Source organism: Jaculus jaculus, chromosome 2, assembly GCF_020740685.1.
Source record: "Jaculus jaculus isolate mJacJac1 chromosome 2, mJacJac1.mat.Y.cur, whole genome shotgun sequence".
Lineage (NCBI taxonomy): Eukaryota > Metazoa > Chordata > Mammalia > Rodentia > Dipodidae > Jaculus > Jaculus jaculus.
The window spans coordinates 197,036,923-197,108,564 of record NC_059103.1 but is presented as its reverse complement, the minus strand read 5'-3'; the positions used below and the strand labels follow the sequence as shown (position 1 = coordinate 197,108,564).

Below are 71,642 nucleotides of genomic sequence, written 5' to 3'. Positions count from 1 at the left end.
CCATCAGCAGATCCCGCTGCCTGGGGCGCAAGGCCCAGGAGGGCAGGGGACCGTGCCTCCTCCAAGCAGCACAAGCCATAAGAGATAAGCAGTTCACTGATAAAGCTCAGTAAACATGTACGGGCCTGCTGTTGGTCAGCAAGATGCTACAGTTTGCCATAAAGGCAGACTGAAGAGGCTTAGGGTCACTGCCTAGCAGGAAACTTGAGCAAGCACCTCTAGGCATGATGGACGGGACTCCAGCCCCACACAGCGTTCACATGGAAGACAGAGGCACTCTGAGACCAGACGTCACTAACTCCTCCAGCAAGCCCACCAAAGGCAACGGATGCCTTCCTGATACAGACGAAGGTCTCAAATCTCAGGAAGGCCTGCACTGGGATGACTCGTGGCCATGCAGAGCACAGAGTTTGATTCTGGGCCAAACATAACCCTGCTTTCTTCCCACGAACTCAGGGCCAGGACAGAGGGTGGATGCAGGCCTGGACCTTGGGAGTCAGTGTGAAAGGGGGTGAAGGAGATTGGGTAGTACCTTCCTGACAAGCCAGAGGCAAAGAGTCTGCAGAAAGCCAGGCATGCTGGGAAGTGCAGTCTTGCTGGGGGGCGGGGGAGGCAGGGAGCTGCCGTGCTGAGGGAGGCTGGCAGTCAAGGCTCTTGGCTGAGGACTTGTTCTGGAAGCAATGGAGCAAACAGACGGTGTCAACGGTGCTAGAGCACACTGGCACATCTCCGTGCCGCCTGAGGACCACTCTGGTTTGGGGGTGGGGGTAAACTCACAGGGAGCAGCAGGCCGGGTCGGGGAGGGGCTGCCCTGCCTCTGGGTGGGGGCCTTGGTGAGACTGTCCTTGGCAGAGACAGCCAGATGGAGGCAAGGGTTAGAAATGCTTGAAAGGGAATGGGAGTGAGAGCTGACTGGGAGGTGCCTGAGACGAGGAAGACTGTGAGGTTTATAATGTTGGGGGGGGGCGTGGTGGGGTCTTGGTCGGGGGAATAACACAGGGACGACTGGGGGCGCCCCAGAGAACATGGGTAACATGGAGCGCCACGACGTGCCCAGTCCTCCCTGTTGTTGTTGGCAATCCTCCCAACCCAGGCTGGCTTTTGTCCCTCTGGGTGCTGCCACTGGCACAAGCTCTGTCAGTCTTTGGAGTGTCGCAATGCCCCCGAGTGTGCCGGCACCTCCGGTCTTCCGGTGACTAGAGATCAGCAGGCAGTCACCCAAGTCTCGCCTCCCTCAACACCCCGGGGGAAGAGAGGGGTACTTGCTGATCTGAGGGGCTGGGCCTCGAATACTCACGCCTGGCCACGTGAGTCTCCCTTCAGTTCACCCTGACAAGGGCCTCAGCGAGATGTCCAGGGAGCCTTATGATGTCACCAACGCATGACACACGGGACCTACCAACGTGGCAGTACAGAATTCAACCTCCTGTGTGTGAGGAAACAGGCCAGTGCAGGGCCTTCTGGGAAGAGCAAGTGTAGACCAGGCTATAGCGTCAAACACTAAAGCAACGTCACTTTCTCCTTGAGCTCTGTCTCACGCTGTCCAGCCCCGGATGTCCTCTCACTTGCCAAGGAGTGGGGACGGTCAAAGGAGGGACAGGGACATCTGACATGAACCAGGCTCCTCTGAGCCCTACTTTTCTGGAAAGAAGGAAGAGGAAGTTTTGAGTACTGCAGAGGAAGCTGACCAGGCAAGACTTGTGCATTCTGGAGCCCCAACCCCTAATCTCAACAATTCACCCCAATCTTTTCCCAACCGAGGGGTTCAGAGGAAGGCCAGCCTCCAAAAACTCCAATCACAAGAGACCTTTGTCATTACACACTCGTTGGCGTCCGATAGTGGGAAGGGTAGTCTGGGCATTCAGGAACCCATTTGTATTAGTTATTTTTCTCATTGTTGTGACTAAATACCTGACAGGAAGACACCAAAGGCAAGAAGATTCACTTTGACTTACAGCTTGAGGGAACCCCGTCACTATGGCAGGGAAGACGTGGCAGCAGAAGTGTGACGTGGCTGGTCACATTTTGCCTGCAATTAGGAAGCAGAAAACAGACAGGAAGTAGGACCAGACAATGCGATCTTGAGAGGCATCTGTATTAACCACTTCCTCCAGTGAGTCTCCACCTCCTAAGCATTCTATAAACAGCACCACCAGCTGAGTGCCAAGGGTTCAAACATGTGAGCTTATGAGGACATATGACATTCAAACCACAAAGTTGATGCCACAAAACCCATCATCCAACAGGGAGCTCCCAAGGGTGATCATGACTAAATCACACATGGGATAGAGGTGGAGCACTGAGTAAGACCTTGGTCACAGAGTTTTCTGGGATGGAGCCCTATTTGAAGGGGTTCATGTGGAGTCTTTCCTCCAAACATCAGGTGGGAATAAATTGGGGTGCATGACATTTATGGGGATTAGGGGTTAGGGATGCAGAATGCACTGAGCATACTCTTCCTAACTCAGCTTGGATCCACTAAGCACTCAGGGCAGGAAGGGGTGGTTGATCCCACACTGCTCCAGCTCCAGGCTGTCAGTTGAACCCCTCTCTGCAGTTAGAGGTCTGAGCAGCACTTTTTAAATTTTTTTGTTTATTTTTATTTAATTATTTGAGAGCAACAGACAGAGAGAGAGAAAGAGGCAGAGAAAGAGAGAGAATGGGCATGCCAGGGCCTCCAGCCACTGCAAACAAACTCCAGGTGTGTGTGCCTCTTTGTGCATCTGGCTTATGTGGGTTCTGGGGAATCTAACCTGGGTCCTTACGCTTCACAGACAATCTCCTTAACTGCTGAGACATCTCTCTAGCCTGTACCTACTTAAAAAAAAAAAAGCACTGGGCTGGAGAGATGGCTTAGCCACTAAACGCTTGCCTGTGAAGCCTAAGGACCCTGGTTCAAGGCTCAATCCCCCAGGACCCACGTTAGCCAGATGCACAGGGGGCACACACACCTGGAGTTCATTTGCAGTGGCTGGAGGCCCTTGCATGCCCATTCCATCTTTCTCTGTTTTTCTCTCTCTCTCCAATAAATAAATAAATAAAATATTTTTAAAACACAACTTACTTAGCCTAGCATGGTGGTGCACACCTTTAATCCTAGCACTTTGGAGACAGAACTAGGAGGGTTGCCTTGAGTTCGAGGCCATCCTCAAACTACATTGTGAATTCCAGGTTAGCCTGGGCTAGAGTGAAACCTTACCTCGAAAAACTAAAAAAAAAAAATAAAAACAAAAAAGGACTAGAGAGATGACTTAGCAGTTAAGGCACTTGCCTGCAAAGCCAAAGGATCCAGGTTTGATTCCCCAGCACCCACATAAGCCAGATGCACAAGGTGGTGCATGCATCTGGAGTTTGTTTGCAGTGGCTGGAGGCCCCTGCGTACCCATCACCCCCCACCCCTCACACACACACACATGGCCCAGCACTCCCATGGAGGTCAGAGCATAACTTTGAGGTGTTTGCTTTACCTTCCTTGAGACAGGGTCTCTTGGCACTGCAAATTGCTAGACTTCAAAGGGATGTCAGACAGCTAGCCGGTGAGCTTTGGATTCTCCTGGCTCTGCTTCCCATTGTCACAGGCAAGTTAGGATCACAGGCGCACGTGCCACTTTGCATCGGGCTTTATGTGGAGGCTGGGAGATTGAACCTGATCCAGCAGGCTTTGCAAGCAAGTGTCTTTAACTACTGAGCCATCTCCCCAGCCATGGAACAGCGCATTTCTATGGTCACCACTCCATCTGCTCTGAGAACTTTCTGCTGGTCACCTCAGCCTAGGTGCTGCACCCTGAGGAGAAGAGATTTCAGCTGGCACAGCCATTGGGGCCACTCAGTGTAGAAGTGGACTGAGCAAGCACGTGTACACTTTGTGAACACTTGCTGCTTTGAGAAGAGCCTGAGATGCTGCATACACCTCCTTCCAGGCTGCCCATGATCTGCAGAACACAAGCTTTCAAAACATTCTCCCTGCCAGGCTGGCTGGCCCCATCTGCATCTTATTCCCGTGGATCCAGTGAAAACCATGGCAGAGGAGGTGGAGGGAGAGGACCAGCCAGCAGAGGAGTCCTTGCAAGGGGGAGAGGACACACAGGCAGAGGGGTTCAAAGGCTAGGTCAGCCCCTTCCCCTCATTTTCTGTGCACACATGAATGCACTGTGCTTCTTGGGCCACTCTGAATAAAAGTCATCTTCAATCTTGCCTTGTAGGATGACCAGAGACTGCTGTAAAATTTCTTGAGGTCTGGCTCATGGTGTGCCTGCATGCAATGGTTCTGTGTACAGGACCAACCTCATCCCTCCTGCCCATCCCCTTGCATCTGGACTCCGCCCTCTTGTACAGATGGGACACAGCAGATTATATAAGTATGGGATTTAATGGGCAGTAAAATAACAATTAAGCATATATATAGGCTGATGTAGCCCAATGCCACAAATCATATGCTGAGCACCTCCTCTGTGCTGCGGGCCGAGAGTGGTGGGAAGTCGCGTTCAGCATGTTCAGCACCACGGATAATCATGCCGCCCATGGCTGAGGGTCCCAGACCCCAGGAGATCACCATCCTATGTTATCTGTCTATTCTTACAGTATGTAGCTGTTTCTTGGGGCCACTCAGCAACATTTTGCCATTGACCCTGCATTATGGCATGTCTCCACTGGGCCACAAATGTCTTTCATATATGCCATAAATGTCTTTCATATAGAGGGCACATCCATGCTCATGCCTATTTCTGTCTACATGTGTGCACATTTCCAAGCTACAAATAACCATCTTTGATGTGTTCTTGTTGTGTGTATGAATATACACATATGTACATTTGTGATTCAGTATCCCCCAGAAACATAGGTGTCTTGAGTGCTGGGTTCCCCAGCTGATGGAGACTGGGGAATTAATGCTTCCTGGAGGCAGTGTATTGTTGGGGATGGGATTATGGGTATTATAGCCAGCGTCCCCTTGCCAGTGTTTGGCACACTCTCCTGCTGCCGTTGTCCTCCTTATGTTGGCCACGGGGTGATGTCCACCCTCTGCTTATGCCATCGTTTTCCCCTGACATCATGGAGCTTCCCCTTGAGCCTGTAAGCCAGAATAAACCCTTTCCTCCCACAAGCTGCTCTTAGTCGGGTGATTTCTGCCAGCAACGTGAACCTGACTGCAACAGCGTGCATGTGCATGCAAATTAGTCCTCTGTTCCTCTTCCTCACCTCCAGGTCATAGCATGCCCCTCCCGCGAACAGTTTTTGCCTGCTCCTTATCTCCTGTAACACTCGGGGTGCCAGTGTCCCCAATGTGTCACCAGAATAGAGCTTATCAGGGACTCCCTGTGGCCAAGCCTGAATGGTTGTCTGTATCCTTTCCTTACCTGTGTCCCCCACAGCTCCCAGGACGTCGCACATTCTTGGTTTTCTGTCCTCTTGCCTCACCTCTGTAGCTCTCCTGGGATGTGTCGTTGAGACAGTCTGTTAAATCCACTCAGTAGACAAGTGTTCCGGCCGGAACCTTCCCCTAAACTCCCAGATTCACACATTCAAGTGTCTAACCCAAACTACACTCAAAGGTATAAAACATGTGCGAAGTCCGTCAGGTCCTGCACCAGCCTTTTTCTTGCCCTTCCAAGCCCTTTTTCTCCCCCTTTCCCCCCATCGCAGGGAAGGATGGATCTTTTCAGTGGTTTCTTGTGTTTGGAGCCTCTGCGTTCTTGAATCCTCGCTCCCTGTCACACCAATTACATCAAATTCAGGAGAAAGGCTTTTACTTTTGCTCTCAAAACAAGGTGCCCACACCCACCTTGCCAGCTTCTCAGGCCCATCCACAGGTGCTCACCCTGGACCACTGTGCTCCCCCTTTCAAGCGTTTCTCTCTGCCCATGCTCTTCTCTTCTCACCACCCCATCTCTAGATCTTTGCTTATCTGCCTCTCTTCCTCTATGTCCCTCTCTTTCCCTCCTCTGTCTCTCCCTCACTGTCTGTATCCCTGTGTCTCGATATCTCTCCCGTGTCTCTTTATTCTCCATCTTAGTCTTCTTAGTATTTATTTTTTATTTATTTTATTTTATTTAAGAGAGAGAGAGAATGGGCACAGCAGGGCCTCCAGCTACTGCAAACAAACTCCAGGTGCATGCGCCACCATGCACATCTGGCTTATGTGAGTCCTAGGGAATTGAACCTGGGTCCTTAGGTTTTTCATGCAAGCACCATAACAGCTAAGCCATCTCTCCAGCCTTCTGTCTGAGTCTTTATCTCCCTTTGTCTCTTTTTTATCTCTCTCTCTCTCTCTCTCTCTCTCTCTCTGCCTCCTTTTCCTATCCGTGTCCCCCTCCTCTGCAACCCTCTCCCACACCCTGGCTGGTTTTGGTGAAGCACAGGCATTTGGTGACTGTCCTCTGCTAGAGCTCTGTAATGGCGCCTGGCTCCTTGACAATGTTGTTCAAGTTGCCTTAGACTGTTGGGAGAGTCCTGGGATCTCCTCACGGTCTCCCTGGGACCTGAGCTGCGTGCCCATCGATCCTTCTTGCAGTCCTGCTCTCTGACAACTGAGACAGCTCTTCCCCAGCACCCTGGCGCTCCTCGGCCTGTAGTGCTCAGGGCAAGGGCCACCTCTCCTCAAGCCTTACATGGTCACCTTGGAGAAAACACACCCTTTGCACTTGCTCCCTACATCTTCCATACTTGGCACCACTTGGCAAATTCTTAGTCGGGTGATTTCCACATGGGTGTTGTCCATATGGAACGGAGGCACCAAGGGAACAGGGGCCCCATTTTGCTCCCTGTTCTAAAACATACTCACTTCATCACACCTGTGAAGGAAGAGGAAGAGAAGGTGAGAGAGGAGTGGGAAAGAGAGTTGGCCATGGTCAGCATTCCCCTCTGACTTCTGAGCTCTAGAAATCAGGCATGTGTCCTAACTCAATCCTATGGCACATGCCACACAGTCCATGCAACATATTTCTCTCCCTGGGAAGTGCTGTTTCAAAAGTACATTAGTAGGCTGGAGAGATGGCTTAGCAGTTAAACGCTTGCCTATGAAGCCTAAGGACCCCAGTTCGAGGCTCAATTCCCCAGAACCCACGTTAGCCAGATGCACAAGGGGGCGCATGCATTTGGAGTTCATTTGCAGTGGCTAGAGGCCCTGACGTGCCCATTCTCTCCCTCTCTCTCTCTCTCTCTCTCTCTCTCTCTCTCTCTCTGCCTCTTTCTCTCTTTGTCATTCTCAAATAAATAACTAAAAAATGAACAAAAAAATTTTAAGTACATTAGTAAGGAATGAAGGAAGAAGTGACAGAGTTAACAGTTTCCCAAGATGGGGAGGGTCCTGCGTTAGGACTCTCCTGAGAGCAATCACTCTCCAGATATCTGGGGGGCATGACTCCAAGCCACGGATGGCCGAGTGTGAGCTGAATCAAGGAGCACTGCCCCTGATGATGGGGTCTGAGAGAGGAACACAGAGGAGGCCCTACCCATCAGACTTCCCCACCTCACTGGCTGGGTCCTCCACTGTGGTCTATGGAACACAAGTGACCTGCCTGAGGCCATGGGACATCTCTGCATTTGCTTTCCTGCACAGAACGCCGTGGAAGTGGAGACATCATCCACCTTGGAAATTCCCAGAACGAGCACTGTGGGATTCTTGTGACCAGTGGGTATCTCTTGTTGATGTGGAGAGATCCCATGGGGCTCCTTGTCAGAAAGCTCTAATGCAATTAGCAACTGACCAGTGACTGGGTGGGGTACCAGTTCACCAGTGTATGTGTAACATGCACACGCGGAAGCCCACGGATTCCAAGTGGCTGGAATGTAAATAATGAACCGACACATCGTAACTCAGGCCCTGAGGGCAATCAGATCTTACTGGAAAGTGTGGTTGCGTCCGAAATGGATGAATGGTGATGACAATACATAACTTCCCGCTCAGTCTTCCGGGAAGCTTGAAGCCTCCCAAAGCCCTGCCGTGGAGACACACGCACTTCGTCACCATTAATTGTGCACAGGATATTTATGAGTTCGGCAGGCTGTTAGCAACTTGGCCCTGCCGCAATTAATATTTATATTTGCAACACCCAGCACTGATAATGGACAGCTAACAGGCTTGGGTAATTGGTTCGCCACCCCCACCCGCTGGCTGTATCTTTCCTAACCAGGGGAGGCGTCTTTCCCGGGGAATCTTATAATGGGCCTTTCATGTGTTGGTGATTTTAATTACTTTTTTATTGCTATGCAAATCTCTCTTCCTTTAATCTGCCAGCTAAGAGGGGGACCACAGAACTAGCCAAAGTGGAGGCCAAGCACCGAGGATGGCCCCAAAGCTGCCCCGGTGGGGGCTGTGGGCCTGTCTGCTCGGGTGTGCCCCAAAAGGCATGTGAGGGTAAGGCATGGGCCCCTTGAGCAGTGGCCAGGGCCCAGCCATCCAGGAGGCCTGGCTTCCTGGAAGCTGGGATAAGGCAGCCAGAGCACTGCCCCTGGGGAGCCAGGCATGCTGAAGGAAGACCCACTCTGACTGATTCACTTAGTTCTCTGAGGATGGCATCCAGGAGAAGAAACTGAAGCTGTGAGTAGCAGACCAGCCAACAAGCGCAGCCAGAGTGTGGCGAGCTGGGCTGTGTGTCACGTGAGACCAGAGCCAGGAGAAAGCCACTCTGCACCCTCCTGCTGGACCCTCTGCCCATCACATGAGGACCCCAGGAGGAAGAGCTTGGTGTCTGGGTAGTCTACGAGCTTAGCATACCTGAGGAGATGGGCAGGAGAGGGAGGGAAGAACCACCCCTGTGTGCCACCCCGGCTCCTCCTCTACCGGACCCAGGCCTCCTGGATGCTGATGGACCCACAGAGTCCCCAGCATGTGGGACCTCGTCTGTGAAGCGTCCCTGGAGAGAGAGCGGTGTCCCCAGAGTGAGCTGCTTCCCTGCCCCTGCAGGGCTAGAGAGATCACAGATCACTCAGTGTTTAAAGATGTTTGCTTTCCAGGCTGCCAACCCAAAGCCAATCCTTCTCAGTGCCCATGTAAGGCTGACCCAGAGTGGTGCATGTGTCTGTGACCCCAATGCACCTATAACCCCAGAGTGCCCCCAGGCAATGGGAGGCAGAGCTAGGAGAATCAGGGGATGCCTCCGTGAAGCAAAACCAGAGAGATGCTGTGTCAGAAGAAGGTGGCCGGGCAGGAGAAACAGCTCGGGGTTCTGATCTCTACACACGCCCCGTGACAGTGCACCCACACCTTTCACACACACACACCCCCACATACACACAAATTTTAAAAAATAGGAAAAATTAAAGCACAGAGAACCCAGCCTTCCCTGAGGGTCTACCGGCAGTTAATGGCTGCTGAGAAAGGGGAAAACACTTTTATCAGGGGTCTATCCACTGGTAAATTCTCCATGCCTACCTGTAAATTATCCCTAGCATACACTCGGGTAAGGAACTCGAATTAAACTCCTAGGATCATAAAAATTAAAAAGCAGATGTGAAAACAGAAGGGAGACTATTTGAGATGAAGAAAGGAATCAGGAGTGGGAGGGGGTCCAGAGAGTCATAGGGCACGAGTAGGATCTTTTATATTCATGTATAAAAATGTCATGATGAAACCCAACATTATGTATAATTAATATATGCTAATAAAAATGTACCAGCCCATCATGGTGGTATACTACAGTAGTCTCAGCCCGGGGAGGTGAAGGCAGGAGGATCACCAGTGTGAGGCCAGCCAGGGCTGCCCAGCAAGATCCTATCTCAAAGAAAATAAAAGGAAAAGAGAGAATAGAGCAATTGTAGCAAACTTATAACTTCACAATATTATTTCATGGTAGGGCACCTGCAGAACACTTAAAATTATGACTTAGCTTACATAAAAGCAGGTGACAGAGATGGCACAGCTCACTGAGGTGACAAGATTAACTGAAGTCTAGAAATACAAGGCGCCTGGGAACCCAAGCCCAGATCCAGAGTGTTCACAGACGTGAGTGTATGCGCAGTCACACTGGTAGGATAATAGCCTATTTTAAAAGGCGCCCACTCTTGTACACACACACACACACTCACTCGCACACGCACTTTTCTCTTCCATAAATCAATTAACTCCTACAACTGGGTAAACTGTGAGGAAAAATTCAATAACTCCCCTAAATGTTCCATCCGGGCCTCTCAACGGCTCATTAGATTATACGACGTGTGGGTAATTGCCCGAGAAATGCACTCCTTCCCATCTCATTCCCTCTCCTTGGTCTTCAGCTGCCTCTGAGGCAAAGGAAAGGAGCTCACAGGGCGTGGCCACATGGATCACTCGTGGGCATGCGTGTGTGCACGCGCGTGTGTGCGCGCATGTGTGGACAAGCCTATGTGAGTGACGCCTCTTCAAATTCAGGGTCCCGCTCCTACTATGGATGGAAGGAAGCCAGAGCGTGCAAGTGCCCATGAGACGTGAAGTTTCAGTTTCCTCTCGGGCGACAAGGGGAAGGTGACATTTTCGAGGGACTCGGGCTCCTTGAGGACAGAGCAAAACCCAGGCTACTAGGTGAAGGGAAGCCCTGAGTCCTGTGGACCTGGGCAAAGGCCTGCTGAGGTTGGCTGGGACTCCACTATTGCTATCAGGGCAGGATCTGGAGGAGGACTGGGTTCCGTGATAGCACGTCCATCCTGACTAGTCGGGAAATGAAGCTGAGTGATTGGGAGGCGTGCCCGGTCAATGCCTCCCCAATTCATATCCACCCAGGACTTTACAACACAACCTTGTATAGAAGAGAGCTAATGAGGTGTCATGAATCAAAACGGGGCCACTCTGGGTTAGGATGGCACTAACCCCTTGGTTGGCGTCCTTCTAAGAAGAGGACAAGTAGGGACACAGGGGAGAAGGTCATGTGGGAACAGGACCACCAAGGGTGGCAGAGAGGGACTAGAACAGCCTCTCTCAACCCCTGTGGGAGGAGCCACCTGTTCACACTTGAGTTGTCGCCTTCTGGGCTCCAGAACCATGAGGGAATGAATTCCCACCTTCAGAGCTACCGTATGTCTCTGTGGCCTCCCCGAGGGCAATGCAAGAGGCAGGAGGGGAGGTGGGCCTGGGGTCCCTCTCCTCCATTGTGGGTGAGGGTTTCAACATCTTTGATGTGAAGGGATGGTCAGGGTCCAGAGGATCTGGTCTGACTCACAAAGCATTAGTCACCTCATGAACTATGAATGGTGGGGCCTCAGAGGGAAAATTGAGGAGGGAGGCTAGATGTTGCTCCTCGGGACAGGTAGATCTAGAGCAGGCACAAGAAGAAGGCCAGTCTAGCAGAAGCCATGGTCTTGAAGGCCTAGGGACAGAGTATGACCCAGAGGCTAGCATGAGACCCTTGGAGGAGGCCAGGGCCCTGAGGGAGGACAGAGAGGGGCTCCCCTGCATCAGGCATGGGAAAACGACTCAGCATGAGTATAGACAGCTCTAGACCAGAGAGGAAGGAGGATGTGTGAGTGGCTGAGACAGCAAAATTAAAGGATGCGTCCCCAGGAGCTAGCACCCCAGCTGATGCAGTCTGCCATCACCTAGCTACAGGCTTGGGCCCATTGCCAGGGTCTGATGAGCGACCAAGATGCTTATTGACCCAAATGAGCCTTCGTGGGTGTGATTAAAACTATTCTATTCCTGTCACCATAACCTCAGTGAGTGTGTGCAGGCTTCTGGCATCTTGCTGGTCCACTCAGGGCCAAGGAGGGGTAAGGGCTGGCATCTGTTGCAAGATACTGACAGTGTAGGCAGGGTTGGAGTCAGAGATGAATGATAGCAAAAGGTACCAGAAGCTGTGGGCGGGTGACGAAAGAAGGCTGGTCCAGCCTAAATGGCCAACGTCTGCTGAAAGGCCAGGGCAGGATGAGGCTAGTGGTCACACAGTCCTCCTCAGGCTTGTGCTAGGACAGAGGGGCCAGAGAAGGTGGTCTTCATCTTCCTGCCCAATGCTCGGGGTCCAGAATGATTCAGAGTGATCTGCCTTCCAGAAGCATCTCTCCACCAGTCTCTCTGCTGTCAGCTCGATCCCCCAGGGCCACCAGCTGGCACTGATAATTGACAGTTGTCTTCCTCAGCAGCCAGTCTCAGTCATTTCTCAGGAAGTTCCTATGTAGGCTCTTCATTATCCACCATGCCTTAAGTCCAAAACAAGCCAGCAGCAAGACCAAGAATGCCTGAGACAGCTCATGGCTCAGCTCAAGGATGAAGTTGAGGGGCACTTTGGGGGCATCTGGTCTACCCTGCTCTCCAAATAGAGCAGCTCATTTCTCCAGATGGAGGTGTTGGGGGCATCAGGGCCAGGTTCTGCCACTCTTGAGTTCTTTGGATTCCACTGAGGCCCATTTCCAACATTTAGAGGTTCACTTTCAAGACAATCATTCACTGCCCACCATCTCCCACTCTGGAGCGTTTGCTCCCCTAAACTGCATTCCCATGATCCCATTCTGGCTTTGGAAACCACATGAAGCAAGTTGGCTAGTCTTCCCCTCAGCCACTCACAAGCCCAGCACTGCTTTGGAGACATGCTTTAGAGAGGGCCACATTTGCCTTCATGGGAACCTAGCTGAGGCTAATTCTTGGCACTCATGGTGTCCGAGGTATCCTGGAAGTCATTGCAATCTCTTATTATTCTTAGTGAGACTTTGAGTCACAGCTCATGTTAGCATCAGTAATATATAATTTGACAAAATGCATTTAATGACTTCTTTCATGACATTCAACCTTGGAATAGCACATGCTACCTAAGGGCAGTTAGATTGAGGTCATGCCAAGACACACAACTAGGTCACAGGCATAGTTCTGTTTCTTCTGCAGCCCAGACTGCTCACTACATGTCTGGTCAGATCTCCCTAGGGTGACATAGGGTGCTACTCCCCCTGAGCCCTAACCAGTGACCAAGCACCTCATATTCTAGCCCCAGGCGTACTGGGAGGGACAGGGCTGGTGTCTGTGGGTATATGCTATGTCTATAGCCAAGGCTGAGAGCCTGGGCAGCAGAGAGACACACACTCAGGCTCTTGAGGCCTAACCACCCCTGACTTTGCCATTTACTTCTGGTATCCATTGTGTGAGCGTTCATAGCCCATGTTTATCCATCATGGGCTATGAGCCTGCATAGTCCTAACATTCACTCCCCTAGACTTGGAGATATGGGAGGGGTAAGAGGGCAATGACTCCCTGATCACCTTCAGGGTCACGTCTTCTTATCATCTCGTGGCACCCTTCGCATGAGGCATAAGGTGCAGCAGCCACCTCTCGGTAAGTGGGGAGCAGCAGTGGATGTGAAGGTTGAGGCCTTTTCCAGAGCGCTCATGGTAACCACTTCCTGATGCTGGAACCTCCACAGCCTGATGGTAGGCAGGCCACACCACCTTTCACCAGTCATGCCTGCCTCCTCTGAGCTGTGGTGAGGACAAGGTGCCTATGAAGCTCAATGAGGGTGCTATCACTTGCCTTTTCTTTCTGATGGAGCTGGCCCCAGGGCCCTAGGAACAGCCCAGTGTCACAACTCCAGTGTACAGAGCCCATGGGTGTGAACGTTGGGTGTGAAGCAGCTGGCGCTCTACCCCAAGCCTGGGCATGCTTTTTGTCTGGTGTCAGGATCCCTCAGAAAGCACAGGTTGGGGAGGGTCTCCATGGCTGCAGCTCTCCGCAGTGTACCTACCCACACATGGCCAAGAGTAGCCCCCTATCCACTCTGTGCCAAAGAGACAGGGGACTGTCCCGAATCCCATGAACAGTGTGCTAATGGCCTCCCGAGATGCTACGGCCCAGAGGCTGAGGTGGCCAGGGTCTGGAGTCCAGTGATTTCTTAGAAGCAAGTGCCCAGCAGTGAATTCAGTTAGGGTTAGGGAGAGACTGAAAGCATGATGGGGACACCCACAGGACCAGATTCACCCCTTTTCCATCATCACCCCCTCCCCTCTACTCCTGGTCTGTCCCCATTAATTAGTCTGGGCTTCTGCCCTGTAAGTCATCAACATGGGGGCTGTCATTGTTTGCCTGTGTCATCGTGGTGACAGGTCCTATGATACTGGCCAGGTCGTGGCAATGACTGTATCATTCCCAGCAGCCTGGAAGTGAGACCATGACAGTGGTGTCCCCTCAGTCTTAAGACTCACTCCAGGGCCATAGACAAAGAAGTAAAACCCAAGGCTGCGGCTGGGGGATCTTCCTCTAAGGATACAGCATGTGTCCACCAGGGTATGAGGTCAAAGCTTGTCAAGGAGGAAGACTGGAGATGCCATAATTGGAAACTGAGACCAATAGACCTGAGCAAGGCAGGATGTTTGTCAAAATCACTAACAGAAGTTTCCAGGCTCAGGCAGCAATCAGGTGCCTTGGCCTGGGCTCCAGATTCGGACCTGGAAGCTCCCTGGCACCCAGGAAGACAGGGGCTGCCAGCACTGGCTTTGTCATGTCTCTTACCCACTGGCTGGCAGCGGACATGGGCTGCTGAGGAAGACCTGCAACTAACATTTGTGTGGGGTGGTGACACCCAACCCAGGAGAGCTTTCTATAGTGCTGCCATCCCTTGAGATTAAGGATGCTCCCAACACGGCAGCCTCTGTGTGTGTGTTTTCTGGTACTGGAAGCCTGGCCCTCGTTCCAAGTCACTTGGTCAGGCACTGCTTAGCCAGGGACCATCCCAACAACCCCGGCTCTGCCAAAATTGTACAAAGCGGCTGACCAAGGATATGTGCCCCCATCCCACCTCACCAACCCTTCCTACAGGAAACACAAGGCACATTGGTGCTTACACTTAGCACAGTTCCCTCTATCCCCTGAGCCCTGGGTAGAGTGCCAAGCTTTCTGCTTAAGGGAATAGCCTGTGTAACCTTCCAGGCAGGCATCTTAGTGTCTGTGTATTTTATGGCAACTGATTTAAAGCAGTCTCCTAAAACAAGGACTCACAGCTCTGACAGAACCTTAAGTGCACTTCCTGATTAGGGTAAAGGAAGTGTGGAGAGATATGTCCACTGCAAAGGTATGGAGAGTCACGTCCACAGCCTGATGCTCTAATCCTGTCTCCAGTGCAGAATCAGAAGCCAGAGCTATTCCCTGGCCCCTGGAGCCAAGACATGTACTTTGACCCTAACTGAGAAAACCAGGCCAGTATCCCAGGACACCAGGGTTCAAAGAAGCCATGACTCAGGAAGGTGGGTGGCCCTGGCCCTGGTGGCCACACCAATAGCCAATGGTTGGAGCAAGCAATGTCAAAGACATGCTATGTTTTCTCAGAGGCCTCAGAACCTCCCCAGCCTAAAGACTTGCCAGGCCTCCCCCTTCTAGAACATTCTATGAGCTTCCCAGTGCCATTCTAGGGAAGCCTGCCCTGGCTGAATTTGTGAGCCAGTCTGTCCCCCTAAGGTCACTGGCCAGCAGAGAACAGGGCCCACCAACTCTTCTGCTCCTCCTCCACTCCTCAGCCATGTGCTGACCCGTCATGCTGGACATGATCCCCTTGGTAAGGCATCACTGAGATCAAGGTCCAGCCAGGATCGGCTGACATCCTATCAGCTCAGGAGCTTCTCACAGATACTGGCCAATGTCAACATCTGAGCTATCTCCTCTCACAGACACACACCCCGTTCTGTCTCCTGGTCTCCCTGTCTTCATCCTTCTGTGTCAAGCTCATCACCCCCATGCTCATGCATTTGTATTTGAGCCTGCTCATTACCCCTTGCCCACTCCATCTTTAGCCCTCAGAGCCGAAGTGCTCACCCCAGGCCCAGGCTGAGGACAGCCTCAGACTGGAGGCCAGCTCACCTCTACACTCTCAGCTTTCCATCCTTCTCCCGAAGGCTTGAAGTCTTGGGAAGCTCAGCCAGAAACAACTGTGCCCATGTCTCCCCTGCTTCCTTCCCTACCAGGACTGGAGAGGAAGCTAGCAGCTCACGATGCGCCTGTGCAGGATGCAGCGGTGGAGCCCTTTCTGGGCTGCCCCTGCTCCTGCCCAGGAGCCCTCCCCCTGTGAGGCCCAGCTCACTCTTGGGAAGCCAAATATGAGTTTTGGCTGGCCTTGATGAGGCAGCATTCAAAAGCCCAGGCTGCTGTGTGTGAAGTCTCCTCCCGGCTCCTCCTTTGTGATTTTTGAGCTAAAAATAAAGTCCCCTGGGGACCTGGTCGCTGCCATTGTGGCCGCTATTGAAACGTGATGAGCGCCTGATCAAAATTATTATGCATTGTTGACAAGGGAGGCGACCAAGCACTTATCTCCCAGCGACTTTTAAATCTCGCCTCCTCCTTTTGTGCCAGGGCAAAGCAATAATTTAGATAATTGGACTGCGAAATGAGTTGGAGGCGAGCCGCTGTGGCTTTGGGCCTTTGGTGATGCTTCTTTGTAAGAATAGAATGAGAAGAAAGCTTCACTCACACAAAGACATGGGCAGGGTGAGTCTAGTCAATGGGAGGCTGTCCCGTTCCCAGGTCCCTGCCTGCTGGACGGGCCGCTATTGTTTCCAGGTGCTGAAGAGCGGTCTGCCTGTGTGGCTTCAGGCGTGGCTGGTCTCCTTTCTGTCACAGGGCAGTGGTGGACGCCACTGACACTTCCTGTTGTGGGTGGAGGAAGGTGGGCTTCTGGGAGGATAGGGTCCCTGAGGGCTGGCCTTCCGCCGGCTCTGCTGATGCTGGGATAGGTCCTCCTTCTTTCCTTCAGTGTTCTCTCCTCCTTTAGAGGACACTGGCCCTGTCCGTACCCCATCACCATGTCTGTCCCAGAAGGTCCCCGCATCCTCCTAGCCTCTCAGCTGCCCTCCCACATAGACCCCCACCAACACTCTTTTTTTTTTTTTTCTCTACTCAAGTGGTCTGGGTGATCTTTGTAAAACATGAGCAAATCAAAGTGACCCTGACCCCTGGTCCTCCAGGGTCCATCCATGGCCCACAAATGTATATCCAGGTTCACACCAAGATTCCACACTGCCCACTTGACCACCTCCAACTTCCTCAGCCACTTCCTCCTGCCCCTTAGCCCTTACCTATAAGAACAAAGGATTTCTGTCCTGTCGTAGCCTCTCTGGCTGATGTCCCCATAGCCTAAGTTTACCAGATGAATTATAGGATGCCCACTTAAAATTGAGTTTCCCATAAGCAAAAAATTAAGTTTAAACATAACTATAGCGCAAACAGGGACATTTTACAACCTCACAAAGACTTCAGACTTGTTACGAATGGCTCTCATTTCAGTGTTTCTATGTCCCATGGCTCCATCACAACTCACTGTCTGCTCTCCTGAAGCAGTTCCGTTTGGGCTTCTGATGCCTCCTAGAGCAAAGCAGGTCCATGATTGAACCCCTGGCCCTCCCAACCCTTCCTGGAACCCTGCTCAGGCATGCAGCCATACCCAAAGGCCCTGATACCTCCACAGAGCCCAGGAGTCTGTGTCCAGGAAGGATGCTCAAGTCATGTCACGTTTCAAGTTTCTCAACAAGCCTCAGATGGAGCAGCTTGATGAGGGGGCAACAGAGGCCTTAAAGGGGTCTAGCTGAGTGTTGTCCTGCTCTGCTGTCCTATCAACTGTCCACACTCAGTGCTCCCCTCTTAGGAAGTGGTTCACTCCTAGGCTCAAGCCAGAAGCATACACCTGGGAGAGACCTGGAGTAGACATATGGAATTCATGTCACTTCCCTCTCTTCACCTGAGATATCACCACTTCCTGCCTCTTTGCACCTCGGGCATCCTACTTCCTGCCTCTCTCCACCTGAAAGTTTCTTGCTCTTACTTGCCCCATGGGTTTTGCTCCCTCCTGACTGCAGCTTGTCACTGGCTTTTAAGTAAACACACATGTGCACATGTGCTTGTCTGTGGGGAGGGCTCCAGTCTTGGGAGAGCACCTTCCTACCCATCTCATCTCCTCTGTATCCTTGAGCCATGTTTGGCACTTATTACTGTGGTTCTTTAGAGAGGTGAGTGTGAACACAGACCACCAGCTGTGGTTCTTTAGAGAGGTGAGTGTGAACACAGACCACCAGCTGTGGTTCTTTAGAGAGGTGAGTGTGAACACAGACCACCAGCTGTGGTTCTTTAGAGAGATGAGTGTGAACACAGACTGCCAGCTGTGGTTCTTTTTTTTTTTTTAAATATTTTTTGTTCATTATTTATTTATTTATTTGAGAGTGACAGACAGAGAGAAAGACAGATAGAGGGAGAGAGAGAGAATGGGCGCGCCAGGGCTTCCAGCCTCTGCAAACGAACTCCAGACGCGTGCACCCCCTTGTGCATCTGGCTAACGTGGGACCTGGGGAACCAAGCCTCGAACCGGGATCCTTAGGCTTCACAGGCAAGCACTTAACCGCTAAGCCATCTCTCCAGCCCCCAGCTGTGGTTCTTTAGAGGGGTGAGTGTGAACACAGACCGCCAGCGGTGGTTCTTTAGAGGGGTGAGTGTGAACACAGACTGCCAGTGGTGGTTCTTTAGAGGGGTGAGTGTGAACACAGACCACCAGCTGTAGATCTTTGCAGGGGTGAGTATGAACACAGACCACCAGTTGTGGTTCTTTAGAGGGGTGAATGTGAACACAGCCAGCTGTGGTTCTTTAGAGAGGTGAATTTGAGCACAGACTGCCATTTGGCTTCTCTCTGTCAGGAGTGCCCAAGCCACAAGCCATGCTGGGCCACAACCAGGGCACCTCTCTTAAGGCCAGGGGGCCTGGACCTGGGGAAGCTCAGATCTGAAGCTCTCCTGAGTCAAGAGTCAGAAGTCTGGGTCTCTTCTGTCCCTCCCTGGGCTTCAGTGTCACCAGCTCTAAACAGGAATTGATAATCTAAAAGGACCATTGCAAATTCCTCTGATGCTGTCACATCCCCAGCCTTCTGGACAAAGGCTGAGGAGTGAAGGATTTATTCTCGGGCTTTTAATATTTTTAATGGGCTCCATTGTGTGAGCAGCTTTAGGTTCATTCACAGAAAAATGAAGCAGGAAGTGAGAGCACTCCCTGCCACACACACAGCCATTATCACATGCTCCTCTTGAGGTGTGCTTTCAGAACCCACCCAGACAGTCCATTGCACCCCAGAGTCCACAGCTTATACCAGGGTTCACTCTTGGCACTGTGGGTTCTGTTGATTTGAACAAAAGTGGGATTATCTTGATGCCCACACCAAACAGTCTCTGATCTATCCCAGTTCTTCCTCCCTGTCACCACCGCCACCACCGCCACCACCCTGTGTCTTCACTGAGTCTCTTATCTGCCTTCTCCATTCTCCACAAGACCAAGCACTTAGAATCCTACAGTCTGTAGCCCTTCAGCCTGGCCCTTGCTTAGCACTGTGCACTCGAATCAGCCTGTTCCTTTGCCATCAGTTTCCTGGGCTGTGTGGGGGCCGGGGAAGCCCACAGCACCTACCTCTGACCACCAGGCCTCTGCCAGTGGGCTGGACTTACAATCTGCCTCCCTCAGGGCTCACTCTGGAGGGATCTTAGCCTGGATGCCATCTTCTTCACAGGCATCTATGGTCTGTCACCTGTAGGAAAAAAGATTGGCACAAGTCCCTGGGTAGGCTGCAGGGGTGTCCCATGAGAAGACCACCAGGTCTGAGTCCAAGCCCCTTTAACAAGCAGGTCAGGGCTACCACACTGGCCAGGCTACCATTTTCTTTTTTTTTTTTTTAATGTTTGTTTATTTATTTATTTGAGAGCGACAGACACAGAGAGAAAGACAGATAGAGGGAGAGAGAGAGAATGGGCGCGCCAGGGCTTCCAGCCTCTGCAAACGAACTCCAGACGTGTGCGCCCCCTTGTGCATCTGGCTAACGTGGGACCTGGGGAACCGAGCCTCGAACCGGGGTCCTTAGGCTTCACAGTTAAGCGCTTAACCGCTAAGCCATCTCTCCAGCCCCAGGCTACCATTTTCTGCCATACCCCACACCCTAACTCCTCCGAGCCAATATATGGCCCACATCAGGCCTGCCTCAGTTTCCCACCAGCCCCTTGCATACTTCCCTTTCATCTTCTCCACCAAATTAGGAAAGTCTTACAAGGAATGTATAACTAGCAGAAAATATGAAAACAAGAAGCTGGAAGGTCAAGTCACCTCCCCGAGATCCCACAATGCCAAGTGACAGGGCTGAGGTGAAGACTTGAGGACCTTGACTGCCAGCTACCCAACAACTGCTGTCAGTTTACACCTCCAATGTGGCCCTGGGCACCAGCTGAGCATTTGAAACCAGCTGCCTTGATTGTACCTTATAGACCACCATAACATAGCGGGCACAAGATTCAAATTAGTTGATTCATAAAAACATCTGGCACAGAACAAGCATCAATGACCCGATCTATGCATCATCTACCCACCAACACTCAGCCATCTGCCAGCCATCCACCGTCAGTCTGCTGATCCCTCACCCACCATCCATCCATGCGTCCTTCCTTTGCCATCTGCCTATCCTCCATCTATGCACCCATCCATCTACCCATCTCTCCATCTATCTACCCATCTCTCCATCTATCTACCCATCCTCCATCTATCTACCCATCTCTCCATCCATCTACCCATCTCTCCATCTATCTACCCATCTCTCCATCTATCTACCCATCCTCCATCTATCCCCTTCCAACCATGCACTCATCCACCTAGCCAGCCGCTCACCATTAATCTGTCCATCCACCATCCATCTGCCTCTCCTCTATCCCACCATCCAATTCATGCATCCTCCCTTCACCATCTGTCCTCCTCCTATACACCCGTGTAGGCACTATATGTACAATATGTGTGTGTGTGTGTATATATATATATAAAATCTCCATGCATCCATCCACCCTATTATACCCATCATCCATCATACACTCATACACTCACTCTCTCATCTAGCCAACCACCCAGCCTCCATCAGTTCATTCTCCATCCACCCATCTACCCTGTGCCCATTAGCCATATGCCTGTCTAGCCATGCACCCCTCTCTCTGCCCACCTAACCATCCATCCACCATTTATCTATCAACCCACCTCCTATCCATTCATCTTTCCATGTCCATCCAGACATGTACACATACATCTGTCTTCCATATGTCCATCCTTCTTCTCTTCCTCGGCCCCTTTATCAGTGCTCATGTACTGTGGCAAACTTTGTGGCAAACCCGGGTTTAGAAACCAAGTCATCTGGCTCCATCCCCAGGCACTACTAGAGCCCCGGGCTAAAGCACAGGCAGCATTGACACAATGGCTCAAGGGAGAGGTTGGTGGACCTTAGTGCTTACCACTGAATCTTGGTCCCTTCCCCTTCTGAAGAGGGGCCCTGCCCTTCGGGCCTCTCATTGGCCAGCAATGGTGTGATGGCTTATACTAACTGTCCACTTGATTGGACTCAGAACCACCAGTGAACTGACTAGATTAGGCTAGCCTTTGGCATGATGCCCTTGAGAGATCATCTTGATTAGATGGACTAGGGTGGGAAAGTCCACCTTAACTGCGGGTGGCCCTGGTTTATGGGGTGGGGGGCTGACTGCATAACCAGGAGTGGGCCGGATGAGCGTCAGCCTTCATCACTCTCTGCTGCATCTCGGAGGTGGGGCGAATGTGACCAGGTGCCTCAAGTTCCTGCCACCACGCCTTGCCCACCAGGATGGACTGTCACCTGGAGCTGTGAACTGAAGTTAACCTTTCCTCTCCTCTTAGTTGAGTTTTGTCAGACCCTTTGTCCCAGCAACATGACTGTGACTGGTACAATGGCCACCATGTGCTGTGCAGAGTCCATCACCGATAGAGTGGAACATTCAGCTGCAGGCACAGGACACTGTCCCCTCCGCCTGAGCTGGAGCAAGCAGGATGTGTGAAGTATAGTCATCCACAGTCCCTGAGGGCTGTGGTGAGCAAAGGGCCCTGTTGACCGCCAAGGGCGTGGAACAGTCTTCGGTGGCTTTCAGCCATGGAGACATGGCTTGCTGTCACAGGGCCCAGCTCAGCCTGCTGTGAAGATCAGGCTGGCCAAGCCTCCCAGAAGTGTGTTTGAACTTCCTCACCTCTGAGGTGAGCTCACAATTTGGTGAGCTAATGCAGCTTAAGATTGTCTAGGATCCAGATGTGGTCAGTCTGACTCCCTCTGGAGTCTTAAGACAGGCTCTGACCCAGGCCTCTCCCAGATTCCGGTGCTATTGACATTGCCTTGGAACTCCTGGATTTGTGACCACATTACTTCAATTTCTGTTGCTGTGGCTTTTCACGTGGCTTTCTGTTTGCATGTACGTCCTTTCTTTGTAAGAGCTACAGACATTGGAGTTGGGACCTGCCAAAACCCCAGTATGATCATAGCTTAACTCATCCTATTTGCAAAGACTCTCCAAACAAGACTATGCTTTGAGGGTCTAGATGGTCATGAGCTTTGGGGTTACTCAACCCAGTCACCCTGTCTGGCCTCAGCTTGGGCCTGTGAATATTCAAGAAAACTCACTCCTGGTAGGCATGAGCTGGCTGAGGACACAAGGAGGAAAAATTTCACAGCAGTGGCACGTAGAAGACCAGGGAAAATTCAGTCTGATGGCAGAGACACCCTCAGATGCTCTCCTATGGGACAGAGAGTGTGTGAGGACAGAACAAGCCTTGGGGTCCCAGGATCCATGTGGGTGCCCACATCTCTGTCACCCAAGCTCCCTGGGGGTACTGCTGGACCCCATCACCCAGCTCACACACAGTGCCTGATGTCTCACCATCCTCTGTTCACAGAGACCATCTGTGAGAGAGAACGGGCCAGGTCGGTGTGGCAGCTGCCCAGCTGGCAAGGCTGAGGATATGCTTGGCAATGCTGGCCCAGGCCCTTGGCTTCTGAGCGCTTGGTGACTCTCCACAGCACCCACTGGGCCCATCCATCATGCCAGACTCTTCTGGGCACAGATCAGCCTGCACAGCAGCAAGTCACACAAAACTTCCTCCTGCTCCCAACCTGACTCTGATAGCAGCTTCCACTCATAGAGGGCTCGGAGGGATCTGGCTCTGGAATCCTCTCCGAGTGCACTTCCTGCCTGGCCTCCCTGAGTTTTGTGTGACCTCCTTGTCCTCCGAGAGGGAGCCCTGTCCCTCCTGCTCAACACGGTGCAGCTCCAGGGCCCACAGTGAAAGGCAGATATTGACAAGCTGGGGGTTGAGAAGACTTGACGAGGCTGGAGTCCATGCCATACCCCTGTCAGGTAAGGACAAGGGGAAGCCGCCTTAGCTGTTGGGCCTGGGGAGAGGGAGGAAGGCAGGACTAAGACCGCTCTGATCCGTGAACCACTGATCACATGCGCGTGTGTCTGAGCGATGGAGGCGCCACGCTGGCCTAGCTTTGCGATGGGACACACCTTGCTGACATAGCATGGTGTCACTGAAGAAAGCCATGCAGATGTGAGTGCACAGCATTCCACATGGGTGGAAAAAGGCCCAAATAGGATGACAGGTGGGTGTACTGCCCACTGGGGACACAGGCTGGAAGGGCTGTGTGACCTCCCCAGCAGGCAAGCAGTCTTGAGAAACCTGGATTCGGCGCATGCCTGCTGCACCTCAGCCTCGCCTGGCACTCAGCCTCAGGACTTCCTTAGGAGCTTCGCAAGGGTGAGTGAGTTCTCAAATGGGAGCAAAGATGACCCCTGGGCAGTCACTCAGGCAATGACAAAGGGGTCCTGGCTCTTGGGTCTTCTGAGACCTTCTGCGGCAATGCTCCTGTCCTTACCCCTCTCCCTGTGGCTCCTGAGGACAGGAAGAGTGTGGCTGATGTGGTCTTTGGAGGCCTTCTTCTCCCTCCACAAAGACCCTCAGGCCATGTCACAGGACATCCTCGTAGTGGCCCTTGGAAACTGGGAGTTGTGTGGCGCTCTCCTGTAGAGATGCTCTGAGCAGAAGGAGGCTTCTTGACCTTCATGTCAGATCGCACATAGTCCCTAAAAGAGTCCCAAGGAGGCCAGAAGCAGGAGTGGCAGAGCCCAATCAGGGCTTCAGTGCCAACCTTGGCCCTAGGGCAGTGGCTGTGTGAGCCAAGCAAGCAAATTAACCTCTCTGAGCTCATTTCCAAAGCTGCAAATTGGGGATAATAGCAGGAGCTCATCCCAGAATGAGGATTACATGAGATAATTCATTTGGCCGAGGGCCGGGCTCAGCAGTGGAAACCATCATTACACTGAAGATGCATGGAAGACTGGCCTCCTGCACCGAACCTGCCATGGCTCCCCAGTGCCACAGCACCCTTCCAAGTCCCTCAACCTAGAATTCACATCTTCTGGGAGGGGCCTGTCTGTCTGTCGCACATCCTCACCGCAGCCCGAAGCCCCCTAAGACCTGCCCACGCGTGCTTGCCACGTCCCTATGTCCACTCGGCGGGCACTCAGGCTTCTCTCCTGGGGTCATCTCTTGAAAAACTCCACACACTTGAACTCTCACCAAAGTGGACTGCCCCCAAGGCATCTGCTGATCAGTGTACATCCTGCGCTTGCGCATAATTTCCAAGAAGAACCCAGGGAGACCCACACTCCCTGCCACATGGCCATGACACCTGGAGGTACAGTCATTCTTTGTCAGGAATATCAGGAGACAGAAAATATCAGGAGAGAGGAATGGACTGGGAGAGAGAAGAATGCTGTATCTGCAGAAGCTGCCATCCTGCAGGGCCAGGAAGGCCGAGGAAGGAGTTCATAGCAAAGCCACCACAGTCTCTTTAAGCAACAGACATGGAGGAACAGGTGCCCTAACTCTCTGGAGAACGCTAGGCCCTGGCCATGACATTGGGAGGCAGCCTGGGTGTTCGGATGTCTGTTTCCAGTCCCTGCCGCTGTGTGCTGGGATCACCACCCAGGGAGACCCGGATGCTGCCTGCCGGTGGTTTGCTGCGGGCACGGAAGCAGGCTGCTGTTCTCGCTCAGGCGGCACTGCCTCGCTGGTGCTCAGGCCCAGCCTCAGGCACCGACCCAGGCAGCTGGAAGGTGCAGAGTTCTATTCCCAGCCTGAGGGCATCCGCACACAGAGAGCAGGACCGGCAGCCCCAGGCACATGCCTTGTGCAAGGAACTCCAGAGGTGGGGACGAGGGACACCCTGAGGGCACATTTGGCACTAGTGAGCAAGCAGAAAATCTGCCACCCTCGTGCTTCCAGGTGGTAAACTGAGGACTGCATAGCCCACGGGGCTCTCTGGTCGAGTATCAGGGGCCAGTCTGCTGGGACAGGCTTCCCAGACCACAAGATGATTCTAGCTCTATCACCTCATGATGCAGGCTGACGTTCAGTTCGCCCTCCGCTCCTGGTGGTTGGTTCCCTTGCAGCGGGGCAGGTGAGGGGCATCAGTTCTTTGGACCCATTTTAGAGCCACCCAAGAGTAACACTGCGACAGTCTTCCCAAGGTTTCTGCCCAGAGAAAATCAAGGAACTGCTCTGGTGGTGGGGGTGGGATACAATAGAGGGGTTGGGACACTGGCAAGTTTTCCTCAGGACCTGACCACTTTCTGGGCTTGGTAGCCCAGGCTCTCTCCCTTTCGACCCTTCTGTGCATTAGGAAAGGCTGCAGCCTCCCTTTGTAAGCTCATCTCTCCCAGCCCTTTCTAGGCAGGGTCGCTTCCAACCCATACGTAAGAAACAAAGTGGGTCAAGACCTTGGGGAGTAGTTGAGGGCACTGTGGCTAGGGAGGGGTCTAGGGACACCCTGTGGCTGCTCAGCAGAAGCTGGGCTAGGTGACATCTGTGATGGTTTATAGTGATCAACTAGACAGGACCTAGACTCACCTGTGAGGGGTTGTGTGGATTAGGTTAACTGAGGCGGGAAGCCCACCTTAACTGTGGGCAACATCATTGCATGGGCTGGGGTCCTGGGCCACACACAAAGGAGACAACTGGCTGAGCAGCAGCATTTACCACTCTCTGGACTGAGTGTGAGCAGCCGTCTTCAGCTCCTTCTGCCATGAATTTCCCACCATGATGGATTGTGACCTGGAATAAATCCTTCCTCTCATAAACTGATTTTTGTCAGGTGCTTTGTCCCAGCAACAAGAAGGTAACCAAGACAATATCAGACAGTGCTTCTTCCTCATTGGTCCTCGAGTTCTTAGATTGCTCCAAGAGCTCCAGAGAGCAAATTGCCCCGAGAAGGACCTCTAAGGCAGTACTATATGACGCTGGAACAAAGTATTCTGGCCTGACCCTCAATTTCAGGAGCTTTCCAGTCACTGTGTGAGCTTCTGCCCTTAGGCCCTTAGCCAACCAGTCTGTCTCCCTCTTCTCTACTCCTCTTCCACTGGACAGCATCCTTGCTGGGGTCTGGGCTAATGGAAATAAGACATTTTGAGAGAGATCCTCTAATGAAGATATGGCCTGTGATTCTACCCAAGGTCCAGCAGAGGTATCAAGCCTGACCACTGTTGTGTCATCCCAGGTATCTCCAAAGTCATGGGATCTCCACTGCAACTTAGCTATGAAAATAGCTTCAGTGGCCTCTCGGGTCTCCTTGCAGGGACTTCAACTCTACTACATGTTGCCTGGCCTCAGTAGCTCTCTGGAACTATGGTGAAAGATTCTACAGCTCCCTCAATCTGGTATCTTTCATGCCTTAAACTCTGGTACCATGTGAATACTGCCAAGTTCTGTTGACAGCTTAGGATGGAGCCTAGCCCCCTTGGACCACAGGTATGCCAGTCTCTCTGCCTTCCAGGCTATCTCTGAGAAACCATCCTCAAAAGCACTTGTTTCTAAGCAGAGGCTATGGTCTTTTGATTGTATGGCCCCAAAGACTCAGGCATTTGGGGCGGGGGTTGAGGTAGGGTCTCACTCTAGTCCAGGCTGACCTGGAATTCACTATGGAGTCTCAGGGTGGCCTCTAACTCACAGCGATCCTTCTACCTCTGCCTCCTGAGGGCTGGGATTAAAGGCATGCACCACCACACCTGGCTTAGGAATTTTTTAATAAAGTTCCTGTTTGAGCCCCTGGTAGGCATATCCTTGCTGCAGGGGGTGTGTCACTGGGGGTGGATCCTGGAGCCCACCATAATGTATGTTTGGTGTGGATCTTCAGTCTAGCCCTAAGGTGTGTGGAGAGGAGTGGGAGCTGTGGAGGTTTTGTGGCTCTGGCTTTTGTCGCCCCTCTCCCTAAATCTATGAAAGTGAGATGGCTTCTTCTGACACTGATGGTATTCCCCTGGACTTTGTAGGCCTATAGTAAACCCCTTCTTCCTAGTGGCTGTTTCTGGTTGGTTGTTTATCACAGTAACATGAAACTGACCACAAGAAAGGCCCTTTGGTAAGATTCTCCTCAGTTCAGGTTCTGTCCTTTCAAATGAATATACATTTTCTCAAGACAGAGCCTTCAGAGAGTAGGTTTTGCCCTCAAGGCACCTTTCCTGTTGTCCAGCATAGAACAAGAGTTTCCCCCCTATTGTCTTTGGATAGTATGTGAGATTTATTAGTGAACATGATCGGTAGGGTATTCAGCAGTGTAAGTCCTCACAAGCTCAAAGCCCATCACTTGTCCAGGGGACGATAAGGGAGAATATATTTGACTCCCCAGCTATGGAGCATGTGTCATTTCTCAACTACCATGTCTTCAAATTTATCTGCACTGAACGTGGTGAAGCCCCACTTCTTAGAGATGTGGGTCTTCTGAAGGCCATGAAATGAACTTGCTATTTATTTTGAAGCTTGATATGGATGGATTTGATGATTTGGCCAATATGAACCCTGGCCACTGTGCACTGGGGCTTCCCAAAGGTACCCCCACATGCCTATCTGAAGCCCAGATTGGGGATACCATAGATTACAAACATGGATACCTGCTGAGTGTCGTGGTGCACATCTTTAATCCCAGCACTTGGGAGGCAGATCCACTTAGGAGGATCGCCATGAGTTCAAGCCCACCCTGAGACTACATAGTGAATTCCAAGTTAGCCTGGGCTAGAGCAAGACCCTACCTCAAAAACACAAAAGAAAGAAAGAAGGAAGGAAGGAAAGAAATAAAGAAAGCCACCAAAAAGCTGTGTTCAAGGTCCCTTAGGACATCCTGTACAAATAACAGGACACTATACTACCAAAGAGGCTGCTTTTGCAGCCATTGTACACAAAACCCTCATGAGGGGAGGAAACTGGTTGTCTTAATTGGTTTCATAGAGGTTTCTCTTTAATGTCACTAATCTCATTAAAGGTTAAAGCTGCTTTGGGACCTGTCATGTGTGTAACTTTAAATTCACTCACTATACTTTTCTTTCTCCTACTGCACAATTTTTATGTCTCTCTGATTCACTTTTTGCCCTCTCACTCTAGTCCTGGGCAAGAGCAGTGACAATAAACATGATGCAGCCAAATGTTATCCTATCAATTATCCTGTCTTGAGATTTCCTACCACAAAGCAGTCAATTACTTTTGAATCCAGCCTCATTGGAGTTCTCAAGACATGGCCAGAATGCAGACAGATTCTTTGCTGGAACTTAGTAGGAATGGTCTCTAGCCTGGTATCCAATAGAGTCCTTATTCCTCTCTGAAACCTCATAATCCGGGCCTCTACTCTCCATGTTTTTCTTGGCATTCTGGTCTCCTAAGCTCTTCCACATTCCTTCTGCAAACTAGTTCCCAGCTTAAGAGAAGCAAATTTTATTTCAACTTATAGTCAGAAAGAATACATCTTGGTGGAGAAGGCAAGAAGCAACTGGTCACACACAATTCAGTCAGGAAGTAGAAGTAATGTATGTTCACACTCAGTTTGCTCTCTCTCCTCTTTATCCAATGCAGAGCCAGCCCATGGAATGGTGTAGCCCACACTTAGCATGACTCCTGCCACATCAGGTACTCTAGTCTAGAAATGCTCTCACAGACATGCCTAGAGATTTCTCTTTGATTTGATCCTAGATCTTGTCAAGTACACAATCAGTATTAACCACCACACACATTCACCAAGAGGTAAGTGGTCTCCTGATACAGCTTAGTAAATGCCTATTTGTCTTACATGGAGGTAACAGGAAGTCTGCCTTCAGATTCCCCACCGACCATGCAGCACAGGCTCTCATGGAGTCACACAGTTCATCAGATAAGAACACTGGACACTGCTGCTGGAAGCAGACGAATCATTTGTTCATCCATGTGCTCATCCAGTCACTACAACCTTGCCGTCTACCACGTGGATGCAAGAGATAGGCTGTGAGTGAACATAAATAGGTCACCCTCACAGAGTGCCAGGGCAGGAAGTGGAAGGCAGTGGGGCCACCGCCCTTGTTGCCAGTGATCCCATGACTGGCCACTTGTTAGCCCCAAGGAAACCCTTATACACCTGTCCAAGAGGTAAGGGCAGGAATGGCCACTGTGTCACATTCACCTGGCAACAAAGATCAGGACCCAAGCCAGTGGCCCTATAAGGCTGGCTCTGGCTGCTGTGGCCTGATCATTCTGAGGTGTGTCCAGCAGTAGGTTCCCCTGGTGGGAAGCAAGCTCCCTGGCATGACATGTGGCTTGGAGATGAGCCACTGACAATCTAACATGCATAAAGATTCCAAGAAGGTGAGACCCCAATTGGACACAGGCACCCCGTATACAGAAGAGATGGTGTGGCACATGTGTTGACGATGCTCCAAGGTCACAGGTCATGTAGGTGACACAGCCAACTGCAGGGGTCCCTGGGCCTCTGATGTCTCTCCCCTGTCCTTTCCTCCATGCCTAACCCCTGATATCTGGCAGCAGCCTGTCCGGGGCCTCGGGATCATGGCTCCAAGGGGAGAAGGTCCATGTGCGTAGGCAGGGAGGTGGTGTTGAGTGAACACCGTGCGGAGCTGAGCATTACATACCTGTGGTAGTAGAAGCCAACTGTGGATGCCCACTGTGGTCCACTGTGCCATGCTTGGTGCACACCCTCAGGTTCCACTGCCATCTTTCTCACAGCAAGAGGTGCTCTCCCTATGCACACACCCCAGTGCCTCTGCTGGCTATCACACTTAGGTTGCAGTCCTTACCAGAGCTGAAAGGGACTGAAGATCACGCCTCCTTCTCTCAGCAGCTCTTGGCTACCTCGTGAATGAAAGTCCATCAATGCACAGCCAGGGCCTATGATGGAACAACCCGGGACAAGCTCCCTACTGCCCCAAAGATGTCAGTAGGCTGGTCTAGTGTCCATGATGATATGCCCCTGGTGTCTGTAAGCTGGTGGCTGGTGGCATCCTAGAACCTCATTGCTCTCTCCCCTTCAGGCTCCTGCCTTCTCAGCCTCAGTCCTGGGGAAGCTTCCTAGTCTAGCCCAGTCACGGGAGCTCTCGTCTGGGGTCTGCTCCAGGGAGCCCAGCTTAGGGCACTGCAGTCTGTGTGCAGCACTTTACTGGCTCTGGGTGGTAAATGTGTGCACATACCTAGTGGAATTTCTACAGCAAGGAAAGAAAAGGAAAAGTAATTATTTTTCGTACTTTGTTTGAGGACCTCATCAGTTATCCTGGGCATCAGCATTTCACCTTCCTGGCATTGTGCTGGGGAGTCACCGGCACTGTAGGACAGGGTGGGCAAGAGGAGCACCAGTTGGGCAGATGGGACCTGGCAGATGGTTGAGGATGGGAATTGGTCCCAGTCTCCCTCCTCCACTTCAGTGTACAGGGTAGAAAAGTGGCAGACAGGTTCTTCCCTGCCGGACACTCTCAGATGCATTTTCTGCCCGTGTTCATGTATTTGTTAACTGACACTTTTCCCAAATTATCCACTAGCGATGAGAAGATGTCCTTGCGGGCCAGCGCCGTGGTCTGATGTGGGCGTGCACTTCCCAGCATCTACATCGGAAACCCCAGTGACGGTGTGCATCACTTACTTTCTCGTTGCTGGGACAAAATGCCCATGCTGAGGACACGGGGGAGGGTCACAGTTCCAGAGAGGTTTCATAATGGTGGGGAAAGTGCAGAGGAGCAGGGAGCTGGGCACCAGCAGGGGCAGACACACACAGAGCACCAGGAAGGGCTGGGCTACAAGTGTCAAGGCGGCCCCCGCACCGCCCCCTCGGGAGGTCCCAGTGCACAGCCTTCTCTAACACAGCCTCCAGTGCAGGTCACAGAGCCAAACCCAGGAGTCTAGAGGAGGCATTTTACATTCAAACCACCACATGGAGTCAAGTGTCAGGAGACAGGATCTTTGGTGATGAGACCATGAGGGATGGGACCTTTGTGATGGGATAAGAGTGCTTATTTAGGTCCCAGACACCTCTTCCTCTCCTGCCCTCCACCAGGTGAGTACAAAATAAAGAAGGCAACATCTCAACCCGGGAAGCATCTCTCACCAGACACCACATCTGAGGCCCAGACCAGGCTGTCAGGCTGCAGCAGGATGAGCAGCCAGCTTCCGTTGTTCATAAGCTGCCTGTGTAATGTTCTACAGAAAGGACTCAGACACTTGGCAGCAACTGGACATGGGGTCTGCCTCCCAGCTAACTGTCCACTTGGGTAGACAGACAGAATGCACAACAATGCAGCAGCTGCTATGCCCAGGGACACCAAGACTCAGCCTCTTAAACAGTGTGAGCAAATATGGCTGCAATGACGTGGTTACCAAGCCAAGGGCCACAGAATGTTCATGCCAGGATGTGGCTTCCATGGGGTGGGACAGGGACCCTGGCTGTGACGGGTCCAGGGCTCAGCCTGAAGCCTTAACCAGAGCCCAACATAAGACCAGGCAGAAGGCTCGACCTTCAGCTGCAGCCAATTCCAGGTCTGCTGGTAAGACCCAGGCTCAGTCTGCAGTGGGTCACAGTTCACTATGACCAGGGTCCAGAGCTATGAGTGACTAGGCTCAGGGCTCAATACATGACCAGGATCAGGACACAGTGGATCCAGAGCCAAGACTCACTGTTTAAGTAGGGTTGGGGCAGCAGGAGGGTGGGCGGCTCTCAGCCTGTCAGGGGGATTCTGGCATCAGAGCCCAGCACGGAGCAAGGGCAGAGGTCAGCGTGCTTGGAGCCAGGGCTACGCCTGCTCCTCTGCACCGTCCACTTGCCTCCCCCACTCTGCCTCACCCCAGGGCAGCCCTCACATTCCCCTGCAGGTGCGCCGGGGGCCTGGCCTGGGCACTTTGTCCTACAGCAATCCCCTTTGGCTGTGGTCCTAATTGTGTTTAAAATCCTCGTCCTGGCTGAGGGATCTCATCAGGGAACTGTGCTTAGAGCCAAGAAACTGAGAGAAAATGAGGGCTGGTGGCCGGACAATTCCAGTAAGCCAATCAGGGCATCCCGTACCCAGATTTGCATAAATATCTAAGCCGATTAGAGGCGCATTCCAGCAAGGCGAGCCACCAGGTACAGCCAGCAGAGCGGCTGCCTCCCAACCAGAATTAATTGCTCCCATCCCAGCTGGTGCCAGAGCCCAGATCATTCTCTCTCCCCTCGTGGGCAAGGCTCAGCCTCATTGGAGACCCAAACTACAACTTGCAAGGACCCTCATAGACCCACAGTCAACGCCAGCCTGAGTCCTATCTTATGTCAGCTCTACTTCCTTCTGCCCACCCCAGGGCCCGCCCTGCAGAGGCCCTCCTTATCTAGCCTCACTCCTGCCATGATGGCCTCATGGTGACCACAGCACAAGCCACTGCACCCTGCCCCATGGGCCTGACAGTCTCTCTCCACTCCAAGGCCGAGAGCCACTGCCTGTAGAGCTGAGGTCAAGCAGGTGCCAGTCTCCCCAGGTCCCTGCATTCCTCAGAGGACTCCCATGGCCTGAGATGCCTCTTCACCCCCCAGCCCCCACTGGATGGGACACCGAGGCTGGCAGGAGGACAGCTGCTCCAGGGTTGGTCAAGGGTGAGTGCCATAACTGGCTACACAGCCACTCCTGCTTCCTCTGGAGACATGACTTCGCGCACCTTCCCAGCAACAAGCGCCCCAGTTCCCTCTGCACTCTCCCTGCAGGGGTGCTTCACAGCCTCCCCAATAAGCTCCAGTTCTGTCTTTCACATACCCAACACCTGTTCCTGCTCTGGGGTTTGGGGTGGACACAGTCAGGAGCAGGTTTAGACAGAAGTTGAGGTGCATTACCCCGTGTCATTGCCCCATGGCTGATCCTGAAAGAAAGGCGGATGCCAGCACCCCCGTCTGCCCTGCTCTGCACCATCCCTTTCTGCTTTGCCACCCAGTGAAGGGCTGTCTCTTTGGACCATCCCGGGGGCGGCACAGCATCAATACACAGGCCAGGGACGACAGCCTGGGTCCTTATGACCTGATGGATTCTGTGACGCTGTCCAAGCCAGTCCCTCCCTCACTGAGGAAGATCGGCTTAAGGGACTTCCCAGCTTCTCCCCAGCCACAGCACTGAACTGTGGGAGGAGTCTGGGAGCTTTGAATAAGCAAAGGGAGGGGCCCATGTCCACACGGGCCGCTCCAGGTTCCGCTGACAACACCGGAGCTGTATGCTCTCGGCACGAAGTGAAAGCCTGCCGGGCTTTGCAGCTTTGATGATGGAGGCCTGGAGCAGCAGTCTGGCCTCTCAGTGCCTGTTTGCTCATCTGTAAGAAGGACAGGGGTTGTGGGGCTCCCAGAGCACTTCCAGCCTCTCAAAAGCTGGGTGACTCACTGGGGTGAGGCTGTGCCTATGCTAGTCAACTATTTGTATGTCAGGCAGGAAAGGGATTGGCTCGGGATTCAAGGACTAGTGTCCATGAAGCCCTCAGGGGAGGAGAATTGCCCCCATAGGATCTGAGCGCAGCTAGGCTCCACATGACTTTCCAGAAACCAAGGGGTGGGAGGGCTGGCACAGGGGTGAAGGGGGTCAGGGGGTCTCTGCTGCCAAAGACCACTTGGACGATTCAGGCACTCCAGCACCTCCTCACACATCCAGCGTCCCCGCATTCAAGGCTCTTCAGAAAGCCCCCATCTCTATCCCTTCTCCACCCCCCACATGCATTCTTCAGAATCCCAGCCTCTGATCTCCAGCAACTCCCCCCATATACACACCACCTGCTGCCTCTGTGGCAGCCACAGAGCCCAACCCCCACAGCCACATATGTCCCCACGTAAACAAGGACAGACAGGACCTCACGGTAGAGCTGTCCCAGCTGCTATGAGCCAGGGACACTATCTTGCCAGCCTCCTGGGAGGTAGTTAACACTCTACCAGCTGCCTCCCTCTTTGAAATGGGAATTTAGGGGTTCTTTGCCAAGATGCCAGTGCATTGACAAATGTAGGGTACCCCAGATTCTTGTCTTATGAATTTAAAGAATTAAAATCCACAGACCAGAAGGTAAGGTTTAGAGAGACTTTACTAGATTAAGAGAGGAAAATGCAGAGAGCTCCTGCCAGGTGGCTGGAAGGAGGGGTACGGAGCCCATGTGGGAACAGGGTCCTTCCCCATATCTCAGCCCAGCAAGTGACGAGGTGAGGGGCACTTACCACAGCAGACACTGGAAGTTCAGGAGAGGTGAAAAGCCCAAAGGAGGCTTGCCCACCTGGTAAGCATCTATTTATAATTTTATTGTGTGGGCTTTACCTGAGATTCAGGTGAGTCTGAGAGACAGCTGACTGGTGGCCTCAGGGGCTGGCTCAGGAAGAGGCCAGCCAGGACGCCAAGTTTAGAGCTGAACTTAAGCAGCCACAGTTCCAAGATCAGATTTAAACTTTAATTTTAAGGCTGGAGAGATTGCTTAGTGGTTAAGGTGCTTGCCTATAAAACCTAAGGACCCGTGTTTGACTCTCCAGGTCCCACCTAAGCCAGATGCACAAGGTGATGCAAGTGCACAAGGTTGCAAATGCACAGAAAGCAGCACATGCATCTAGAGTTTGGTTAATGTGGCTGGAGGACCTGGTGAGCCACTTCTCTCTCATAAAAAGAAGGCCAGTCTGTTGGGCTTGCCTCAAAAATAAGTAAATAAGCAAACAAACCTTAATTTTAGGAAAGGGGAACACCTTCCCAGAGAGGGACTCAAGTTGTTTATAGAAAAACAGATCTATGGAACTTCTTTAGACAAGAGAGCAGAAGCAGCTCCTCCTCTGACTCTAGCAGAGACTGCAAGGACAGGCCCGAGGACGTTTTTACTTTTGGGAGCCAGGCACCCTAAGCTGCCTCAATGTCACTGGAGGGCTTTGGCACTGAGCTTGTATCTGTCTGACGAGACATACGTGGTCAGTGGTCGAGGCGCCCAGCACAAGCCCAGCTCTGCCAGCTCTCCGGGTGGCCAGCAGCTGCCGCTCACTGCGCTGGGTGTGTGCTTGCTTGCCAGCTGGCAGCCCACGTCTAGGGCCTCCTCTGGAGCTCACACATGTCCTGATGCTCGGCCCCAACATGCCTGGGGATGTACTCCCCTCCACACACCCCCCCCACAGGCTCTGAATCTGGCCTGTGGAGTCTCTTCCTCTGTAGGAGGGGGGCAGCCAGCCCTGGGGTCAGCTTGGCCTCTAGCATGAAGGGCTCAGTGAGGTAGGTTCTGTGAAAGAAAGAGAGTCCTATTCAGAGGGTCTCCTTGGGGCTGAGAGGTACCCCAGGATGTGGGCTCAGACAGAGAAGGAATCTGACAGTGCACAAAGATGTCACTAGATGAAGATTAATAGTTGGCGCCCAGCATGGACAAGTGTCCCGTGTCTGCCTCTGTTGCTGATGGTGTTGGAAGTGGTGTTCCCCAGTCTCTCCCCACTCTGACACCCATGCTTGTAGGCACCATGTCACCAGAAATACTCAGGAGCCCCAACCCCCCAGAGACCATAGTGGCACCCTCCAGAGCCCTGGCTTGTTGCCCTAGACTTCTCCATGGTCATGTTGAGACCCACCCACCCTAAGTCCTGCCTGCCTTGCCATGGTCCAGTGTTAGTTGCCACCTGCCATACTGAACCCACTCAGACCTCTCCTCTCCCACATCCTTCCCGCCACTGTTGGGGTTCTAGAGGTGGGGATTTTCCTGGAGGCTCTGACTCCATCCTCCTAAGTAGGGAACAATGCTCAGGCTGGTTCTAGGCCATTACACCTACTGGCCCACGCACACCACACACACATGCTCACACACACACAAGTGGAAGTTCCTTCCCCAAGGAAGCTCTCCCATGGCCTTGCTACCTCAGGCTCTGGAGCCAGGTACCAGGAAAGGGAATAGTTCTAGAAACATACCCTCCTCTCTGAGAAGTCACTTGGCTGCCTTAACATAGCACCACAGATGAGCTGCTTAAATAGTGTACATTTCTTTGTCCTGGTCCTTGAAATCTGAAAGGACTGTAGTCCAGTCACTCCTGGATCTGGAGGAAGAGCCCCCCTCTTGTATCCTCATTGAGCCTCAGTCATTCCTCCTGCTGAATGGTGGGCAGGAGTGCTGCAAGCATCTTCTCAAAGGATAATCTCCAGTCTGGAGAGATGACTCAGTGACTAAGGTGCTTGCCTGCAAAGCCTAACAACTTGAGTTCAACTCCCCAGTACCCACATAAAGTGACGCATGCATCTGGAGTTCATTTTCAGTGGCTAGAGAACCTGGCATGCACCCCACACTGTCTCTCTCTCTAAAATAAATAAATAAAATATTTTAAAAATAAAATAGAAGCCTGGTATGGTGGCAAACCCCTTTAATCCCAGCACTCAGGAGGCAGAGGTAGGAGGATCACCATGAGTTCAAGACCATTCTGAGAATACATAGTAGAATCCAGGTCAACCTGAGCTAAAGTGAGACCCTACCTTGAAAGACCAATAAAATAGGGATATTCTTGTATGAGATGAGGGTCCCACCCAAGGACCTCATTTCACCTGCTTACCTCCTTAGAGGCCCTAGATCTCCAAATGCAGCCACCTTGGGACTTCATCATTTCAACTCAGGGAGTCACAAACATTCAGTGCATAAGCTCCAGTCTTGTCTATGTAATGACTTAGCAATCTGTGGCCAGAAAGCTGAGGCAGCCTGACTGAGGTTGCAGATGAGCCTGGGCCTCAGCCCTGACACCTGGGCAAACCTGGTCTCACAGCACTTCTGCTAGAGCCAGCCTGGCAAGGCGATTACCTCACAGCCTGAGGGTGGTGACATTAATGGCGTTATCCACTGCTTCTGGAGTATGGAGTTGCATACAGGACCCAGAGTGTTCCTGATGCACAGGGAGACAATGAAAGGGGAGGGCTGTTGGGTTGCTCCAAGCCCATACATCTAGCTTGACACCCCAAATACTGAGTATGCATTGTGGGCTAACTGGTTCCTCCTCTGCACTGGGCTCGACTCTCACCATGACCCCATAGGCTACAGCAACTCAGTCCCTGGGAAGACAAGTACCAGGGCCACCTGAAAGGGCTGGGTCCCAACCGATTCCAACCTTCCTGGTCACATGTGCCCTCCTCTGGCTCTCCATGTACCCTTCCTGCCCAGTGGGCTCAGCTACAGTCCAGAATCACTGAGAGACTCGGGACACACGGCAGCCCGGGGTGTGGCTCAGAGGCCCCTCTTGCCTGGTTACCTATAAGCTCCCAGCAGTAGAGGTCCTATAGGGACTGGTCCAGGCAGAAACCCTTGCTGTAAGATCATGTTACTAGGGGCAGTACTTCTTCTCTTCCTGTCTCTGTCTGGGTCTTAGCCTGTCCTCGACCATCTGAAACCTGCTGGCCTTTCGGGCATGGCCCCCCAGCAAGTAGTCAGGTGGAACTTGGTACTTGGCACCTGTGCAGTAGCCTCCCTCCCAACTCAGTCCTGGCTCAGGGCACTCATTCTCTTCCCTCCCCTTAAGCCTCCCGAGCCTGTTAAACCACTGCCACTGAAATGGGAGCTGGGGTGTGGCTTTGATGAGTGAGCAGTGGCCATCCTGGTTCAGGGATAGGCTGGGGCATTGCACCTGGCTTTCTCAGAAGCAGCTAGGGGCTGTGTCAGAGGCCATGTTCTGCTGGTAGAGTGATCTGTGATGAACCCCCCACCCCAGCTTGTGAGAACATGTCAGGCATATGATTTCAGCAGAGCAGAGAGTCCTCACCTGGTGGCCAGGCCCCCTCTCAGGAGCAGTTCACAAGCATGCTGCCACAGACCCCTTGCCCCCAGGGGGCGGGGAGTCCTGACCCAGCCTGGACCTCAATTAAGCAAAAGGAAAAGTTGAGGTTGGCAGCTGCCACTGTGACCTGAGCTGGCACTCTGCTGGCAGGACACGACTAAAGCAAGCATCCATCAGCTGTCCCCCATGGAGGGCTGCCATGCCCAGGGCCTCATAGATGGCTTCCAGCATGGACGTGACTGTGCCATTCAAAGTGCCACCATGTTGCAAGCCCTCATGGGTGTCTGTGCACATGTGAGTGAACAAGCATGTCATCGTGCAAATGTTTATGGGTGCACGCCTCTGTGCATGTTTGCCTGTGTGTTCTTGCTTGCACAAATGTGCTTGTGTGTGCCTATGGGTACACACCTCCGTGTATGCCCATGTGGTTACTGTGTGCAGCACGGACGAGGCTCTTTCACAATGGCCTGCAATCAATCTCTCTGTTCTTTGAAACCTGGCTCCTGCTGCTGCCTCCCTCCAGACAGTCCTTGATGCCACACCCAGTGTCCCTTCTGTTTCAGCTTCCTTCTGAGCACGCGCAGAGCACGGGTGGGTCCCTCGACTTGTTCATTGGCCCCTTCACTCAGCAGGGCCACCTCCTCCATATATGGCCACCTGTGGTCCAGGACACCTCAGCTTGAGACACTTGCCTTCTCCCGGTTACCCATTTCCAGGGCTGGAAACAGCTGAGCGCTTCCTGCCTGAGCTGGTGCACTAATGCTACACCACCCTCCATGCCTACGCCAACCATGCACTAATGCTACACCACCACTTGCAGTATCAGCCCCAACCCCAGGCCTGGCCCACCAGGACAGGTCTGGTTTTGAGCTCTGAGCTCCAATCAAATATGTACATGGGCCCTTGGACCCCTCTGAGCCCACCCCAGCTCTGCCACATGGGTCAGCATAACTGTTCACATCCAGACACACCTCGTTCACAGCCTGCCCACAGTACGATCCTGGACCCCTGGGAGAGCTACGATCAGCTGGGATGTGGACAAGGGGGCAGAGGAGACAGAACCCTCACTATGGAGACATGGCTGTCCCTCCGTGCTGCGGGAGGTGTGGCTGAGAGGGGCCCTGCAAAGCCACGGGGCAAATGCAACACACAGCCCCAGAGCAGGAGGGTTCACCAGGTAGACCAGTTGGAGGCTAGATGGAGCCAAGGTCAAGCCGGCACCCAGGTCAGGAGCAGCAGCAAAGGCTCTCTCCCCGCTGACAGCACTCATGCTGCCAGTGCACGTGAGTCCCCTGGCAGTGCCCAAGCAGACAGCCCTCAGGAGCCTCTGGTGGGTCTGTGTGCCCAGGACACAGGAACTTGCATTAGAGCCGCACAGAGAAGAGACTTCCTGGAAACTGATTCTTTTTAAGAAGGAAATCGGAGCCATGGCACGAGGGTGTGAGAGATACAGCGCCTCCAAAGGCCCAAGTGAGGAAAAAGCCCACCAGGCAGGAGCGGGACCAGTATGGGGCATGGAATGGAAACATGGCAGATACCAGAAGTAGTTGGGTGGGGGGCTGCAGGCCCCTGGGTGCTGGGCAGGTGCTCTAGGACCTCTATATCATGAAAGGGTGTGCCAGCAGATATACAGAACCATCCAGAAGACAGGGAGTAAATAATACATAGCCCTTCTGACATCCTGTCCTCCCTCGAATCATCTCTCACCTTTGTTTCTTCAAGGCAGACACCAGCCTCCTGCTGCCCAGAGCTGTCTGCCCCCAGCTGTGCTGAGGTGTGTGTTCCCCTGAGATCACTGTGCCTCAGCTCCTCCCCTCTTTCATGAGGATCAGCCTCTAATATCAACCTAGCCTTCAATCGGGGCAAGATGTTGATGAGACTGAAGATGGAAGCACTCCATACCACCCCACATGCCAGTCCTAATGCTGCCAGGCTGTGTCCCATCTGGGCCCAGCCGAGGTCCTGGCCTATCCTTCAGACCCTCTACCAGGCCTGCCTCTCTGCAGCCCAGCCGAGTGGTGGCCAGGGTTCACATACCCGGTGCAGGAGGCCGACATTCACAGTGCTTGGTCCACACACCCTCCAGTGCAGTAAACTGAGTCTGTAGCCTCCCACACAGACAGGCTAATGCTCCTGAAACAGAGACAGCGAAAGATCAGCAGCTCTCACTCCCCGTTTCCAGGAGTACCATCCGCTGCCACCCCCACACCCAGGAGTGGCAGTAGGTCCCAGCTGCCAAGTCACCGTCCTCCAGATCCCAGTCACCACGAGGAAATGAGGAACAATGCTCTAGAAAGGCCAGCCTACATGTGGCTGCTGGTGGCTGTCAGAAGCCTGGGGCTTGACATGACAATTACTCCCCTGTGCTCCATCTCAAGAAGGCACAGGGCCATGGCCCGGCCTGGGGGCAGAGCTTGAGCTGACAAGAGTGACAGGAGTGAGGCCCCTGGCTGCGCTGCTACCTGCTCGAGGTGCCACACAACAAGAGCGAGGCCAAAGTCCTTGGCCACCCCCATCAGCCTCTCAGAAGCTATGCCAACTGCTCCAGACCAGCCGTCTGTTTCAGGTAGGCACCGTCTGCTTCTGGCTGCAGGGAGTGGGGTATACCTGAAGTGTGGCTGAGCCCCCTCGAAGACTCCAAGTCTGGCACAATGAGGTACTGGAGCCTGGGTACAGAGGCTTGGCCATGTGACGCAGGAGCCATGAGCTGTGAGCACTTCCTGGTGATGGGAAGGGACAACCCCTCAGACAGCTCACCCCAAACGTCTCCGGGTTAAGCCAGGTGGGGTGGCACACGCCTTTAATGCCAGCACTTGGGAGGCAGAGATAGGAGGATTGTTGTGAGTTTGAGGCCAGCCTTGAACACAGAGTGAGTTCCAGGTCAGCCTGATATAGATTGAGACCCCATCTCAAAAAAAGTCTCCAGTTTGCAGCTGAGGAAAGATGGTGGGTAGCTTGCCCCCTCTTAATCAGTCATCTTGGGCCCCAGGGCTGGTTGTCAAGCCTAGAATACAGTTCCCTGTCAACTAAGGGACTGATGGACCATGGGCCCCCAAGAGGCCAGCAGGTCGTAAGCCACACAGGTGAGGGCAGCAGGCACCCACAGAATCCTTTCAGTGGCTCCTTTGCTCCCCACACTTCCACTCCAGTGCCCTCAAGACTGTTAACAAACTTGCCACCAGCTATCACCTGCTCCTCATTAGGCTGCACCTTGGTCACTGTGAAACCACGTTGCATGTTGTCTGTCTGTCTGCTGAGACTCAAGGCCCTGAGGCTCATCTGCTGGAGAACACAGTAGAAACTCAGTTCATGTTTGTTGAGTGAGTGTCCAGGCTTAGACCCAGGAAGCAGTATGGAAGGTGGGCCTCTTGCTAGAACGGGCCATGAAGGACACTCACTACTAACCCAGCTCAAAGCCAGAGGCGAAGCCTCCCATTTCCCACAGTGATGGGCCAGGGTCCAGGGGCAGAACACATGGAAAGAAGCTTTTCTCCTTCGAGGGGCAGGCAAAGCCCCTGAGACCAAGTTCATCTCCCTTTCTCCACCCTCAGCACTGTGCCTAGGCCAGGAACCTCCACACCCTGCCCTCTGGGCCTGGGATCTCTGTCTATCCTCACTGGGTGATGCAGGCCAGGCACATACCTTCATAGAGAAGCAGGGCAGGGGCCGCAGGCGGAGCTACGGACAGGTTTGTGTCTGCTCAGCAAGTCCCCCATCTAGCCAAGGGCGGGAGTCCAGCTGCCAACACAACCAGATGTGGCCAGAGCAGCCAGGTGGGCAGCATGGATTTCACCCATAGAGGTGGCCTTCCCATGGCCAGAGTGCCTGGCAAAGGCAGCAGCGCCTCCAGCTGCCCAGTGGCTCCTCTGCACCCTGTGGCTTAGCGCCCTCACCTTTGGTGGAGTTCCAGCCTTAGCGTCGAGGATTGGCCAGGCACCATGTGGGAAGCTCCAAGATGGTTTTCTGCTGCCCAGCATGGAAGACAAATATTCCTGATCCTTCTGGAGAATTTGCAGATGGGTGAAGGATGGCTGTGGTAGTTTAAGTAGATGGTCCCCAATATATTCAGGATGTTATTAAAGTTTGTCCTTTAGATCTGCAACCACCTGGCTAGAGGAGGGGTCACTGTGGGCAGATCCTAGGGTCCGCCTTAAGTTATATTTGGGGGCAGATCTGGAATTCCAGTCTAAAGATATGCAGAGCGCCTAAGTTCTGCATGAGGCTCCTAAGTGTGCCTACTTATAGTGGTAGTATAGATTCTGGCTTTTGGTTTGCGCTTTTCTCTCTGCTTGTGTGAAAGCGGGCCAGCTTCATCTGCCATTCTGCAACTTCCCCTCTATCTTCAATAAATCCTTTCCTCCACAGCTGTGCCTGGATGGGAGGCTCATCTCAGTGACATGAGGCTGTCTTCCTCAGTGGGACTCTGAGAAATAAGACGCAATGACGAGGCAGGACAGGTCCACAAGGTAGAACTAGGCGACCCTGGGGGACAGGACTTGCATCCCACTGAGAAATGCCACACCAGAGGCAGACAGACAGAAGAGGAAGCTGAAGGTGAGCGTGAGCTGATGGACGGAAGTTGAGCTGTGGGGTCTCAGGCAGCCCTGAAAACAGTAGGGCAGGGTCTGCAGAACATGGCCGTGGGTGCTTGGTACCCACCCCGTCACCTGAGAGCCAGGGGAGCTGCTATACAGCGGCCAGGTCCAAGTCCAGCCTGATGGTCTGAGAATGTTGTCCCATTTTGCCAGTGCCTACCAACCATACGTATCCCAACGCCCCCTCATCCATGCACAGAGCTGGTTGACGGCCAAAGGCTAGTTTATAAAGAGGTCTTGGCTTATGTGAGTGCTGGCTGGGGCCTCACAGTCCCAGTGACAAGCATGCAGTGTCCCCTTTCCATGAGAAAGAGGCCACTGTCAGAAACCCAGGCCACTACCAACCTGGTCAACTTTGGTGGCCCCTGGCATTGATTGCAGCCTCTCTTTCCTCACATGCACCCACAAAGCAGCTGGGAGCCAGCCCAAGACCCACATCAGAGTCCACACAGGGAGCCTCAGGCCTCAGGCACTCTCTGGACAAACTTGATCAATTCAGTGTGTTCAAAAGACCACTGCTGGCTCATCTCAAGCTGCAGTCCTGGGTGGTCTCAGCCCTGCCTCGGGGCCACTGATCTCAGGCTCTGGTCTCCTCTCCCTCCCAACTCCACATCCCTCCAGAAGCCTTACTGGTTCAATCCTAAGACAGAAAGTCTGATCTCAGCTATTGTGCGTGGTGGTTGTACAATGAACAGAGTAGAAACGTCTCTGATATACTGCCTATGTTTCCTATGGGTCAATACCCAGAAGTGGGACTGCCCACCAAGTGTCCATCAGCAGATGAATGGATAAAGAAAATGTGGTGTGTATACACAATGGAATGCTGTTCAGCCATTAAAAAAATAAAATCCTGTCATTTGGGAGGACATTATATTAAGTGATGAAATAAGCTGGACACGGAAAGACACGCCCTGAGTGACCCTACACATAGGTGGGTGCTAAACATGTTAATATCACAGACGTCGAAGCAGAATAGCACTGGCCAGAGGTTGATGGCACTGGGCAAGGAGAACCAGGAGCCAGTCAGAGGTTCGGCAGGCAGAAAGGAGCACAGGGCTCTATGGAGGGGGAGGGCCACGGTTAGCAGTAACGCCCATTTCAAAATAGCTGGTAGAGAAGATGTGACGTCTCACCACAAAGAAATGACACATGTCCAGGGTGACGGATGTGCTAACTACCTTGCTGTGATCCTTGTGCTCATCAAACATCACATCGCGTCTCTTACACTGGTAAAATTAGGGTGTGTTAATTAACAATTAAACAGAGCCTGCAAGGAAGGAGACACCAGGCACTGGGGCGCTTCTAACCATTCTCCTGTCTCACTTGGATCCTCACAGGTGTCACCTGCCCTGGCCTGAATGCCACACTCACAGCCAGCCAGAGGGACTGCTGATCATGCCAAAGCCCCCTAACCCGGGCTCACCCTCCTGCCCCAGCCATGCAGTTCTGGGCAGGACACGGGCGGCTCTCCCAGGCATCAGCAGCAGATCTTGCTGGAATGCAAGCCCAGAGGATGTGGGGCTGGAAGCCTGGGGTGACTTTCCCAAAACTGCAGTAAGCAGGTCTCCTCACAGCCTCACAGGCTGCTGAGCTGAGAGACAGCAGCAAGGGCAGGGCAGGGTCTAGGCAAGCGGGACTTGCGAGTGTTAGAACCAAGTCCCTGAGGGTCCCCAGCTGAACTAGGCTGTGGGCGCAGGCTCTCCAGAGAGGGAGTCTCAGGCTAGAGACTACACAGGCAGTGTTGGGGATGTCAGAGGGCAAGCAGCAGCAAGACCTCATCAGCTGTCTCAGTTGATTTCTGCCTCATGATGAGACACCAGGAAGCCCGTGTGAGAGAGACCAAGCCCAGAGGATGATATTCTAACCTATCTCCTGTGGGATGGAGCCTTTGGGCGACACTAGTGCTCCGGCCCAGGAGGAAATTGCAAGCAGAGTGCAGGTCTTGGGCCTGGGTACCTGGACATAGGCCAGGTGAGAACCAAAGCCACGCTCTGGCTGGCCCAGTCAGCTGCAGGGCTGTCCACACCCGCAGGCATCTGCGTTCTCCGCCTAAGAGACCACAGGCACCTGCTGTGGGAACCAGTTCAGCAGGGCATGCAGTGGCCTTTGTGTTCCAGGCGCCCACAGTGCCATCGTGGTGGGCTCTCTCCTCTCTGCAGTGGCCCAGAGTGGGAGAGGAGCAGACATCAGTGACACGTCCCTGCCAGACACAGGAAGCAAGCTCAGTGAAGAACGTAATCGTGGTGAGCAACAGGTCTGTGAAAGATCAAGGTTTGTCCCTCCTGCTGGATTCCCAAATGGTACACGCGTGACCTGCCCTTGGGATCAGGGCAAAGCTACAAAGCAATACTATGGGGCTTTAGTGGAGAAGTCAAGGACCAGGCAAGGGATGGGGCCTTGGACATGCAATCTGAGCAGTTCTAGCATTATCAGCCCTGTTTCAGATCAGACTATCAACGAATACTCTTATCTCCTTCCTATGGTTGCATATACACATATCTGAAACACACACACACACCACCACCACCACCACCACCATAGAAGAATCTAGATGGCATGAAGAGTTTAGTGGCATGGACACTGTCTGCCCACTCTTGAGCACCCCAATCCTCTCCATCCTGTCTCCTCTCTGCACCGTCCTCTGAGCCACACTAAGGCCCCAGTTCAGTTGAAGTGATAACAGTGAGCTCCTCACCCCGGGGTTGGCCACAGGTAGGGTAGGTATCTGAGATTTTTGTGGAGGACAGGAAGCCTCCCCAGGAACGAGGGAGGCTGGGCCAGTAGAAGATGAGGGATAGGAATGATTTCCTCACTCGCAGTAACTAAAAATTGGCAGAATACATAAGACAGTGGTTTTGAACCTTTAGACATCAAGGCCGCAGAGAGCAATGACCCTGGGACGTGGAAAACGAGCGAGGCCCTGAAGTTGTCCCCTTTGCTGCTCTGATGCAGTTTTCAGGCTGTGATGGGAGGCCTATCAAAACTCTGCATTGAAGACATGGATCTGGGAGACCACAGGAGGTGGAAAGGGTTATTCACAGCTGGCGCTCCACACAGGAGGCAGCTGCAGAACTCTAAGGCTCGCAGACAGCGTCGTGAGATTCCGATAGAGCACTGAACTCTAAAGAAGGTACCCACAGCCAGGACACCTGAGCATCATCTTGGGGCACAGTACCCAGAGTGTACCTGGGCCAGGACCAGCGCTGTCCCCCCAGTCTGCCCGGCCAACCTGCTTCCACATGGTGATAGAGGATCTGTGGGGAGTGCAGAAAAGTCCTTGAACCCTAAACCCTGGGTTTGTGTTTGTATTAAACCGAATAACTGGGCAAACCAAACTGAGAGAGATAATGGTTTCATTATTATATTTAGTTAGGAAAGTATAAAACCAAGGGAAGAAAAAAATGGCATACCCACATGGTCTGAGAGCCCATTTAGTGGGCCTGGAAGAAATATGAAAAGAGATTTACAGAGAAGAGGAAAGTACAGAGATCCTGCCCTGAGGAGGGCAGGTGGGGGTAGCGAGGGGTCAGGGGATTCTCCCCTCCACTTGACCCAGCTTGGCCAAGAGCAGGGAGACTCACCTTGGTAAGCGTATTTATAATGCTATGGCAGTGGGCTCACCTTCCGGCTCAGGTGAGCCAGAGAGACAGCTGATCGTTCTGGGCTAGCGGCCATCTTGGGAAGAAGCCAGCTGTGACACCACTGTGACGCCAAGTTCGGAGGCTGAACTTGACCAACCGCAATATCAACACGAAATTAAAATTTTAGGAAAGGGTTCCTCCCTCTCAGGAGGGGCTCAGGTTGTTTGTGGAAAAACATATCTAGGGAACTCCTTTAAGCAAGAGACAAGGAGAAGCCAGACTCCTCTCTGACCTCTAGCAAAACAAAAACTATAAGGGCAAGCCCAAGGATTTCCATGCTTTTTACTTTCAGGGGCCCAGTCACCCTAAACTACCTAATAAAGCCATCCGGCTCCCTCCCAAGGGCACAATCCAAGACCTGGTCTTGCATGGTCACCCTAAACTGAACGCTGGTCTGATCGCCCTCTGAAATCTTAAAAGCAAGGCCTAGAGCATTAAGTCTTTCCCAAAACAAAGCACAAGAAGATTTACCGGGCTTCAAAAGTGTCACCACCCGGCAAGAGAAAAGTCATCGTACCTGGAATCCAATGGAAACTTACTAGGCACAAAAAGAACATGGTCCACGAGGGGGGGACAGACACAGACTTGGAACTGACGGGGGCGAAACTCACGACAAGGACTTAACACTGCATTCTGTATGACCAAGAAGTTACAGGAAGACATCTAAACACTCCAAAAAGGAACATGAAAAAGAAAGGAAGGAGAAGAAAAAGAAGACCAAGATCAACTGGAGCTGAAAGACAATAGTGTCTCAGGTGAAAGTTAATGCAGGATGGGAGCAATGATAGATTAGGAATCAAAGGCAGTGATCATAAGGACATGGCAATTAGCACTATGCAACACGGGATGCAGAGAGAAAATAGTTTAATTTTAAAACTCAGCACAGCAGCGGCCTGGAAGATGACTCAGAGGGAAAGAACACTTGCGGCGAAAACCTGAGGACCTGGGTCCAATCCATCTCACCACGTAAAAGCCAGGCATGGCTGTGTGTGTTTGGAACCTCGAGAAGAAGTGGGTGGAGACAGGATGATCACTGGGGCTCCCTGCTCAGCCAGTCTAAGTGAAACCAGCGAGACTGCCTCAGGGAGGTAAAGGAGAGCGACAGAGAAGGATACTCAAATGCCATCCTCTGGCCTCCACGCGTGGACACGCCCTTCTGCAGCATACCATGAACACACACACAAACAGACGCCCAGCCTGCTGGAAGAAGGCAGCGGTGACAGGCCACGTGAGCCATGAAGAGCATCAAAAAAGGTGCTGGTTCAGCCGGGCGTGGTGGCGCACGCCTTTAATCCCAGCACTCAGGAGGCAGAGGTAGGAGGATTGCCGCGAGTTTGAGGTCATCTGAAACTACATAATGAATTCCAGGTCAGCTTGAGCTAGTGTGAGACCCTACCTCGAAAATAAAACCAAAAATTAAAATGGTGCTGGTTGGCCTCCCACCACTCACCAAGTACCAAGATACTGACCTTATACCGAGATCGCAGCTGGCTCCCAGTTCAAGAGGTCACATTCGACTAACCCTGTGGCTTTGGACCTGGCGCAGCCCATCCTGGCATGCAGCATGTAGTAGTGCAAAATGCTGCTTCAGCTCGTGGCTGGCAATGACAGAAAATAGAGCCCAGTGTCCCAAAATTCTCTTCAATGCTCTGCCCCAGTGACCTGAAGAGACCCTACTTCTCCTCCTCCTTCTGTGGCTGCCGTGTGTACGTGTGTGTGTGCAGATGCACACGCTCTGTGCACACACATGTGGAGGCCAGAGGAGAATGCTGGGTACCCTCCTCTATCACTCATCTGTGTATTTCCTGAACACCAAGAGTCTCTCCCTTACCCAGAGCTGCATGCTCTGCTCCTCACTCTCCCTCCCCTCCCTCTGCCGCACAGGAGTCTGGGTACATGACCCATGCCCAACTTTTCTTTCATTGTTTAATTGTATCTTACTTAAGTTGCCCCAACCAATTATAATATATTTTAAAATATCTGAATTGGATAGACACTTATTTACCAAATAAATAACCATGATTAAAAGATTGCCATGTATACATGGTAAGTTATGCACCATGGTTAATTCGCTTTCGTAAGCAGCACCTATCTTTCATTAAAATGATAAAATGCCCACCTGTTTTCCATGGACATTGGGAGTCAAGCTCTAATGCATAGGCAGCAAGCACTCTCATCTGCCGGGTCATCTTCCCAGCCCAGTCTCACTTACTAAAGGCTCCTCCACCACCTTTAATGAGTGGTGTCAGCTGTGCACCAAACCTTTACCACATGGGCCTTGGGGAACGTTCAAAAGCCAAATAAGCAAATGCAGCAGAGCCTGTGGCGCAGCCATGGGTGTTGAGAGAGGACTTGGCCTGAGGCCAGCACCTGGCATCAGTGTACAGCCACTGCTTAGTAGGCAAGTGTAAGGTCAGCCAGTGATAGGGTGAGACTCGTCCGTCTCCACAGCCATTGTGACATGATGCCACAGGCCAGGCAGCTAAAATCATCATCGTCATCATAAAAATGCTGTGTCTTGGCAATGGAGGCTGATGTCTGAGGTGAAGGTGGCTTCTCTGGTGGCCTTTGTCATGGGCCTGTGGGCCCAACCTTTGTCCTCCCATGGCCGCCCTTCTGGGTCTGTGTCTATCTCTGGCCTGTTTTCCATTCTGAAGCCACCCCAATGATCTCACTTTAAGTCAGCCACAGCTTTAAAGACCCTGTCTCCAAATGCTGGCATGCTCTCAGAGGACCAGCTGGGGCACATTTCAGAGGCGATCAAAACCCAAGGGAAGTTATAGCTGGAGCAGCAGCCACACGTGGAAGATGCCGAGACCTGGAGCTGGTCACAGGGAAGGATGGAGGCCTTGGTGGTCTCAAGGGTCCTCCCCTGAATCTGGAGAAGATAGCTGAGCTGCCCCTGGCCCTTTGGTCCTGTTTCCCTGCCACAAAGAGAGCCACTGGTATAGGTACGCAGGGTAAGCAAGTGGACAGATGGGGCTGAGAGCCCTCTGGGCTGTCCGTGGGGGGCAGGGAGGAGGGTCCTGGTGGCACAGCCCGCTGCAGTCCGCTCTGCTTTGACGAAGGTCATCAATGTTTACTGGCTCTTTGGCTCGCCAGAGCTATTCCTTTGTGAGCAGACCCGGTATTAAATGCCACTTGGGGTTTATTTACTCAGCACTGACAACCAGGAAATCAATGTTGCAACTGAACTTCTGGCAGCGTCTTTTATTAATGCTTTGAATGTCTGACTTTAACCACCGGGGACTTGCCATGGGGGGCACGCTGTGTCTGCCCTTGAGCACGCGCGCTTGTGCGAGCATTGGCCCTGTGCGGCTCCTCAAAGGCACACTGCCCGGGTGCCTATGGGAGCTGCTGTGTTCACAGGGTGTGCACGTGTGCCTGTGCGCATGCACAGGTGTACAGTGTGTGTGAGCACACTCACTTGTTAGATGGGAACATATGTGTGCTTGGGTGGGTGTTCATGTGGTGCACAGTGCACAGATATGTGTGTGTGTGCGTGTGTTCGTGGCGCATATGTGTTATGCATGCTGCATGCACTCAATGTGAAGGCCGACTCACCTCTATAAACTCTGCCTTAGTCTGGGAAGAGAGAAAGAGGGAGATTTGAATCACTTAATCCCGAGTGTGACCCTCATTTTGGTAGGGAATGAACACAGCAAGAGTCCTTAAAAATCCATCAGGCCCCATTCCCAGGCCTGTGGATTTGAAACAAGCTCATGAGCGTCCTACAGCTCAGCTCCATTTCTCAGCCTGACTTCCCTGCCCGGGCTTCCTCCGGAGCATGTTTACCAGCGAGGCTTTGAAGAAAGACAGGCCCCGGCAGCTGCGGCCTCGCTGTCTCCTGCTGGGCAGCCCTAAGCAGTAGGCTAGGCTGCACTGGCCAGAGGCTTGTCCAGGATGAGACAGGTGCCCTCAGACCCACCCGTGGGCAGGTGACCATGGCTAACAAACCCAGAAGACAGTGGTCCATCCACAGTGCCCAATGACTGCATCTAGCCAGTCCAGCCTGACTCTCGTGGACCACATTGAGGTCAAGTTCCTCTGCATGAGTTTCCCGGAGGAGTCGGCATGTGGTCAGCACCCGCCCATGGCTTTGACACATGGAGTGCTTGCTGTCACGCAGGTCAGCGCTGCTCAGCCCCAGGCCCTGATTCTGTGGGTGAAGCTCATCCTCCCCTCCAGCCATTATGACCTCACTTCACCCCAGCTGCGCCCCAGTCACTCACCTTCAGTCATTCACCAAAGGCTTTACTGTGTGACTTTGAGGGACACTTCTCTGCCCAAGCCGTCTTCCAAGCATGGCACCCACACTGCAGGTTGACCATGTGGCCCCCAGGTAGGGACTCTGAGCAGGTGAGAGCAGTAGCCCCTCCTTGGAACCCAACAAACGGGACTTACTTGTTTTTTATTTATTTATTATTCATTTGCAAGGAGAGAGAGAAAGAGAGTGTATGGGCCCACCAAGACCTATTGCCACTGTAAACAATGCACGCACAACTTTGTGCATTTGGCTTTACATGGATACAGGGGAATCAAACCCAGATCATCAGACTTCGCAAGCAAGTGCCTTTAACCACCATCCCAAATCTCTAACCCCTACTTGTTTTTTCTTAAATCAGCATGTCTTCTGCAGTGGCAACAGTTGCAGAGCAAGACCAATCAGATGTAACAAAACACCTCTGCTCCTTTGGGTGATGAGGCCATCCCCCGGGCAGTGCTCAGTGCTACTTGGTCACATATGACACTTTCAGCCACTGTTCCTGGACTGTGCAGTGTCTCTGGGGGAGCAGCTGGGTCTCCTTGTGTTCTTATTTTCACACAGCTCCCCGAGTCCTATGAGTGAGCACTGGAAGCCAGGTTCTGTGGGAGTTGCCCCTGAGCCCCGCGGCCACCTCTGTCCTTGGAAGCCTTGGTCAAGAGCTGACCAGATGAGCCTCGTTCATTCTCTGAAGTTGACTGGGCCTGACGTCCAGTCCAAACTTGTGCGACACAGTTTCCAAGCCTAAAGCCAGACTTCTCAGTGGGCCGTCCTCCCTAAGTGACAATGGAGGCCAACTGCTTGTGATCAGCATGTCACCAGCATGCTGAGGCCATTCTGACACCACAGATAGCAACTTGTTACAGCACCCCTCAGCCTTCTGCAGGCCATGAAGCTGTTTCAATGACCCCAGACCCAGGATTCCCCCCACCCCAAAACACGCATGGTTCTCTCCTATCTTTGGCCACCAAGCATGGTGTCCCCACCAGGAATAGGTCTGATCACAAGGGTCAAGACTGCTCATCACTAAACTCCAAGGTGAGTCAGACCCCTTCAGGGAGGAGTCAGGTGAACTTCCAACAGACAAGCCCCCTTCCGCCTGCAGTGACTGGATGCATACCACTCTGAGCGCTCTGACCTCCCGCATGTGGCCCTGGACTGGGATCACAGACTTGATCCAGCCAGGAAACTTCCCTTAGGCTTGACAAGGACACTCAGACAGGACATTCTGGGGGCAGAGGCTGCTGTATTCATTACTGTTCTTGTTGCTGTAACAAAATGCCTGACAAAAGCCTCTTAAGGCAGGAAGGCCTGAGTCGTGGTGGAGGAGAGAGTCCCGCATGGCTGCCTACTCACATCTTCACCTGCAGTCAGGGAGTGGGGGGAGGGGCGGGGGGCTCAGCTCATTTCTTCCTTTGAGTTCAGCTTGGCACCTCAGCCTATGGAACAGTATGCCCACTTGTAGGGTGGGTCTTCCATGCCGATTACCCTAGTCGAGAAACTCCCCCATAGACACTCACAGAGGTTTGTGTCCGTGGCACTTCTCAATCCTGTCAAGTTGACAATCAAGACAAGCCATCAGAAGCCATAACAGTGATGACCTGGTGCCTCCCCGCCGGATGCTCCCAGTGACGGACTCAGGCCTGGATTCTCCCAGCTGACAAGGACACAAAGGCGGGACATCAGCTGAAGACACACAGGCAGATGTCGTCCAGGGACCGAGCCTCAGGGACAATGCATCGGAAGCGTCTTCAACAGAGAACCCGACTCGGTTCCATCCAGACACACAGCAGGCTCCCGGCCCCGGGGCAGGAGGAGAGTGAGAGGAAGGTGACTCAGAGGCCACCTCTGGGTGTGAGGATTTTGGCTATACTGTCCCCACACGACCTGTCCTGAGGGCGGGTCAGGGTGCTCAGCTGTCACCTGTGAGCAGGGGAGGAGGAGGAGCGCTGTGGAGAAAACTGGAGGTGGGTTTTGCTAAACTACACTCGGAGGGTATGGCCAAGGACAGGCGGGCTTGTCTGGAGGGGGTGCACCCACGTGGGTCAGGGACGGTCCTCAGCTGAATTGAAGCATGGCCCCAGGGCTCTTCCTGTGTTCAGGGAGAAGAACACTCACTTTGCTTTCGCCGAATGTAGCTGAAATGCAACATTTCAAACAACAGTAGCTGAACGCGTTGGTTCCCATGGCTTTGCCACTGGCAGACAGCACAGATTTCTCAAAATACCATAAAATAGGGTGAGGCTACCTCGAGCTAGGTCAGTGCTGGTAAAGACAGCTCATGCTGCTACAACAGAGATTTGATTTCTAGATGTTTTTTGCAGGCGGGTGTGTAGTAGGTATGCTTATAAGTATGCATGTTTGTATGTGCACAGGTGAGGTATGTGCCTTCCTGTGGAGGCCGAAAGTTGACATCAGCATCCTCCATCACTTCCCCACTTTGTTTTATGAGACAGGGTCTCTCACTGGGCCCAGAACTCAACCATTTGGTTAGACAAGCTAGCCCAGAAGCCCTGAAAATGCTGCTGTCCCCGCCCACCACCCACCCAGGCCACTGGGCACTGGGACTCCAGGCTGCGGCTGTTCCTTCTTGATGCTGGGACAGAACAGCCAACCAGAAGCAGCTTTAGGAGGAAAGGGGCTGATTTCTGCTTCCAGTCTTGAGGGGACGTTTCATGGTCATGGGGAAAGCATAGCAAAGAGACAACCGAGTGTCACATCTTGTCTCATAAGCCAGGAAGAAGCAGCAAGAGTCAGTTAGCTATGAACACCCAGGGCACTAGATTAATCAACGTGAGGTTCACCTGCTCCACCAAGGCTCCACTTCCCAAAGGCCCCCAGACTTTTCCCAAATTGCCACTAGCTGGGGACCAAGTATTCAAAAACCCATGAGAGACTGGGAAGATGGCTTAGGGGTTAAGGCACTTAACTGTGAAGCCTAAGGACCCATGTTCAACTCTCCAGATCCCACATAAACCAGATGCACAAAGGTGAGGCAAGCTCAAGCTCACACATGCCCACTAGGTGATGCAAGCGTCTGGCGTTGGACTGTAGTGGCTGAGGCCCTAAAGCACCCATTCTCTCTTGTCTATCTTCCTCTTTCTCTCTCAAATAAATAATAAAAAAATATTTTTAAAACAACTACTAAAGATCCTATAGTGGGAAGCAACCCAGAGGCTTCAGAGAAAGTCAAATGTGAAGGCAACAGGCCTTAAAGAAAGAGGGATCTGCAAGCAAAGGAATCCCCTGAGGCCCCCAACCGACCACACACAGACAATGCGGCTAGACATCAGAATGGGTTGACGAGACTTTCATAGGGGTGTGACGATACTTGTGTGTTCATCAGACTTTCCATTGCTGTAACAATCACCTGAGGAAACCAAAAGGACACATTTTTCTTGGCTTACAGCTTCTGAGGTTTCTGCTGTTTGAGGTTGCAGTGAGGAAAACATCTGGCAGAAGGACATGGTGGAGCATAGCCTCTCTCCTTACTGTAGCCAGGAACCAGGGAAGATAGCCAAGAAGGGACTAAGGACAAGGCACATCTTTCCAGTGACACACTTCCTAACCAGGCCCTACTTCCAAAAGTTGCCCTACCTCCCCAAAATGCTACCAAATTATTGTTGCACTGATGGGTTGGTCCACCGTTGAGCAGAGCTCTCAGGATCCAGCCACTTCCCAAAGCCCTGGCCTTGGAACACCGCTGCATTGGGAAACCAGATTTCAGTACTCAGGCCTTTGGGGGATGTTTCAAATCCGACCTTATCAGACTGTGAAGGAAACAGACATAAAATAAGGACATAAATTCATTCAAATGATCCTCAGGATGAGAAGTAAACTTCGTGATAGGATGGCAAGCAGAGGACAGAATGCAGAAGCTGCCCGGTGGTCTAGAGACAGGGCCCCATGGGCAGATCACAGAGGCAGGGCACTTCAAGGGAGTCAAGAGATGCTGCAGCCAGGAGTGGGGAGAGGCTTGTGGCTCTAAGACAGAGACCAGAGGCCAGGGATCACATATGACACACAGAGACAGCCCTCCCCCAAGTCTGAAGAAGACCAATGACCTCATATTGGGAACACTGGAAAATGCAGAGAAGGTGCTAAGAAATCTTTCCTGGATGGTATCCAGAGAAGTTTAAGAAAAACTGAAGACCAAGATATTTCCTCAGAGTGGAGCAGGAGGCAAAATCCAGAGAAGAAGAGCAGTGAGACACCAGGATCCCAACAACAGCATGGTGTACAGACCGTCAAAGAAAAAGCTTTGAATGTGTGGAAAGGCGACACTGAGGTGAGGGTCACGTAAGGGGAAGCAGAGAAATGCAGGGACCTTGGAGGAGTAGGTCTTAAGATGATCGTGATGGGCTAGGAAGATAGCTCAGAAGCAAAGTACTTGTTTGCAAAGCCTGATGGCCAGGTGAAATTTTCCAGGATCCACATAAAGCCAGATGCACCAAGTGGCGCACGCACTGCAGTAGCAAGAGGCCCTGGCATGCGTGAGCACGTTCCCTCCTCCCCACTTGGCAAATAAACAAATAAATAGAATTTTAAACTATCAAAGGACAAAGCTTATGTTGTCACCAGGGCACAGGACTGACTGATGGTACATATTGCACTGTGAGTGTGCCACTCTATGCAGGGCCCATCCTGGAGCCAGCACAACACAGTCCTGGGACATGCCTGGTGTCTACCCTGAACTTGGAAGTGGTGATCTGGCCCCATAGGTAGGACAATCCTGGTGGCCCCAAAGCTCTTGTCAGAAGCCCCTAATTTCCATCCCTGGCCCTTTTCAAGGCCAAGGAGCTCCTTGTTGAGGGCAAGCATGTCCCCAGCTCACACCCTGCTGTCCTGCACCCTATGATTTGGCATCACCCACTTAGCCACTCTGGTCCTTGTTCCCTGCCATAAGATACTAGTGGGTTCTACAGGATGGCGGGAGCCTTCAATGGCTGGTCACGAAAACCCTTGGGGAGACTGAGGGGAACAACTTGGACTATTCTTTGCAGGGGATCAGCTGAGGAGACAGGTACCCTCTCCTCTCTCCTGACCCGAGTGGTTTTGGCAGCCACAACCCTCCAAGCCTCCAGACAAGTCTCAGACTGTCTTCACACACCTGAGTCAACGGGAGGTGCAGACAGCCAGGTCAGTCACTTGCACCGGTCACACCATGGATGGCAAGGATGGCACAGTGACTGTGGGTGTGGGGAGGACCAAGGGCAGGAGCAGGCTCAGTGTGGGGACTGTGTGACTCAGTGATTCCCAAGGTCCTACTGAACCTCTTATCCAGAACCCTGCATCTTTCTGCACACCCCAAGCAGTCAGCCTGGGCTGAGTGCCTGCAAGTCCAAATGTCAGCCGTGTGAGCCCCACACCCTGGCCCCCTCTCCCTCTCAGCTCTGCCCACTCTGCTGCCAACCTGAATGTGTCCACCTGAGCCATGGACTCCTGGGAGCAGCATGTGCCTTCCATTCTGCTCCTCTCAACCCAATCCACAGAGACACATCTTGGACAGGAAGTGCGGGATGGAGACTGTAGAGAAACTGCAAGGAGAAGGATGAAACTCGGTGTTCTCAGTAGCCACCAAGGCCTGCACACTCCATGTCGATCTTGAGCCTGTCACATGAGGACTTATGAGAACTCTGACCCAAGGCAACCCTGACTCATGACTTCTTGCTGCCGCCCAACCCCATGCTGGGTAGCATGAGGGTGTGGGTCAACTCATGAGCACCGGAGGTGGAGGGGCTCGAGGACCCCATCTCCAAGCATCAAGGGATCTAAGACAGTGAAGAAAGCCATGCACAGCATGGACGCCAATGGGAGCCCAGAGCTGACAGGGAGGGGGCTGTCCAGAAGGGATCAGGAAGACTGAGGGAAGGCCACCGGCAAGATCACTAGGTAAGAGGTGGCCTGACAAACAAGGAAGCTTCCCAAGTCTGAGGACTCTGTGGATGATGGGCTAGCCACAGCTAATCAGGGCCCTGAACATCACAGAAGCAACTTAGGTCCGTGGAGAACCAGGCGGCATCTCAGACCCAGGCTCATCACTGGACACAGAACAACCCCTGAATGAAGTCAAAAAGGACGTGGGGGAGACTCGCCTGACCCCGCACAGTCGAGGGCTTCCTGGACAGCAAGGGTGGGAGCACACAGCCACCGACTGACGGCAGGAAATTGCATTTCTGCATGTCAAGGAGGGTGCCCAAAAAGGACACCACAGAGACAGGCCACGTCTGTAGCAGCCTCCAAACGAGCTGTTTATGGCACAAAGAGCTCAAAGTGATAAGATGCTTCTGAGCCACGTGCTGGAAAACGAGCAGACACACAAAAGACCCTCCACAAGGCAGAGGGCTCAAGCACCAAGCAAACCCTTGGAGATCAACCGGCGTTCCTCCCAGAAAGGAAGGAAACTCAGAACCTCAAAGGCACCGAGCTACCTGGCCTGCAGGCTGTGCTCACGTTAATTATTCTGCACCACCCTGAGTATTTGCCAAATACAGGGGCCCTGATGGTTCAAGCCAGACACCCCCGTCAGACAGGACCCAGGAATCCACCCCAGCCTGCACTGTAAGATGCTGCTTGGAAATGCCCACACAGCTTTTGGGCAGACACATCCATTGAGGATTCACAGCAGCATACCCAGGGACAGCCTCCACCCCAAGTGATGTAAACATGCACATGCTGCTGTCCAGGGTCCACTCAGGCCACCGTAGGCTCCCAGCATGGTTGCAAGCTGATGTGAGCAGCCTTGTTAGCTTCAGCCATCTGCCTCCTCAGCACTGGTGTGTAGGCTTCCAATGAGGAAGAGATCAGAGGTGTGCAAGACCCTGGAAGGAAGTGGGAGCCATCAAGTCACGGAGCTGCTTCCCAAGCCAGCCCTGCCACCTATCCAGGCACCCACTTGCCTAGCTGTCACGTGAGATCGCTGGAGCCACCCCACCTATCACCAGCCTCCAGCAGAACCCAGCGTGGGCTTGGTCAGGGCTGCTCTGCCTTGACCGTGAGCCTGACTGGCTCTGTGTCCTCAAGCTGGCCCTCTGTGCCCTCGAGTCTGCCTAGCTTCCACACTCACCGCTCTGGGGTCCCTTGATGTCTGGGAACTTAATTTCAATTCAAACAAACTCCAACACCATTTCCTCCTTACCCACTTCCCCCTTAGTTTAGGCAGAGGCCTAGGACGCTTCCCATGCTGGCCTGTGTCACATGGTCAAGGAGAGTTGGAACCTGACAAGGAAGACGCAACAGCTTGGTCCCTGAGCACCAACAGAGCGCCCGTCACCTGGAGACGCATACCAAGATGGGCCTTGCCTTTGCCTCATTTTATACTTGGGGAAACTGAGTCTCAGGAAATCAGACAGGGTGCCTAGTTCCCACAGACAGTGAGCCAGCTGAGGCCATAGGCTCCCAGAAGTCCCCATCTGTGCACAGAGCTCTGAGGCCCCTCAGTACTGGCCTGCGCTCCTTCGTCCTGGTCCCTGGCTTTCATTGAGGGCTGGGAAGACCTGGGCTCTTTCCTCAGCAGGAACCCAGGCAGCCCTAGACCAACCCAATTTCCACAAAGATTAGGAATATCTTTCTCCCATATCCAAAGCTGGCTCCCAGGAAAGGGCTCTGATTGGTTCTGGCAGGAGTATTTGCCACTCTAGGACCCAAGTGTGTCCCTGAGGTTATACCGGGCCTGTAACAATCCAGCTCTTGGCATGTGCCCCTTCCAGGAAGAGAGGTGACCCGTGAGCAGAGGAAGGCAGCAGGCGAAGGGCCTCGGACTTTGGGGCCACAGTCTCCATGTCGGGGTACATCCAAGCTTCCAGATGGGTGGCGGCTTAGAGGGCTCATGCGAGGGGAAGGGTGGGTTTGGGACAGAAGCATCATTTAGGGCGAGGGCTGCAAAAATGGTGAGTACACTTGTAGCTAGACAGCACCGAGATGTGATCGAAGCCTGAGTATCCTCTTCCCTCTGAGAACCTGTCCTTCAATTAACATCACATGGCTCCAGCCCAGCCCTTCCAAAGCCCCCTGAGGCACTGGTCACGGAGCCTGACGTGCTTGAATGGGGCCCTTGCCATACCAAGGTCCTCTTGATCACTGAACTGCCATAGGCAGTGGATGGCTTGATGAGTGGTGATGCTCGCTGGGTCCTGTGGCGGGAGAGTGGGGACTGGAGACAAAGCAATGCCGTTAAGGGACTGCAGGGAAAGCTGCCCAGAGCTCCTGTTAATCTGGCGGCCCTCGGCTGAGAGGTGGCATGTCAAACACTTCCAGTCACTTTGCCAAGCAAATGAAATGTCCTTTCATGTCTCGTGAGACAAGATTTCTCTTTCAGAGATCCAGCCAGGCTGGGGTAAAGCCAGAGGACTCTTCTTAACCCCCAGGCTCTCAGGCTCAGGGTCCACAGGGAAGGAGCTTCCCTAAGCCCAGGATGAAGGATGAAAGGAGCTTCCCACAGACTTTATTTCCTGCCCAGCGTGCTTCATTCTTCCTCTTACCTCCCAATGTGCCCAAGGAGGTTACCAAGCAGGACTTCTCCATCTTCAGAGACCAGTCTCTGAACAGGAGCCAGATCCCCACGTGGACGGATCATGCCTGCCCAGAAAAAGTAGGTAGATACCAGATACTGTCTCTCCAAGTTCCATCCCAAATCTGGGCCCTGCAGGAAGGCTCGAGGTAGCCAGAGGCCAAGGCTTCAGGTTGTTCTGGGTACCCTATGGGCTCTGCTTGGCCTTCAGGTCCTTACCTGTGGGCTCAGCAGGGGCCAGAAAGGGTGCTCTAGGCTCTGACACTGAACTCAATGTAGGCATGACTTTGATGCCAGAAACTAGGTACTGAGGCTGGTGGATGATTGAGACCTTTCTAGAAAACAGGAAGCATTCAGAGGGAAGCAGTCAGGCTGGAGAGATGGCTGGGCAGTTAAGGCGCTTGCCTGTGAAGACCAATGACTCATGTTTGACTCTCCAGACCCCACATAAGGCAGACACACAAAGGTGAGGCAAGCACAAGGTCAAACATGACCACTAGGTGGTGCAAGTGTCTGGAGTTTGTTTTCAGTGGCTGAGACCCTGGCGTATCAATTCTCTCTCTATCTCTCTCTCTAAAATTAAAAAAAAAATGAAATTTGAAAAAAGAGAGAAGCATTCATTCTCTATAAATGCTGGAGAGAGCTGCCATTCTGAGGCACTGGTATCAAGCTGTTCTTGGGTCCAACACCTGCCTTTCCACCATTCCAGGATCCCAGGAGATGCCTTTTATTTGACTAATGACCCTACCCTTGGCTCCAGATCTGGGTAAAGGCCAACTGAGGGGCTCCAGCCAGGCCAGTGTTCAAGGGCAGAGATCCTGCTCCACCTCCATGTTTTTGACAAAAACACTGAACCCCTTTCCCAAATGGTTATACCCTTTTCCCACCCCACCAGGACCATGTGAGGAGTTGCTGTCTGGAATCTCCAGTAGTTGGCGCTGTGACTGTCTTCATTTTATCCAGTCTGACAGGTGGAGCGTGGCATCACATTGAGCTGTAAGTGCTTTTCCATAATGGTTAGTTGTGTCGAACACCTTTTTACGTGTGTTTGCCATCTGTAGCTCTCACTCCATGAAGTCCCGCACACGGCCTGTGGACTGCGTATTCACTGTCGTTCAGGGAGGGGGTGCAGCTCCTCCTGTTTGCCAGACAATGAGGTTGCTAACACCTGCTCCTGCCAAGACCCCATCCTCTTAGTGAGATCCTTCATACAGCAGGGTCTGAAATTCAGATGAAGTGTAATTCATGAAGATTTTCTCCTTACACGTTGTTTTCAAAGCCAAGTTCAGGAAGTTTTGTCTAATCTACATTTGAAGAGTTTGCTTTATTGTGCAATTTTCTGTTTTACATTTAAGTCCATGCTTCAGTTTGACCCCCTTTTTGTTCAGAGTGTGGTGCTTCTGCTGAGGTTCACAGCTTTGTGCATGGATGCCCACTGGCTCTGGCATCATTTGTAGATCTCATGCCTTTGCCAAAATGAATTGGGCGCGTTTTTCCAAGTCTGTGTCTGAGTTCTCCATTCTGTTCCACTGATCCACATATCTGTTCAGTCTCCTCCACAATCCCAGCTATTCTGGGATACGATAGATATTAAAATAGCAGATTCTGGGCTGGAGAGATGGCTCAGTGGTTAAGGCACTTGCCTGCAAAAACCTAATGACCTGGGTTCAATTCTCCAGTCCCCATGTAAAGCCAGATGTACAAAGTAGCGCATTCATTTTCAGGGCTAGAGGCCTGAACCTGGGTCCTTAGGCTTCACAGGCAAGCGCTTAACCGCTAAGCCATCTCTCCAGCCCAAGAATGAGTTTTAAAGGAGAAGCTTTTAAGGAGAAAACCAATGTAAAGGAAAAGCTTTTATTACATTTATTGAGAAGCAAAAAGGAAGTGGAAGTAAAACCTTTCTGAACAGAGAGGTCTGCCTGGGGCTTATAGGCTTTCTGGCTAGAGAAATAAGTTGATCTTTGCAACTGGAATGACATGGGGGGGAGTAGAATTGTGGCCCAATCATTGATCCCCAACAAGGTGTCAATGTGTCTCTGTACCAATCAGAGAACTGGGCAGTGGGTGGGCTGGGGGAGGGCTGGGCACACGCTTCCAAGCTTTTTAAGAGAGAGCAGAACAGAATCAAGGATTAAAAACAAGGTGGGGGGCTGGAGAGATGGCTTAGCGGTTAAGCGCTTGCCTGTGAAGCCTAAGGACCCCGGTTCTAGGCTCGGTTCCCCAGGTCCCACGTTAGCCAGATGCACAAGGGGGCGCACGCGTCTGGAGTTCGTTGGCAGAGGCTGGAAGCCCTGGCGCGCCCATTCTCTCTCTCTCCCTCTATCTGTCTTTCTCTCTGTGTCTGTCACTCTCAAATAAATAAATAAAAAATGAAATAAAAAATAAAAAAAAAAAACAAGGTGGGGCAGCGAACATCAAAACCCCCCTGAGGAGGGCCCCCGGTTTAACCAGAGCAGGGATGAAGGGATAAGAGTATAAACCTGTTATATATAAGATAAATAAAATTAAAAGTAAAAAAAAAAAGTAACTAAAATAGTAAGGTGGGGAAGCGTCATCGACAGCCGGAGGCTACTGAGATCCACGTCATTGTTTGAGTCCTGCCTTGCCTCAGCCTGGTCAGCCTGGCTAGATCACACCCAGCTGCAAACCCTCTTCCTCCCCTTTGCAATGTTTTTGACTTTACCATCTTAACTCTATCGTTCACTTTAACCATTGCAATCTGAAGACAAAGACAAGACAAAGCCGCTCATCTTCAAGGTCCTTCAAGTACTCAAGTAGCCCCTAACAAATATTTTCCACTACTTTCTATCACTTTGTCTCTCCATTTCCATAGATTACCCGCTGTTTCTTTCACCACTGTAAGTGGTTTTGTACTTTATTTTTTTCCCCAAGTTTTTTTTTTATTTCTGAATGATATAAAATAATAAACTTTTAAAAACCCCAAACTAAACACCAACGGCTCCACAAGGCTTTTATACTTTTAATTTTGTTTTTATTTGACAGAGAGACAGAAAGAAACAGAGAGGAAAAGAAAGAGATAGAGAGAGAGAGAGATGTATCGGGTCCTTCAGATGCTGCAAATCAACTCCAGAAGCATCGCCACCTTGTGTATCTGGTTTACGTGGGTCCTGGGGAATTGAACCTGGGTCCTTTGGCTTTGCAGGCAAGGGCCTTAACCTCTAAGCAATCCCTCCAGCCCTGGGTTCATACTTTAAATTTAAGTGTCCATATGTTCATGGCTAGAAGATAGATATACTTGGTTTTTATTTTGTTTGTTTTGTTTTTCAAAAGTAAGGTAGGATCTCGCTCTAGCCCAGGCTGACCTGTAGTTTACAATGTGGTATCAGGGTAGCCTTGAACTCACAGCAATCCTCCTACCTCTGCTTTGTGAGTGCTGAGATTAAAGGCGTGCATCACCATGCCTGGCTCATACTTGCTTTTTATTTGATATTTATTCCTGATCCTTTCTAAATCACTCATTCTGTGAATCTTTGTATGGTGAAGTTAAGATTTTTCACTTAGACAATTATATCATCTGTAAATCTAGTCAGTCTTATTTCTTCCTTTTTAATCTGTAGTTCCTTTTCTCACCTTATTGCACTGGCTATAATTTTTAACACTATGTTAAATAAGAGGTATTTTTATGAATAGACATTCTTACTTTGTTCATAGAATGAAGGAGAAAGTATTTTATTTTTACAATTAACAGTTGTAATAAGGTTAGCTACAGATTTTTCTCAAGTTGATAAAGTTCTCCTCTCTCCCTACTTTTCTAAGAATTTTTTTTATCATGAATGAGTATTGAACTTTGTCAAATGATTTTCTGCATGTGTTGATGTGATCTCCCTAACATGCTAATACATAGGAGTATATTGCTGTGTTTTAACATGTTAAATCATCCTTACATCCCTCCATTAAAACTTGGGTCATGGTTTACAGTTCTTTTTATATGTTGCTGAATTCTGTTTGATTATATTCTGTTAAGAAATTTCACGTCTCTATTCCTGATGAATATTGGTCTGTACTTCTTTTCTTCTTTTGTATTTTATTTGTGATTTTGTTAATAGCTACATAAAATGAACTAGCAAGTATCCCTCCTGTGCTGTTTTCTGTAAGAGACTATGTAGTATTGGAATTAATCCCACTTGAAACATTGGGTAAGACCCCTTCGAAGCCATCCGGGGCTGCAGATTTCTTTGGAGGGAGTTTTAAAATTATGAATTCAATTTCCTTAATAGTCGTGGGGGCTATCTAGCTATCCGTTTCATACAGGGTGGGTTGTGGCAGCTTGTGTTTTTCAAGGAGTTGCTCTGTTTCTTCTGGCTTTCAGGTGCACGTGTGCGAACGGGTTTCAGTATCTTGCATTGCCTTTGTGATGTCGGTGGGCCCTGGCGCATCCTGTTTCATTTCGGACTGTGGCCACCTGTGTCTTCTCGCTCCTTCGCCCTTCCTTTAGAGTGGTGTCAATGTCATTGATCGCGCCAAAGAACACGCTCTCCCCCTGCTCTTCTGCTCCAATTTCTTCGATTTGGACCCTCCATCATCTTCCTCCTGCTCGCTTTGAGTCTCTCAGCTGCGCTATAGTGTTTCAGGTTGTGGTTCTGTGCATATTTTCATTCAGTTCCCATTTTCTTTTCTTTTTAAATTTGCCCTTAGATGTCCTCTTTGACCAAATACCAAAGAGTGCACTTCAGTTTTCCCAGAGTTTGGAGACATCCCTGTTCTCTTCCTGTTGGTGAGTTCCAGTTGGAGCCCATTATAGGGAAATGGTATATTCCGTGTCATTTCGATTCTTTTTAAATTGTTGGGATTTTTCCGGGCGTGGTGGTGCACACCTTTAATCCCAGCACTCACGAGGCAGAGGTAGGAGGATCGCTGTGAGTTTGAGGCCAACCTGAGACTACATAGTGAATTGCAGGTCAGCCTGGGCTACAGTGAGACCCTACCTCAAAAAAAAAAATGAACAAAATATTCTTGAGATTTGCTATATGGATGGGGAAATGGTCTATCTAAACGTATGCCTGTAGCACTTGGAGAGATGGTGCCTTCCACGGCTGTCTGGTGGTCTGTAGGCAAGGTTGGGTTGGTTCCAACTTGTTGACAGTGCTGCTGGGCTCTGCGATCTTTTTACTAAAAAAAAAAAAATTATTTGTGAGGAGAGAGAGAGAGAGAAAGGACCCTCCAGGGTCTCTTGCTGCTGCAAATGACCTCCAGATGCATGTGTCACTGTGTATCTGGCCTTTGGTATTGGGAAAATGAACCCTGGGCCAGCAGGCTTTGTCACTAAGTACCACTGAGCTATCTCCCCACTCCCCCCCACACACTGCTTTTTTAATGTTTATTTATTCATTTCTTTATTTTCAAGCACAGAGACAGAGAGAATGGGCACTCCGGGGACTTTTAGCTGCTTTAAATGAGCTCTAGATGCATGCACCACTTTGTGCATTTGGGGAATCAAACCAGGCTTTTGTAGCAAGCACCTTAACCAGCAAAGCTGTGCTCTGACTGGTTTTCCACCCGTTGCTCCACCAAGTGCTGAGAGAAGGACGCTGAGCACGTCGCTTGCACTGGCGGAGTGGCTACATCGTTCTTCAGGCTTCACCCCACGCCTCGTGCAGCGCACTTTGGCAGCCAGATGCTAAGGCGCTGCTACACCTTCATGGCAGCTGGCTCCTTCACCACACTGCCTCTTGGTCTCTTTGTCCTCGCCAAGCCTCTATGAAGTCCACCTTATTTCTAGACATACTGCTCATCAGCTTTCCTTTGATCCATTTTGGATGACATGTCATTTACATCTTTTTTTTTTTCAATATATAGAATGCGGGGTGTGTGTGTGTGTAGTGAGTTTCACATGTTACTGATGGAATGGGAAGAGAACTCCAGCATGTCAATGGATTTCCTGTCACCACTCACTTCCCATGAAACCTCCTCACGTATCACCTCAGTAGAAAGAGGAATGAACGTCTCATTATTTCCTTGTTGGGTGGAAGTCCTCTGACCATTGGACAGGTGACTCCTTGTCCCCACTCAGCTATTGTGCCTTCACCCATTGTGAGTACCAAAGGCTTGTCACCGAAAGCCCAGGAACTCCCCCCCACAGCCTGATGATGCTAAGAGCTGGCCACACAGCCTGTCAAAGCAGGCCACGCAGACTGGGGGTGTGGAAGCAGGCCATGTGCACTGGCGGAGCTGAGGCCGGCTATGGTTGCCTTGGGATTTGGCTGGGGCAGGTCTTCTCTCTCCTAGAAGCTGTTGCAGTCCGGTTCGCACTGCTGGTAGAAATCACCCAACCAAGAGCAGCTTCTGGGAAAAAGAGATTTATTTTGGCTTACAGGCTCAGGGGGAAGCTCCACGATGGCAGGGGAAAACGATGGCATGAGCAGAAGGCGGACATCACCCCCTGGCCAACATAAGATGGACCACAGCAACAGGAGGGTGTGCCAAACACTGGCATGGGGAAACTGGCTATAAAGCCCTTAAGCCTGCCCCCAACAATACACTCCCTCCAGGAGGTACTAATTCCCAAATATCCATCAGCTGGGGAGCTTGCATTCAGAACACCTAAGTTTATGGGGGACACCTGAATCAAACTACCACAGAAGCTGTCTTTCCAGCAAGGATGTTTTTTCCTGATCATCTGGCTGAACACAGCAGTTTTGTTGCACTTGGTCTGTCTGTCCTCATTTATGGCTACACACTTCCATAACTGGGACAAGCAAGGCCAAAGGAACCCAAGAAACTCTGACTTCATGACCTTCCTCAGGTCCCATTGTCTCTGCCACACTGCCTTCTTCCCTCCGCTCCTCAGACCTTCCCTCAGTTTTTTCTGTCCTGGTCATGGTTTGTACTTCATGGGAGACATGGGAGGGTATGCCTACATCATCTTCCTGAAGCCGGATTAATCTCTTTTGTGGCCTACAGAATATAGCACGGGGGATGCTGTCACCCATGTCTCACCGTGTCAGATGAGACCAAGACATCACAGCATGAGGGGTGAAGTCACTCAAGTCACATCATGTGGATGAGACCCCCACCTTGATGGTGGCCCACTCTCCTGGCTGCATGGAATGTGTGAGTGGCCATGTGGACCCTGTAAGCTCAGCAGAGGACCAGCCTCTCAGTCACAGGCTTCTGCAGTGGGCGAGTGATAGTTTCCTCTAAAATCCATCATGAAGTGCTAGTTCCTAGGTGATGATGGGGGGGAAAAGGGGTAGTTAGGACTCAGTAAGGCCAGAGGATCCATGTGTGAATCCAAAGATTCCGGGACATGGGTGGTGACAATGTGGACACAACAGTGTGTGCTTGATGCCACTAAGTTGTGAACTTCAAATGGTTGGGGCTATACTGTGCTTTGCATGGGAAATATCCCCATAGGCTCCTGTGTTTGAACACTTGGCCCCTAGTTGATGATGGTATTTTGAGAAGTTGCAGAATCCTTAGGAGGTGGAACTTAGCTGAAGAAATGGGTCAGTGGGGGGCAGATGCTGGCATTGTGGTTATATTCTCGTTGCTGGGACAAAGCACCTGAATAAAGCAGCTGGTAGAAAGGAAGGTTTTATTTTGGCCTGAGCAATGGCTGGACACCAAAGTCTGCCACAGCAAATGGAGAACAGCAGTGTGAGAGTGAACTGAACCCTGGCAAGGGAAAGCTGGCTGTAACACCTCTAAGCCCACCCCAGGGACACACCTCCTGCAGCAAGGCTCCACCTCTCAAACTACTACCAGTTGAGGACCATGCATTCAAAACACAAGAGTTTATGGGGGGCATCTGATTAAAATTACAAAACTTGGGATATATAGCACCTGACTCTATTTCCTATCCTGCGTCAGCTTCCTTCTCTGCTGAGATGTGAGCAAGCAGCTATCGTAAGCTTACACTGTCACAGAGCCACAACCACAATGCCTGCCCCCCATGACAGGCTGTATTCGCCCAACCATAAGCCAAACTCCTCGATCATTTAATTTGCTCCTTGGAAGAGATTTGACCATAGCAACAAAATTAGTAATTAATGCAAGTGGTAAATGTTATGTCTGTTTTACCACAATAAAAGTTTTTTTTCTAAGTTATGATGAAACAAAAAGTAAATGATGAAAAAAGGGGAACATTAAGATATACATTATATACATTGTGCTCACTGATTGGACACATAAAACTGATCTGGAAAGTAATCCTTCAGGTTAGGTGGGTGGGACAGAGGTGCTCTGCACATGATACTTATGCCAGAGAAGACATAGAAATCGTCACTTTGTCCAATAAAGGAAACAGTTAAGTATATTACAACTTACAATTCAGGGATGTTTTTAACTCTTTGAGAAATGTTTATAAAAATAGCACAAAATCAGTATTTTCTTATGATATAACCATTATTGAGAAAAGTAGAAACCAAATTTTAAATATTACAACTTAAAACAGACCTCCAGAACTAAAATAGTTACAAAAATACCTGCGTTTACAGTTGTGCTTGGAGAATCTCATTTTATTGCTGACGTTGAGTTCAAAGTGCGATGACAATGACAGTTAGTGTGATTAGAAAGTACTTCATAAACTTATTTTCAGTGCTGTAAAAAGAAGGAGGGCCTGGGGAAGCAGCTTAGTGGATCAAGCTTTGCTGTACAAGTGTTAGTTCTGGAGCTCGATCCTCAGAAGCACATAAGTGCCAGATGCTGCTCGGGCCTCAGGAATCCCCACACACCTGCAGCGGGGAGACTCCACTGAAGGCCTGAGGGCCAGCCCGCCCAGCGAACGCAGCCGGAGCCGGCAGGAAATCCACCCGACAGGTGCAGGCAAGGGGGACACCTGGAAGCTGTCCTGATTTACACACACACACACACACACACACACACACACACACACACACACACAGAGAGAGAGAGAGAGAGAGAGAGAGACAGAGAGAGAGAGAGAGAGAGAGAGTAAAGGAAGAGAAAGAGCCCATCGATCAACTGTATTGCTCCCAGGCTCAAGTGCTTGGAGGCCCTGACCTTGAGTGACCCACAGAAGAGGGTAAGGCTGGCGGCAGCATGCGGCCACATGCAGAAGCAGCGGGCATCGAGCGCCAATGGGGGCGCACCTGCAGGCGTTTTGCCCTTGTGCCTTTGAACTTGAGAGCTGTCTACAGGTATCTTCTCTCGGACAACAGGCGTCACAGGGATCATATTTGGCCATTTTGGTGGAGAAGAAAGTGCTTAAATATAATTTGGTCAAAAACAAACTAATGACCATTATGACAAGCTGAAAGCTGTTACTGAAAACAAGGCTCTGCTGTCACCATGGGGGGCGGGGGTCCCGTTGGCAGAGCCAGCCACGCAGCAATCTGCTGGCACGCTCCCACCTCCCAGCCCGCCACTTCCCTCCGCTGCTTTCCCACTCCCATCCCTGGTGGCTCTGTCCTAACATGTGTCCGTGGGAAAGTGGAATGCCTGAGCTGGTTACAGTCATTGAAGCCTCAGCAAAAACGTCTCTGAAATCCCCTCATGACAAAAGCTTTGTGTACAGGCAACAACAACAAAAATAAACAGGCAGAACACGGGGGTGGGGGGAGGAACGCTGCTCAGGGAGGGCTGAGGAGATGGCTTAGTGGTTAGAGATGCGTGCTTTCAATTGCCTGTGCCCTCACATTCCAGTTACCTTCTCACTGCTGCCTTAAAGATTCCAGGAGAAACCTCGTCGTGGGGGCTGGAGAGATGACTTAGTGGTCAAGCGCTTGCCTGTGAAGCCGAAGGACCCAGGTTCGAGGCTTGATTCCCCAGGACCCACGTTAGCCAGTTGCACAAGGGGGCGCATGCGTCTGGAGTTCGTTTGCAGTGGCTGGAAGCCCTGGCGCGCCCATTCTCTCCCTCTCTCTCTCTCTATCTCCCTCTCTCTCTCTGTCTGTAGCTACCAAATAAATAAATAAAAGAAAAAGAAACCTCGTCGTGGTGGAGGGAGCTGGCTCACAGCATCACACACCCACAGCAGACAGAGAACAGCCAGAGCACCCAGTAGGGCTGGACTCAAGATCCAACCACAGAAACGCACCTTCTTGCAGAAGACTAGGAAGAAAGCTTAATCAAAAACACCCGAGGCTATGGGGCCGCTGACACCCAAAGCAGATGTACAGAGCGGCCGATGTGTCAGGAGTTGATTTGCAGCGTCAAGAGACCTTAGTGCACCCACATTCACTTTCTCTCTCTTTTTTTTTCAAGATAGGGTCTCGATGTAGCCCAGGCTGACCTGGAATTCACTATGGAGTCTCAGGGTGGCCTTGAACTCACGGCGATCCTCCTATCTCTGCCTCCCTAGTGCTGGGATTAAAGGGGTGCGCCACCGTGTCTGGCTCTTCTCTCTTAGATTAGACCTTTTCACTCATAAATAAATAAATAAATAAATAAGCAACAATTCTCAGCAAGAAAAAAAAAAATAGCCAGCTGAGTGAAAAACCTTCATGGATTGGGAGAAAATGGATATAAGCCACGTGGCTGATAAACAGGCAAACGGCTGAACAGACATTGCCCCAAGGAAGAGAGACAGGTGCCCACAGCCGTGTGAACTTCTCAATGCCACTAATCTTCAGGGGCATGTGAGCAAAACCGCAGCCAGCCACCCTGCACTCCTGCCACTGTTCAAAACGCAACACAGCGAGCCCAGGGAGAACATGAAGACATGGCAAACCTGTAACCGGGTGCTGGGGATTCAGGAAAACCTTCCAGCCCAAACCCTAGGTTTGTGTCTAACTTTAAACAACGAATTGAATAAAATAAGTCTGAGAAGGACAATTATTAAATGATTACATTTATTTAGGGAAGTACAGAGCCAAAGAAAGATACCCACGTGGCTTGAGATCCCACATCTTGGATCTGGAAAAACCATAAAAAGGACAGAAAAGAGGGTTCAAGAGTTCCTTCCATGTGGAGAAAGAGCCCACGTGGAAAGTAAGAGCGAGCCAGGGGGCCCTGGCCAAGCTGAGGGGAATTCTCTAGCACCTGGAGGTTCCTGAGTGGTCAGGCAGCTCAGAGAGCTTGCCATGCCCACCCACCCCCAAACCTATTTATAACCTTATGGTGGTGAGCCCAACTTCCAGCTCAGGTGAACCTGAGGGAGAGTTGATTGGTTTGGGCTAGAGGCTATCTCAGGAAGAGGCCAGCCATGACACCAAGTTCTGAGGTCTAAGCTTGACCAACTACAATGTTAGGATTAGATTTAAATTCTAGGAGAGACCTCCCTCCCATATGGGGCCCAGGTCTTTGGAAAAGCAGATCTAGGTGAGAGATGAGAATCCAGATCATCCTTTGATCTCTAGCCAGTACAGACTGCAAGGACAGGCCCAAAGACCTTCCTGGCTCTCACTGTTAGGGGCCAGTCACCCCAGCTGCCTAAAAGAGCCTACTGACGCCCTCTCAAGTCCCAGGACGAACATGGAGACAGAGTTCTGGTGCTATCACATGACCCTGCAAACCCCCCCATGGGGGTACATCTAGAGAAGCGAAGTCAGGATGTCTAGGGCAGCATGACCCATGGCAGCATGCCCACAGGCAGTGACCAGATGAAGAAAAGCAGAGCCCCAGGCAGACATGAAAGGGTGACGTTCTGTCTCTGCTTCAGCACAGCGGACATGGGAGATAGGACACAAAGCGCAGGAAGCCAGGGAGCAGAAGCCAGCACTGCCTGTCCCACTTCCGCGATGGATCTGATAGTCAGACTTGGAGGGCAGGGTGGACTGTGGCTCCCATTGGCTGGGAGAGGGGCAAGAAGCACTGGCCAAGGGAAGAAAGTTCTCGTGATGAGTCTGAAGAGAAATCATGGCTGCAGCCCAGTACAGCACTTGACAATTCCATAATGCATGCTTAAAATTTTTACGAAGAGGGTAGATCTTATTGTGTTCTTATCATAAAATAACGGTAATAATAAAGATAAGAGGAGGCTAGGGAGCCTTGGGGGGCGATGGATGCCTGTGGATCTGCTGCGTCTTTATCTGCAAACTCATCAGCTTGTTCACATTAAATACAGGATGCTTTTGCACCTTACTCATGCCTCAATAAAGTGGTTTTTGAAAACAAGTGCAAAACAGCATCCAGTAAGATGTAACAGAGCTGCCTCTGGGAGCAGCTCCCACACCTCGGCCGTGCTTGAATTTTACACAATAAGCACACGTTAATTTCATAATAAAAGCTACATTGCATTAAAAAATAAACCAAAACCTGGCTTTCGTTCAGGGGAGGAGGTGCCGTGCCGCCCTTGTGTATTCTGTGGAGTGGATATTCCCATGTGGTAGATTTCAAGTGAACTCTTTTTTTTTTTAATATTTAAAAAATTTTTTTTTATTTATTTGAGAGTGACAGACAGAGAAAGAGGCAAAGAGAGAGAGAGAGAGAGGGAGGGAGAGAATGGGTGCACCAGGGCCTCCAAGCCACTGCAAACGAACTCCAGATGTGTGCGCCCCTTGTGCGTCTGGCTAACATGGGTCCTGGGGAATCGAGCCTCGAACCAGGGTCCTTAGGCTTCACAGGCAAGTGCTTAACCGCTAAGCCATCTCTCCAGCTCTCAAGTGAACTCTTTACAGAACTCCAGAGAGTTGGACCCTGGTCTTTCCATGCCAGGGACAGAGCCGGTACCTGGGTGGGACCTCTGTGGGGTCCACAGAGACTCAGTGTACTCCCCAATTGCTGCCTACTACACACCTTATCCACAGTGGTTGCCAGAAAGTCCAGGCTATAGTGTAGCATCACCTTCTCCAATGTAGATGCTGACCTCCAGGAGAGATCTGTGGCCTCAACTCTCCCACTGGAAGCAAGTGCCACCAGAGAGAGCCGTGAGATCCAAGGGAGACTCAAGACCACTGTATGTGTTGCAGTCAGGTTGGCACTGCTTCCAG

The 71,642-nt window shown here is 51.7% G+C and overlaps 1 non-coding gene across 1 annotated transcript; it reads right to left on the bottom strand.

Annotated features, from left to right (window-relative positions):
• Positions 1 to 27,878: 27,878 nt before the first annotated feature.
• On the bottom strand, positions 27,879 to 28,011 carry LOC123459115. The gene has a single exon (XR_006636029.1). It is a non-coding gene; the product is annotated as a small nucleolar RNA SNORA70 (small nucleolar RNA).
• Positions 28,012 to 71,642: the final 43,631 nt, after the last annotated feature.